Source organism: Macaca thibetana, chromosome 5 (genome assembly GCF_024542745.1).
Source record: "Macaca thibetana thibetana isolate TM-01 chromosome 5, ASM2454274v1, whole genome shotgun sequence".
In the NCBI taxonomy this organism is placed as follows: Eukaryota; Metazoa; Chordata; class Mammalia; order Primates; family Cercopithecidae; genus Macaca; species Macaca thibetana.
In genome coordinates, this window is record NC_065582.1 from 84,365,397 (window position 1) to 84,437,485 (window position 72,089).

Below are 72,089 nucleotides of genomic sequence, written 5' to 3' on the forward strand. Positions count from 1 at the left end.
AGTACAAAAGTCATAGGTCAATTTCCAAAGAACTCTGATACCAAGAAAAGGTGTGTACACAAGGAGTATTGGATAGAGATCTCAGAAACAATTGTGAGGTATGAGAGGAGAAGAACTGGTCAGAAGCAGAAGCTGAACTGTGATGCAGTTGCAACAGAAGATTCAGCTGATCCTACAGGAAGTTCTAGAGTTTGGCTGGCCCATTATAGTTATTGCAACGTTAGGCATGGGGGACAGATAATCAAGTCTCTTGCAAAGGCTAATCATTGTATGCAGGCTGCCCCATAGGAGGGACATAACCTTCAGTGAGGCTGCTCTCTTAGTTCAGGGCAATTATTGGAGGGGAACTCAGTTTAGCTTTATAAGTCACCACCAGCAATAGGGGAATGAGTGACTCTCCCAGGGGAGCAAAGGAAAAATCTAGGCAGTGCAGCACATTTTAACTGAAATGTTGATAAAATCTATAGGGAAAAAATAATTATGTGTGGAAGATCACAATGCCTGAACTGGGGTGAGAAGAGGTGAAGTAGTGGGTTGGACTTTCAATAAAGAGTGGGAAAATGTAGGTCTTATTGAAAAACAACATTTGAGAAAAGACTTGAAGTTAGCCATGCTGAAACCTGAAGGAAAGAAATATGCTCCTGGAACAGGGAATAACCAATGTTAATCTCAAGAAATGAACCTGTTAAGTGTGTTGGAAAATTTGAAGATGGAAAAACCCTAAAATCACAAGCTGCAGAATTATGGTCACCATATAATAGTATTGCTACATATATGTAAAGAATATGTACAGAATCATGTACCCAACGAGAGAGAGAGAGTGTGTGAATATAAAAAGGCTTTCAAATCTACCTGTAACTTTTGTTTCACTTACTTTTCAAAATTCTGAAGAAATGGAAAAAAATTGATGTTTTAAAATATATGTAAAGATTATATGATATTAATTATATTATTCCCTATTATATTTAATATACCTATTATATTTCATAACAAAAAGGAGAAAAATCAATAGGGGAGCCAGAAACAGACATGAGCAGTATATATTATTAGATAAGTGAAATAAAATATCCTGACTGACCAAGAATTATTTATATATAGACAGTGCTGAGCATAGTGATAATTTGTGTAACTAAACTTCATCTTTTTATCATCAATTTTGGCCCTACTCTACCCTGTTCTTCTGACCTACCAGCCACATCCTGGCTTATATATATTTTCAAATACATTCTTTGTAAGATTTTTTAAAAGATAATATCAGATTATTATGGAACATAATTCATTTTATATTTATAAAACTTCAAAATATTAAAAAAAGTTGTGAAGATTAAATAGGGTATATTTTAAATGACAAAATTACCACAGAATAAATTTAAGAATTTGAACCCAAAGCCTATAGCTAACATATTATGAATAAAGGGAATTTTGATTCATCTCCTCGAAGTTCAGAAGTTCAGAACCAGAAAAGCATACCAAATGTCAACAGAGTTTAAAACACTGGAGAATCTCAGCTACACTTGAGGGAGTTATTTAATCTTATTTTTCTTATCTGGAAAATGGGGGTTGTTAAGTAAGGTATGCATCAAGTAAGGCTATTGTGAACATGAAGAGATGGGTACAGATGGAATCTTTGCCCAAGAGCTCACTAAGCATTTGCTGTTACTGTTAGCAGCAGATCAACATATACTAATTCTCTCATCTTCATGAAGTTTGACCACACTCATAATGCCTATCATCTACTCTGCATGAATCCAAGAACACATTTCTTAGCATTCTGCTCCTGAGCACTGCAAAGGTATGCATTCATTTCTTTCATATTGAACTATCAATATTGCTTTCAACCAGCTTACCCTTCTTTTGTTTACTTAATTGAATTCAAGCCAACACATACTCATTGAGCATTTAATATGCTACATATATTATATTAAGTCCTAGACTTCCCTCCTTGCTTTCCAAAGCTAATGTTTCAGATATTTACCACTGATTTTATGCATTGAATTTGCCCTTACATTTACCAGATACTCCTCACCTCTTGCTTAAATGAAACAATACAGGTAATCATAGGTAATCAGAATTGAATTCTGTTTTTCATCACTGCACCTCAAAATTTGCCTTTTTATTCCCTCATTTTCTCGTTGCTTCTTTAGCTTCCATTTTTGTTCCCTTTTTAGAGATAGAGGAGAGAGAGAGATTTGTTATGAGAAATTGTCTCTTGAGATCATGGAGGCTGAGAAATCCCGTGATCTGCCATCTGCAAGCTGGAGGCCCAGGAAAGCTGGTGGTATAGTTCCAGTCCAGGCCCCAAAGTCTCAGAACTAGGGAAGCCAATGGTATAACTCCCAGTCCAAGTCCAGAAAACCAAGTAACAGAAGCATAGATGTCTGAGGGCAGGAGAAAGTGTATGTCCCAGGTCCCAGTTCAAGAAGAGAGAGAATTCTACCTTCTGCCGCTTTTTGTTCAATTCAGCAGTGGATTGGATGATGCCTTCTTGCGCTGGTGAGGGCAATCTTTACTCAGCTTACTGATTCAAATGCGAATCTCTTCCAGAAACACCCTCAAAGACACACCCAGATGTAATGTTTTACCAGCTATCTATTAGCTTAGTCATTCTGACACATAAAATTAACCATCACATAGATAAAGAGTAACAAGAATGACCCCAAGATTTCTGATCTGAGCAACTAGAATGATGGAGTTGCCATTACCTAAGAGTGTATTTTAGGGTAGTTAAGGGAGAGAGGTGTTTAATTGTAGATAATTTAAGCGGAATTTTAAAGTAGTTAGATATAAAAGTCCTGACTGGAGATTTACATTTTGGAGTGTCTAGGGCACAGATGAAGTTTAAAGCCATGAGACTGGATAAGATCAGAAAGATAGTGAGTGTAAACAGATAAGAAAAAGTAGTCTAAAGTCTAAACCCTGGGTCACTTCAGTGTTAGGAGGGTAGCAGGGTAGGAGATAAATCAGGGGGCTGGTTTTCTAAAAGCCCTGGAAAGAGAACATCAAATGTTGCTGATGGGTAAAATAAGAGGAAGACTGAAGTTGATCTTTGAATTTAACAAGGTACAGTCACTGGAAACCTTGAAAAGAGATGGACTAATGTGATTTAATAGATAAAGGAAAAAAGCAAATTATGACATTGGTATATACCATTCTTTTAAAAAAATTAACTAAGGAGTGAATGGGTGATTGGTAGAGGGAGAAAGTATGGTTTAAATTGTTTAAAAATGTATTCCAATGGTAATACTACAGTTGAGAGGAATAGTTTGATGATGACAAACAGGGGAGAATTGCTGGAGTGAGACTCTATGTGTGGTCCAGTGAGAATGGGAGAGTGTGTCTTTGAAGAGAAACATGCAGAATGTATTCCAGTGGGAGGAAAGGAAGAATGTCTATATACAGATATTAGAAGGTAAGTAGACATGACAGCAGGAGGTCATGGAAACTGCTATTCTAGTAGTTTCTATGAACTCAGTGAAGGAGAAACTTGCATAAAGAACAGGGAGATGGTGTTAGAGGTTTGAGAAAAGAAGATATAAAACAGAAGGAAAAGGAAGAGTATATGTAATATAATTGCTCTGCAACATTAAAGGCCCACTTGAGTAACTACCATGAAGCTAACATGAGACTTAGATTTGTAAATATTTTTCCAGCCATATGTAGCTATTCAGGGAAGGGAATGGAGCAGGCATTCCTTTACTGTGTTTACTTTGGTTAAACACAGCTTACAAATCCCAAAGTAAGGGTTTAGCCAAGAGATAGCTAAATAAATTGAGGTTTAGGAAAGAGAGTGTTCAAAATGATTGATCATGGAAAATTTAGAGTGTTTGAAAGGGAGTGTTTATAATGATTGACCAAGCTGAGTATGTAGGGAAACAGAGGCATGGGAAGATGACGGTAACAGTGGCAGGATCAATGGATTGTAGGTTCAGTGGGAGAGACCACTGAAGGATATTTGAGAGCCAATGATTTGAGGAAGTGATCCAGAAATACAGGAAGCGATGAGTAGACAGTGGTTCCAGAGTGTGACCACAGAGTTTAGTGACAGAAGGGAGGTGGGAGAAAAAAATAATCGAAGGAAGGTGATCAAGGAGGCAAGAGGACTCGAAGAATTGTATGGCTAAATACTGAAAATACTCAGAATCAAGGAAAGAGTTGTGGTGGTGTGAACCAAGAGTTACAGCTAAAGTTTTCATGGATTGAAGAAAGCCCTTCAGTCCTTTAGATGATTTAAACAAGAAACAGAAGTAGGGAGCGTAGTCTTATGACATTACTGTTACAGCAGTGGAGAACAGAGTTTGAATAGCATGGAACAGTCTGGAAATGACAATGACGAGCAAGAAGGAACCTTCCCCAGGATCACAATTTGACAGCACTAACAGGCCATGCAAGTGCTTCCCAAAGAACCACATTTCAACAAGAGCAAGATGAAGGGGATTTTCAGAGAAGCTATTGAGAACACAGGGGGCTTTGCTGATGGCAGACACTCAGTCTCAAAAACCAACAATGTCAGGATATGGCTACTAGAAGGTGGATATACAGAGCTATGTATAGAAACTGGAATGTGAAAAATCAACAATGCTCTGGGAAGCCAGGGTTTATGGCTGTGACTGATACAACAGTAATAAAGTATATAAAGAGATGAGTCCTAATGGTCTTTGGCCAGTAGTGGAGGAGGTAAGTGTTGGGGAGTATGCAAAGGTTAGAATTTATGGGATTCTCTTCTCCCATAAATCATCTTGATGGCAGTATGAAGACCAGAAAAGGAATGATCTTGACTGCACATTTATCCATGTAACCACTAGGTCTTTGAAACTGTTTACTGACAAATTTTTCTTATTGCCACATTTATTGGTTTCAATCTGGGGCAAGCTCAAATATGTAGCAAAAGCCTCTAGTTTTTCAGTTTTTCCATGTAAAATAAATAATAATTTCCCATAAAATAAATCATGAAATAACCATAGTTTTGGCACACAAATGAGCAGAAGCCAATTTTGGCATTGTACTCCAAGCAGCAGTAGAAATAGGAGTTTCCCATCTCTTCCCAAACCAACTAGTGGTTAAAAACTGCTCTGAGCACAACTCTAGAATTGCCCCTAGAAACTTCTTTCAAGCCTTTGTAGACCTTTCAGCATCAATGGTTCACTCACTTTAGGAATATCCTTTCTTTCGGGAATCTTTTTTTTGGTTAACATCTCCCTTGCAGATGACTTTTTGTGAATCACCCTTCTTGTCCTCTGAAGTTCGTCTTTCCTTCAAACAAACTGTAGGTTTTCCTCAAATTGTCTGCATTGTCTCCTTCCTCTTCCATCCTCTTGCTGGGATCTTTATCTAAAATGCTGCTAAGGGACAAAATGTCTCACGTCCTTTAAATCATCTTCTCCAATGTAAGTCAGAAGGATACTTTAAAACAAAAATAAACAAAAACACACAAGGGAGTACAGATATATTGAAATAAACAACATACATTGGCCTCTTTTTACTCCTAAGCAAGTCTTTTTCCTCAGCATAACCTTAAAGGCTGTATGCAATTTAACAGTATTCTTCTTTCTGGGTCTCATTTCCCATCACTTGTCTCTTCTTGATGTCTCATTACTGCAGCCACAATCAACAACATACCATTTCTGGGCTCTGCTATGCACTTGTGTTTCCCCAGCTTTTGCTTACACCCTGTCCTTTATGCCAAATATTATTTCTCCCCTTCTCCAGTTGTTAGTCATTCCACTTCAAAGACTTCTCTTGTGAAGTTTTCCTCTGGAGCATCCCAGACCTCCAAATTATCCAGGCTTTCCTCATTGCTTTTATTACACTATATTGATACTTACAATACAGAGATTTTTAGGGTCTGGTTTTTATTACACTCTACTTACTTAAATTCTTCTTTTTATAGAAGAGGTGAGATAATTATAATATTAGACCTGTCTTTGTGTGTTTCCTGTCTGAGTACCCTCTATTAAATTGTTAGTTTTTCAAGGAAGTTTCTCATTCCTTCAGTGCTTGCCAGTATGCCATGCACATAACGTGTTCAAAAAATACTTATTCAATTAAAATGTGATAGAGAATAATCTAGGCTGGAAAGAAAGAGTAAATGGCTATTAGTTGAATTAAGACATGGCAGTAGAATATAAGTTCCATAAGGATAGGGATTTTAACATGTTTTGTCTTTTAAGAATGCTATAAAAATATATTGAATAAAAAAGATTAATTTAGGAGATTTCATACTTAATATTTAACACTTAATCTTGAGCAACATACAGGTATTACATGAATAGTGGGGTTGGCTACCTCCCAATTAAAATGCACTTTTGAATAAAATGGCGGCTATTTTTCTCACAGTCAACGTTTAAAAAAATCAGAACAGACATAAAGGAGGAAAATGTTTTCCCAAGTATAATACTAGAAAAAATAGCCATTCTTTCTGTTACAGAACTTTAAATTTTAAAGAATGCCTATGTTCCTTAATTCTATTCAATTTTTAAAATCAATCACTCTCGTGCTGAATATTTTTAAATGAATATGACACTTTGCATGGATCCCATAAATAAACAAAACGTGCACAGCTTTGTTTATGTTAGGAACCTTCTGCTAAGTGTTGCTTCTATTTATTTACTTTTAAATTATGCCAGATTTTTGCAAATTTGAGTCAGTTTGGGGATCAACTTGAAATTTTAAGGACTGGCTATTTACTTTGCTTCTGATTACTTGCAAATATGTTAAGGTAATAGTTTTAACAGCCAGTAGAAGGTATAAGAGGAAAATATTCAAGATATACTTAATTATGGAAATAGATGTACCTTGCCATTTTTAAATTGTTTCTCTTAATTTCTTTTAACTTCCTCATTCTCTTTGCTTTCTCCTCACATCCTATAGCCCTATACCTTATAGATCAAGTTCAGATACTCCCTGATTTATGTAACACAGTATAAAATGTCTGCAATGATGAACATGAGATAAGTTTCAATAAAGATAGGTCAGTAAATCAAAACTTTGCTGGGAAAGCCATGCTGCTAAAAATAAATCCTGCTTATAAGCATTCATAGCTGAAATTATAATTCACTAATTAACCCATAATAAAGAGCTGGCATCCATAAACTGACTTTCTCTTGTTATATGTAATCTGACATGCTTCATGTGATTTAGGGCTGGTTAGTTTTTCTAAGACAATAGAAATCAAGTGATAATAGACTTATATAAGACAACAGACACTGATACTGGTCTCACCAACAACCATCCAATTCCCTATCTTCTTCTTCCTTCTTAACCAAATCATGGCTATGTTCAGGAATTTCCTATCCTTCACACTGTCACGTGTTTCAGAATGATTCCACCTCTAGTTCCAGGGCTGGTAGATACTTATTAGGAATAAGACAATCTCATTTTGTTTGAAAATGGTTGGTTTATGTGTCGTCACATAACCCAATTTTGGGTAATTGGATCTTAGCAGAAGTCAGTGGTGGTGCTTCTAGGAAAGTTCCTCTCTCTAAACACACAAACACATAAAAAAAAAAGAAAGTCCTTTTCTTTTCCTGAATGCTTTTTAATGCGTGGAATATGATGTTGGAGCAGTAACTGAGGGAACTACTTGAAGGAAAAAATAAGATAATGGGAATAATGAACAAAGAGATGGAAGAAACCTATATTATGTGTGACATCTATAAGCCACACAGGTTGTTCCTTGCCTGGAGTCTGCCCTACAAGAGACCTCATCATTTAAGCCAGCCAGTTTGAGTAATTTTCTCTTGCATGTACTCAGAATTCTCAAAACCTTCTTTCTATGTATTCTTTATTAAAGAATAAAGTTATTTTGTTTTCTCTAACGAATGAATATACCTGTCTGATTTCCTCTGCAAGGAGATTAGCATGCAGTAAAATATCTAGAGGCTAGCTTTTTTTGGACATTGTTCAAATGTTGGACTCTTGATACTTGGTAAAGAAAGGTATGTAAATCAATCAGTGTTCCCATTAGGTAACAGAGTTATTTCTTTTTCACTAATATAAAGTAGCCAAGAATTACAGGAATAGGATATCTTTTAAAATAGAAACATTTTAAAGGAAATGCCATCATATCATCATGCATTTTAAAAGAGCCAAGTAACAAATAGGTAAAAACGACTGCTCTTTCAAGCAGTCCTACCACTATAAAATGTTAGCAGATAACAGAAAGGAACTGGGGTCTGAACAGTGTCGCCCTCTTTTTAAAGAGTAGTTGTTCCCAAAGAAAGAAATACAATGTTATTACGACTATCCAATTCACATTACTAGTCATTTTGTTGATATTCAATGAAATATAACTCCTGATTCAGTGGTAATGAGTTCATACAATTGAAAATTTCACATTATTTACATTCTATTTGAAAATTAGTTCATATTGGAATATGTTTTAGGTGAAATTGGTTCACAAAAAAGGGATACAGATAAAATTGAATATGATTTTAATATTAATCTAAATATAATCTTGTGGGATATAATTTCAAAGAGGAAATGCTAACTTTTAATATAAATAAAGGTGGCTGCAATGTTCATTGCTTTACTTAACTGACCTATAATGGGGATACTGATAAGGCCATTTCTAGCCCCTAGAATGCCTTTTTGCAAATTAGACCCACCAGAACATGGCTTGGCAAGCAGAGCAATGGGCTGGATTCCAGCTCCTACTTGCCCATTTGGCCAGGCATTGTTGTGCAGTGAACAGCTAGCACAAGTGTACTTAGTTGCCTTAAGTTACAAATTCCAATGCTTAGGTGGGCAAGTGTTAGACAGCAGGGAATGCTAAGTGCCAGCAAACTAGAGACTCCATCACTAATAATAGCTACAGCTACTATTTCCAGGATGGAATGCAGACACAATACTTACAGAACTTCCAACTTTCAATAAAAAACTGGAAGTCTAATTCAGTTTGCTTTAACACCATGGATACAAACACAAGGTGTTTGAGAATCAAATTCAGATTATTAACTGGCAGTTTCTAACTGGAATTAAAGGAAGTATGTAGCCACAGCTACTTGCTCAGATACTACTGTTAATCCCAATCCAGTTAGATTCAGAAATGTTGAGCTCCTGGAGGTGATAGTGCAATCTAACAAAAGTGGGACAGAGGCTATGTTTTACATCCAAAGTAAGTCTCAAGTAGCAAAGACCATAGACGTAGATATGGAGGGTACAGAAAAAAGAAGCAATAAATGTTAAATTAACTCTGAAGGAAAAAGAAAAGAAGTGTGTAAAATTAAGTACTATCTAGGGAGAACATAGTTGTGATTTTCAGGTAGTTTGCTTTTTATAGTACTGTTCTACTAAATAGCTCCAACACTTTGCTAACATTAATTAAACCTCATGAACCCTGTGAGATAGGTAATTACTATAATTAAACTGATATTCCAGATCGGTAAAATGAGAGGTAGAATGCCTAAGGTCATAATGATTGTATGACCCAGGTTGGCAGAAAAACTACGTGTTCTTACATCATGTTACTCCCCTTCTAGGGGGGTAACTCTCTTTCTCTCTCTTTGCTCTCTTCCTGTTTTGATTAAGAAGATATAATGATAGGATAAATAAACTTGGTCACTGAGAAGTTAAACTGCAAGTTGATCAGTGAAGTTCAAAGACAAACTAGAAAAATGCCTAAATAAATGATCTGTATTCCATAAATAACATATATAATGTGCAAATTCCATTTCAATTAATTGCATTTATTTTAAAAATTTCCATTCAAATTGCTGGTTTAGCTAAATGCATCAGTAAATCAAGAAATCAATGCATGTAAAGCATTCCCCATACTACACAACAGCATATAAAAGACTGTCATTAGTTTGGAAAGAGAACACAACAGACAGACAGAAGGAACTCTTCTTGTTGCTATAACTACGGCATAACAAAGGTCAGCACTGGGAAGGAAAAAAACCTTTCTGGACTGAACATTAACAACTCAGGGATAGTATCTTGAATTCTTCCTCTCAACAAAGAAAAATAGAATTCTTTTTTAAAAAAGGGAGTTAATTGAAGATAAACTAAATGGAAACACACTTAAAAAAAACAAGCATGAAGAGTGGCTTTGATTTCAAATAAAATATTGAGACTAATATTAAGAAACCTGTACTTTTGCAAATGCAGATATCAAGGTTACACTGGAAGTCTAAAATCTCCAGGGAAAAAAAATATAATTTTTGTGTTCACAACCATTTTGTAAACATTTCTTTATTCTACTTAAAAATGGCAAATTCACAAAGGGTGACATTACAGAATAGGAAATGGTTTAAGACAGATTTAATTTTGGAGTTTCACAGAGCTTAACAATATGACTTTTATAAACCTAATTTTATGTCTTCACAAGGTACATTCTTGAAGTAACTCTGTTATTAAAAATTGAAGATTATTTTTTCTAACTGGGTGAGTCCTGTCTAGCAATTTGAAGATTCAGAGGCCTCTTAATAAAATGTCCAGTGCCTGTATGTAAGCTTGCCTTAAATAAAAGGTCCACTTCTTCCTGTTGAGAGGAGTATTAATAGAACATTGGTTACCTAAGTTATTGAATTTGGAGTTTTGATAGAGAATAGGAAGAATTGAGATAGGGGACTATGTTATTGACTTCCAGTGTCCTGTGTGCAGAAGAGAATGGGCGAGAGCAGAAGGAAGTGACACCATCACATTCTGGACTGCTGTCAGGGGAACACCGACTATTGGCACACTGAGCACTGTGGACAAAGTGTTTCCTGGTTAGCTCTTAACTACAAATTTCACCACAGGATTTCCTCACTTTGTATTACTTTACCATTACTTAGCTATCTGAAGAGATTTATGTTCCAGAAGGCACGCAGGTAGTTCTGTGATTAAGGAGAATTTTGCTGGGACAAAGGCCAGCACGGGATGCTTTGATTCTGTCAGGCAAAGGAAAAGGGAGACCCCAAAGAACAGCTTGGGGCCCACGTTACAAATCTGTGTTTAGATTTGTTAGTGCCTGGAAGCTATTTACCATCACTTGGTGTTTTGTAGCAAAAGTGATCCATTGTTTCCTTCATGAGTAACTACTTTGACAAAATCTGGAATGTTATTGTTTATATTTTCTAATAATCCAATGAACAAAGGATAACAAATATTTATGGGAAAGTACAAGGAAAACAACAGCTAATAAAAATCAAGCTATGTCAGTGAGCCTATGGAAGAAAAAACATTCTTCTGGAGTTTTCCCTTTCTAGCCTATCATTGAAAGTTTGGATTTCTGTGTTTGGGGATAGCACTTTCCATGGAGTATCAGAGCTATAGTTTTATAGAAATGGAATTTATATGATGAGAAAAAATATCATGAGTAAATTAAAATGGGGCTATACCAGATTTGGTCTGGCAAAGAACAATTCTAAAAATTAATGCCCAGAATAATACTTGATACATATTTGTCTAGTGTCCAAACTGTATATGAAAATATGTGAATATGTGGTACTTGATTAGCTTAGTTGATTTGAATATGATGTTAATGAGGCCAACGTAATGGGTTTAACCCTGTGAACCCATTATTTTCATTATCCTCAATTGTCACAGTTTTTAGCCTTAACAGTGGCCAGCCATTCCATAAGTACCTCCTATTAGTCATTAGAAAGACAAGGTAAGAGAGTAAAGATAGCTGGAAAAACAGCTCAAAGCACGTGACCTACTGTGTTGGCAGGTTAAAAGTACCAGCTTTGAATATGAAGGTCAGCATTGTGATAACAATGTATCAATATTTAATTAGAAGTGAAAGAAAACAACAGGTGTGCAGAATATTGATTTTAAGAAGTAGCTTCATCAAATCCCAATCGTTAAGACACCAAGACAACTTCCCAAAACGTTCTGAAAATGTTAAATCAAGGGATTTAAAAATATTATTTCATTATGCTATAATAATTTTTTATATGCAAAAATTTATTTTATGGAAATAATAGTACTTCAGTTTAGCTCACAGTTCATTATTAATTAAAGATTTTCTCCCCCTCTGGTCATAAGGCAAATGAAGTTTTCTGAGCTAAGTGGATCTGCTGGGATAGTGGGTTCTTAGAAGGAATAATAGTAGATTAAATTCAAAAGATGGAACCAGTTGGAGAAGGGCTTCATGAAATTAATTTTATAAATTTTGCACTTTTATCCTATAGGCAATGGGGAATTTACTTCCATACATCTCATGTATACTACATTATTTCAATATGCATGACCCAGAATGTTTGGAACCTGCCATGTGGTAGGCATAGTAGGTATGAGGTGGGACACAAAGCTGAATAAGACACAATTCCCAATGTCAACCAACTCAAATTCTGGTAAAGGAGCCAGGTAAATAAAAATCCTAGGTAGATCTTTGGCCAGTCAAAAGAGTTAAATAAATTATTCCCTATTTGTTTTAAGGGAATATTCCTTCCATAATGAGTGTGATTATTTACTATATTCATAGTGAATTACTGTGGCAAAAGAGGTGGTCCGCAGAGCCCATGAACATGAGTTGAGATGTGAGTCCTTGGATATTAGGTAAGAAAGCTCCACACACCTTTTCTGACCTTCATGTTGTGTATTTTCTTATGACTAATAGTAAACATCTCATTAGTGGGAGGTTAAAAATTACCTCTTGGTTTGAAAACACCAGCAGACAAGTTGCATGTTCCCAAGATTTATCTCAGTTAATTTTTTATTTATGCTATTTCCTCTGATTGTGTTACTTCTGCTGTCTTTTTTCTTCAGTAAATTCTTGTTTGAATATTCTAACCTTGCCTTGGCTATCCTACAAGTATTTAAGAAAGCTTAGTTCTTTCACAGTTGCCAAACTTTCCCTAAAGTCATTAAGACTGTTTTCAGTGGTAATCAGCAAAATAACTTCCAGGGAGCAGAGGAATTTCAAGGTCACATTCAGGGCTGTGTGGTCTACTTAATCTCTTCATCAGATTATTCACCTTCTGTGTTACTCTATGTGGAAGACAGCCAGCTGTCCCTCAGAATTGTTTCTCTACGCCACAGTAATAAAGCTGCATCTTGGAGTTGGCTGCCCAGTAATCTTTGCAGCTAGGTGTGGCATGTAATGAGTTTTTGACAATTGCATGTGAGCCACAGTGCTATGTTCCACTTCAAGACCAAGACCTTTAAGAAGCCATCATAGCTCCTTCATGCCCTTCTGCCAGCTTCATGTAGTTGATGAGCTGTCCTTTGGAGATGAAAAACGTCCCAAGATAAAAGGAATCTTAATCTATGGATCACTCATAGAGAAGAATGGTCTCTGATCTGAAATTCCCACCCTGGACTGTTCCATGAGAAAACATATACTTCTGTGGATTTTGCATTGCTAAATTTTGAGGTCTATTTATTTCAACAGAATATGCTACCTTTTTGAAGATTCTGGATAATGATGAGGATATTGATAATGATTATGATGGAAAGTAGCAGTATTTTAAAGATATTTCAGAGCAGAACAAAAAATGTATGCCGAGTGGGGATACTTTTTTCGGGTGATGCTCAAGATGGGCTTTTAAAAAATTCCCATCAGGTTATCTATGAAAGCTTTGAACTCTCTCCTAGTTAAGATTTTTAAAAAATCATAAATCAGGGTAAAGGCACAAACCACTTCCAGGTAATTGGAAGCTGTCATGGGCATTTTGCAGAGAAAACAACTTCACTTTTTGGTGTTTCACACAAAAATGTGGACTTAGAGAGAGTTATCGGAGAACTGAGTGTTCTCAGGTATTATTATTAAAACCCTGATATGTCATTTTAAAGAAGACAGACATAGACTAGTGAGAGGCATGGTGCATATACGTGTCTACACTGGTATAAAAAATTAATGGATATGAGATAGATGAGAAAAAATATTTCCCCTGATCACATTTGGCTAAGTATGCAATCAATTCCCTAGTGGAAAGGCAATAGAATGCTATATCAAAGCCATGAGGTATATTGTTTATAATTTATTTTATAAATTTAATTGATGCCATATCAACTAGGGGCCTACAATCATAATTAAATCTGAGGTTCTAGTATCAAGAGAAGGTTTATTGATTGATTAATTATTGATAGTGAGAATAGGGTAGAGGTTATAAACATAAGGCTTTGGAATAGACTGGATTGGGTACAAATTTCAAACTTTTTACATACTAACTTTATGACTTAATCCAGGTTACCTAATTTCTCTGGGCCCCAATTTCCTTGTTTGTAAAATGGAAATAATAGCCACTTCACAGGATTATTGCAAGGACAAAATAGAATATCTGCAAATTACTTAGCACAGGATCTGACACTCATGGATCATTAATAGGGGCTACTATTATTAATTATTAAGACCAAACATTCTATAGTTTTCCTTTATCAGCTAGAAAGTAAAATTCATTGGAATTTAGAACATATTTTCTCTCATGTGTTTAAGATTTCATTTTGAAAGTAAGCTTAAAGAGTCTCAAAAAGGAAAGCATGAGAAAAGGAATTTCCAAAAAGGAAAATTTCCAGAAAAGAAAATTTGGCAAAAGAAAGCATGATGTCTTTATTTGATTAAAAACATTGCTTATTTATAAACTTCAAAATTTCTAACATTGGACTGATATTTTAAATATTGTGAAAAGATGTGTAAGAATCTATCATTTTTCTAGCATGTTTTCACTCATTAAAAAGTGACTATATTTTCCTGATAAACTTCCTATGAAGCGTAGCTAAAACAACAACAAAAAAAATCAAACGGAAAATTTCTTTTTTTTTTTTTATAAGGCGTTAGCACAAGTATAAAAATATCTTATTAACTTGAATAATTAATAGCCATCCAGTTATTTTGCCTATGTCAAATAACTAGTAATAATCAAACAGCTTATGCTTTAAAAAATTACAAAACATGTATATTAATCAATGAGTCACAAAATACACTTGTTTCCTATTGCAATAGTAGCCCACTCTTGAAATAACACCTTCATTTAGGCATACACACACCACAGTTTTAAACTTGCTATCAACAATTTATCCTCCATAGTTGGTAATGTCTTGATATGGTCAAAGTCTATCTTTTGAAATTCAAATACAAAATGGTTTAAAATGTCTTTTCAGCATTTTTTTTCTTATTAAAGAAAGAAAACATTATATTTTCCTCACTTATCTGAAAAATTAATATTGCATTACTATAAACACTTTTAATTTTAATACAAAACTTTCACTCTGCTTGATAACACCAATTTAAATAATCTTAAGTTTTTTCTTTCCTACTCTATGACTTACCTTAGCCACTGTTTTTCTCTTAGAAAAAAAATTGTTCAAAAGTATTCATAATTCTGTATCTTATTTTTATAACTATTTCCACTAGAGTATACTTTAATAGTAGGATAGCATGTGTCCACAAATATTTTATTTGAGGCAGCAGTGAAGAGGTTAATTTACAGCTGCATTTATGAACGAGCTTTATTTGTATTTGACCTGCAGTAAAATATTTATATTTCAATTCATAAACTATGTTTTCCCAAGTGGCAAGAAGTGAAATGTTAATCACTTACTATTCTAAAATAGACTGAAATACAAAAGTTTTTGTTTAAGTAAAGTTTGAAATTAAAAAATAGGGCAGTGAGTTAAAAATCGGATTTATTCTTTGTAACTACCAGTAGGAATAGTAAAAGAGGAGTTTGGGAGGAGAGAAGAGAAGAGTAGAGGAGAAGAGAGACAGAGATTGAGATGGATTTTGAGATTGGCCAAGCATCATATCACCGATTTTTTACATTCTGGAATAATAGTATTTCTAGTATTTCGAGGGTCTGAAGAACCACACCAGTCCGTTTTCCCTTACTTTAAAGATCTAAATGGTATTTTTTTTTTTTTTTTAAGTCTTCCTGGGTACACTAGGAAATTTATTTAAAACCACGCCATTGGGTACGAACTAAGAGCATTCTTCAAACAAACATGACCTTTTCTGTTTCTTGTATTGCTCTTCTCAACCCAGCCAAAAAATCCCAGACAAGTTTATTTACACACACACACACCCGCACAGCACACACACCCCACACGCAGAGTGTCGGAAACGCCCTCTTTCCAACCCTTCCAAACAATTATCTCCGAGAGCAAAAGAAAATAATCAACAGCCCTGTGTGCTGGGCTGAGCCGGAGAGCCGGGCGCGAGGAGGGAGGGCGATCCGCAGGCGAGCAGGGAAAACGTGGCTCCTCTGCCGAGGAGAGGGTTTGTGAAAAGGAGCGCTGGCCCGCGTGCGCCTCTTGTTCCCCGTGTAATTTGCAGCCAATCATCAGTAGGTGTCCACGTCCCTGCGTCCTCCTCACCTCGGCGCCAATCACCCCCACCCCCGCGCCCCCGCCCCCAGCCTCCACACCTCCTCCCTCGCCTTTCTCTCTCGCTCCCCTCCCCCAGCAACCGCACACTCGCACACACACAAACAGAGAGAGAAGGGGGGAGGGTGAGAGAGAGGGAGAGAGAGAGAGAGGAGAGAGAGAGAGAGAGGAGAGACTCCCCGGCTCCCTCCCTCCCTCGCACACAGCGACTGGAGACGGACGGAGAGCAACGCGCTGGGAGAGGAGAGACCACCGACAACAGCCCCGCGCTCTCACACATACACTCACACTCGACTCTTTCCTCTCCCCCCACCTCCTCCTCCTTCCACCCCCACCACTAACACCATCTCCTCCTCCTTCTCTCTGCAACAAGAAAAAAAAAGCCATTTACAGGTATTTTTTTTTGATCCGCATATTTATTTATCCCCCCTCCCCAACAGTTTGTTTACAAGTATTAAAGTTGTAATTGGGAGCTGCCAAGACACATCTGGATTTGTGTTTCTTTGTGTTAGGGGGTGATGTGCAACTAATTAAAGGCAGACTGGCAGCGTCTGCAAATTCTAAGGCTCCCCAAATAAAAAGAGACTGGTAAGTGATTGTTCTTTCTCTTTCTCTGGCTTTTTTTTCTCTTAAATGTTTGCTGTCCGTTGGGATTGTGAAAGTAGATTATTAATGCTGGACTCCAGCAAGAAAAAGCGTCGCTGTATTAATTTATTAATTAATCTGCACCCGCCCCTCCTCCTGAATGTTAAATATGACCTTTGATCTCTATGTCTCTGGTAGACCAGACATACAATATTAGGCATGTACAGTCACATTGTTTAAAGGCAAAACAGGATCATGAAGTATGCATCTCTAATTTAGCTTTGGCATAGAACTATAGTTATTTGTGTGTGTTTTATTTTATTTTTTAATAAAATCCAAACAATAGCTGTGGCTTAGATACCTTTTTCATGCTCCAGAGATGCATTGATTAAACAATAATGACCTGGATACTGGGCATAATCATTTTCTCCAGTTTCTGGCGGTATTAAACCTTGAGGTAGGAAAGGGGGTGGTGATGGCAATCAGAAAAGCAAGGAAAGCTTGTGTTTGGAAACACCACTCTAAGACTCTAAAAAAGGGACATTAAATTATTTCTTTATTTGGAACAAGGTCAAAAGACTAAAACGTTGAAAATTTTCCCTCCACTCAATGTGATGATATCTAATGCATGGTTGACATAACTAGTTTTTACTGAGTAGCAGTTATTATGGTCTTGCAGTTACAATGTGATTCGCAGAAACTGAAGCTATATGCATATTCTTGCTGTGTCTTCCCCCACCCCTTCCAAGCATCAAGAATATTTAGCCAAGAGCATTTTGGGGGCACCTTTTGTATTGCCCTCAGACCTCAGAAGGGAGCAGTTTTCCCTAATGCGAAACCACAGAGGTGGTTCCTGAGTGATTAGGGACTTGCTGTGATTGAAAGACGCCTGCAAGCTTCTAATCCAGCCTGGGGTGAGGTTCCTTATCTTGATTTACTTTGCCTAATAGGGATTTGTTTACATAAACCCCTCTTTTTAGAGCACCTCATCAGTAGGTCTTGAAGTTTTTGCACTTGGAGTTTGGGCAAAACTGGTTCATTAACCTAATTATAAGCATAATTACTATAATTGATAACCATTTTGAACTCTGAATATTTGAGACTGAGACTATTGGGCCCCCATGTAGAATTCCCTGAACTCTACATTCTAGACCAATCTATGGGCTTCAAAAGATGTCGCAAAAAGATATTCTGGCCAAAAAATCTGGAAACAAAGAAACTGGTTTTTTAGGTGAATATACACTTTATGCTTTTGCTTTACTTCTTAAAAGGTTGTGATGTACTTCTCCCTCTGTAATAAACAACTAAAATACCTCTTCCTAAAGCATAATAATGGCCTGTAAGCAAGGAGATGAATGCAAACACCCAGTTAACATTAAACTTTCCTCTTAAAAAGAGCACAATTTAAAAATAATTTTAATGGTTGTTTTTCTCTGGCAAAGAACACCTTAAGGGCTCCCCCCCCCCCTTTTACTCAATGCAAAAATCAGTGATTGTGAGAGATCCTTTTCAAAAAGTGCCATGCTTTCTTCTTGTCTTGGGAAGAGACAGCAATCTCTATTAGGAATGATTAGGAATATTCTTAAAGAGGCTGCAGGCACTTGGTTTAAAACCTGAGACATTGCTGATACAAATATGTATCTATGTAATTATGTGGCTTATCTTTATTTTCTACCTTAAAAAAAAAAAAAAATCAAGTAGAACATCACCCTCTTACCCCCACCAAGCCCCACCACCAAATGGCTTGTACAATTGAGACCTGTCCTTGGTCCATTGAATTAAGACCCTAACAGAGCCAGCTGTGCTGGGATTCAAACTAATGACCGCAGACACAGAAGGACACCGTGGCAGCTGGTAGTTCTTTTTTCCCTGCCTCTTTAGTTCAGATTGTATGTGGGCAGTCTCTTAGCTCTCAGTTGTATTGTGTTTGCTTACAGTTTATACTCGGATGTATTGTAGACTTTCTCAGTACTTCATTTGCTAATTTCCTGTTCATTTTCCTCATAGGGCCATTGCTGTTTTCTACTTTACAGCATTTGCATGCCCAGGCAGCACTTGTTCACACATTTCATAATGTTTAAATGCCCTCTGCTTCTAGGTAGTATCGCCCTCCCACCCATGATTTGCATGTCTTTAGCACTCCAATTGCCCTTTTCCTTAGGCGTTTGTCACCCCCGTCTTCCCTCTTTCCCTGGGTATCCTGGCTATTAATACATTTTCTCAGGAGGGTTATAAGAATAGGGGGGAGGAGCTGTGGTTTGCTGTGGGGAGGGAGGGAGGGGGGTTGGGAGCGTTGGGGGGATGGGCTGGGGGGGGTCACATCTTGGTGATTCTTATGCAAAGGACCTGATGGAAGAATGTGGGAGCTTTTGCTGTCTGCGGTGGGTTAGTGAGGGAGGTTGTTTATTTATTTTTAATCTTTTTCCTCGTGCAGCTCGTTGGAATGACTTTCTTTATTTTAGTTGTAACAGTTGGAGGATAATGCAAAGGAAGACGCTGCCTGGGAATTCACCGTCTGTGGAAATGAGCCCCAGAGAGGAATAAAGCAGCCCTCACCTTGCTCTCCCCACCCGAACCCACTTTCCCCTCCCGCCTCGGCCCCCACCCCAACACCACCATCACTCCCTTCCCTCCCCCCCACCTTTCCCCCTTTTCCACCCAGGTGTCGGACCAGGCGGTCCCCACTTCCACCCTGCACCCCTTCTTCCCCCCCTGCACCATGAACACCAATGTCTGCGTGGAGCCCGGGCCGAGCCCGGAGGCCCCGGGCTTGCCCAAGGAAAGCCACTTGCCCGAAGGGGCTCTGAACAGCCTTGTGGATTACAACTCGGAAATGGAGCGCTACCGCTCCTTTGCCACCTCCTTCTACAAGACCAACGGGGGCGCCTTCCCACAGGCGGCCAAGATCGCGCGCATCACCACCCCCATCTTCCCCAGCAGCGCCGCCGCCGCCGCGGCCGCCGCGCGCATCGGCATGTCCCCCTGGAACTGCGACAACGCGGCCACCGCCGCCGCCGCCACCGCCATGCTCTGGGGCAGCGGCGGGGGTGGGGGCGGCGGCGGGGGTGGCGGCGGGGGTGGCGGCGGCGGCGGCGGCGGCGGGGGCGGGGGCGGGGGCGGTGGGGGCGGCAGGAAATCCTCCTCCGCCGCCGCCTCCTCCTCCGCCTCCTCCTCCTCGGCGATCCTCCCCGCCGGCGGTGGCGGCGGCGGCGGCGGCGGCGGCGGCGGCGGCGGCAGCAGGACCAGCATGCACCACCGAAACGACTCCCAGAGGCTGGGGAAAGCTGGCTGCCCGCCAGAGCCGTCGTTGCAAATGGCAAATACTAATTTCCTCTCCACCTTATCCCCTGAACACTGCAGACCTTTGGCGGGGGAATGCATGAACAAGCTCAAATGCGGCGCTGCTGAAGCAGAGATAATGAATCTCCCCGAGCGCGTGGGGACTTTTTCCGCTATCCCGGCTTTAGGGGGCATCTCATTACCTCCAGGGGTCATCGTCATGACAGCCCTTCACTCCCCCGCAGCAGCCTCAGCAGCCGTCACAGACAGTGCGTTTCAAATTGCCAATCTGGCAGACTGCCCGCAGAATCATTCCTCCTCCTCCTCGTCCTCCTCAGGGGGAGCTGGCGGAGCCAACCCAGCCAAGAAGAAGAGGAAAAGGTGTGGGGTCTGCGTGCCCTGCAAGAGGCTCATCAACTGTGGCGTTTGCAGCAGTTGCAGGAATCGCAAAACGGGACACCAGATCTGCAAATTTAGAAAATGTGAAGAGCTAAAGAAAAAACCTGGCACTTCACTAGAGGTCAGAGGAGATGATTTCTTGTTTCCCAGTCTCCCCCCTTCCCTCCTCACTCCCTCTCCCCTTCAGGGATTCTTGTCTGGCTTCAAGATGCAGTACCCCTTCTCAGAAGCTTCATTCAGGTGGTAAGAGTTGTAGGTGGTTTGCGAAAGGCTTGGCCTCTCCACCACCCGCCCCAGCTGCACTTCACGTGACACCGCCCTTCTGATAGAGAGAGTGCCCTCCTTTTTATCCCTGGGGGGAAAATAATGTAATTGGTTTGAAGAATCAGAAGTTTCACATTCAGTATGCTCAATGTTTTCCCTTGGTGGTTTAAAATGCCTCCTGCTCCTTATTAAAAAGGGTGGGGCATCTTTGACCAAAGGACTGGACACATCACATCCTATGCAAGTTTACAGGCTAAGTTAGTGGCCCAGTTATAACAGTGAGGACACAGTTTGTGGCACACAAGCCTGTTCTCATTGAAAAAACAATAACAAACCACACAACGGTATTCATTGAAGCTGAAACACCTGGATTCAGAAGGGGATTTCCTACCCCCTTCTAGAATCGTTTTTCTACTCATCAAGGCAGAATGTTTGTTTCCTATTTCATTTTCTGCATATCTGATATTTTTGGAGAAAGTTGAAACTGTGTAGAAAGCGGATTTCCACCTGCAAATTTTAAGGAGATGTGACATAGAATAAAGGGATGCAATTAGTTAATTTCAGGGCAGATGAGAGTGATTTTGTTTAAAAAGTTCTTTTATATAGTTTCAGAATGAATAATTTCTAAAACTCAGTTACAAAAAAAGTATTTCCCTTGGGCTCTGCATTGGACAAAGTAACCATTTTGTGGTTACAAAGTTGGTCTATACACCAAGCACGGTTTTGGTTGATACCTTATATGGTCAATAATAGTTTCTTTTACCTATAGGTCTTTAAAACAGATATTGTACAGACGCTCACTAAAGTAATTGTTAAATTAGGCTATGAATTATGCTACATACAGAGATTGATACGTTGGATACAAATTTTGTATTGTGTCCTGATCAAAACAAAAAAGGGGAAAATGAAAAATCACAGGTAAATGACTTTGATGGTATATTAAGCAAAGAAATGTGGACAAGTAGTTATAGTCTCTTGATAAAATTTACAGGGTAGATAATTAGATGTTCATATATATATATGAGACTGTAGGTGGTGGATTTAGCATTCTGTGCTTTAACATTTTAACATTCTGTGGGGTGAATTGCAGGATGAGAGTGGCTCTCACAAGGTATCTTAGGGGTATCTGTAAATTATTTTAAAAATTGTGAGTACTGCTTAAAGGAGTTTTCTTTATGAACTAGGAAGCAGTCTTTAAAATAATGAAGAGAAGAGTTAAAGATCTTTGGTACAGATTTGAACACAAAGAAGATACAGGGTTTTTTTTAAAAAGTTTAATGGTGTAAATCAAACTAGATAGCACTCTAGGATTCTAAAAATATCAGAATTATGTTGATGCTCACCATTGGGTATGATCAGTTTCATCAAAATATTGCATTTGCATTTATTTTTCTTTATAAGATGCATCAGCTCTTTTTGGAAAGTTTAACTTTACTCCTGGATGGTTTATTGTATTTTCTTTGGCAACTTTCTTTGTGCAAAGAGAATAGCAACTGTAATTCAGGTCCATGTATTTTCTTAGGTGGCAAAAAATAGCTTTTGAATCTTCCTTTCTGGATTAATTTATTGTAACTTCTAAGGACTACGGGAAATTAAAATTCAGTTCATACTGAAATACTCTATTCCCAAATGATAAGGACAACATGGCTTTTATTTTTCCTCCTGAAATGTAGTATCTAGAATTATAAGTTTGGTTCTGCTGTTAGGCCTCATCTTTAGCTAGACTCGTGGCACTACTTGCATCCCAATTTAGGATATGTAGTAACTGAGTAATTCTGAGTTATTTAGTAAATAATGACCCTGGAGGAGTTTGATATGAGTACCAGTAGGTTTTCTGCACAAATTTCTATGCTGGTGTAATTTTTTTTATGTGATGGTTTTCCTACAAGCTTGATGTGATATTTAAATTCTTCAGGCATTTTGAGGACAAAATCCCACAAAATTCCATTTTCTTCTTTTTAAAAATTATCACGCACAAAAATTCTGTTAATCTTCACGAGGTGAGGTATGGATGGAAGAGGAAGCTGGTTTTTTCCTTTGAACTCTCAAGGTGATCTTCTAACTTCAGACCCCTTCTATCAGAGCCTGGGTCGTGTTTCAAGGCTAAGATTATTAGCGAAATACTATTTGGTGAAAATAAATAAAAACTTTAAAAAATTGTGTAAGATTCTATCTAGATCATTAAAAAAGACAGTGCCATCATGACTGCCTTAAACTGCAAATACAGTTATGGTTGTAGGAAACCAGCTGAGCACACGTCAGAGTGACAGGGCTTCCATGACTGAACTAAAGCTGGAAGAGGAATTGCAGGGAGGTGAAAATCCCCTTGCTGACCTGGTTTCTCTCTTAAATTTGGTTCATCCTCATCTGAGAAAATGTTTTAGAGATTGGATGGGTTCCTGGCTGAGGGCAGTGACTTGGGGACTCATTGTGGATATTACCTGTGGGTTCCAGATGTAAGCTCCATAGCTAATATTTGTTGGCTTTGAATTATGGATGCCATTAACATCTGGATCATAATAACATATATTCTTATTTATCACTTCAAGCCTCATGTGCCACTCTTCCCATTGACTTGTTCTCATCCCAAAGACTGGAGATAGTCATTTTTTTTTTTTTTCAGGGTGAGAAAACTGAAATTAAGACAGACTCGCATGGATATGTTGGGACTCTCATCCAGATTTTTTTCAAAGCCTCCTCTCTAGTGTTCCTTTTAAAACTGCCTTCTATTTTTCGGCTTAGTCTCACCTTAAGAGCATCTTATGATGCCCTAGTAATGTGTTTATAAAATCACCCCTTGATCACATTTGATATGATAATGCACACAAAACATTTAGTTTTTCTCTTATACTGTGCACCATGTATTTGCATAACCACTGTTCAGTAAGTCAATTACTCTGTTAAAAAATAGCCACTAATTGTTCAAAGCAGTCCTTACAAATGCTGTCTGCCCCTTGTGTGACAAAAACTGTTTTAAACATTTGTATCCTAAATGAAAAAGATTAAGTTCCTAGATGTTTTAATAAACGTGATCATATAGGAGATCCTTATAAGTTACATGATAACACTTTGTCTCCTGCAAAGATAATCCTTCAGTTTTTATATTTGCAACAGTTACATTTCTGCTACTTCTAACTGTTCCCAATCTGATATGGCTCAAGAGATAAAATTGTCCCATGGGCAACCCCAGCCTCTTAGTCTCTGAACATTGTTCAGGTGACATGATTGATCTCTGTGGGACAGCATTAGAGACCACACAGATCTGGTTTCTCTCCCATTAGTTGATTTATGGAATTACATTAGTAAGCAGTGCCTCAGGAGGTTTCCCTGCCCCCAATCTTGGTTCTCTTTGCGGTAAGTTTCACACTGCCACCGCTGAGTCTTTCCTTGAGCTGGTGAAGAAACTAGAGAGGGCAGGTTGTAGTGAAGACATTGAGAAACTGGAAAGTCAGGAAGAAGGATGGTGCCATTCTTTTTTTCTTTACTTTCTTTTATCTCTTAAAAATCTATCTGCCGAATGTACAGGCCAGCCGTAATTTTTCTACAAGTTAGGTTAAGCTTCTAAGGGGGTTGGTGGAAAAAAATTCGAATACTGTCTCAAACTTGATAACTTACTTCAGAAGAGTGTAATAGGGGAGGAGGGACATGTTGTATATGCTGTTAAGTTCTAAGAGCCCCAACCATAAATGGCAATTGTAAAACTCTGGACAAAGCACCGTCTGTAATGGGTGCAGGAAGGTGGCACCTGCCTCCTGAGGAAATTAACTTGTAGACCAGATGTAAAATAGGTGTGTCACTCAGACTAAGAGCTTTTAGTCAATAATTGAACGTATACATTTCTGAGGTTTGTTGACTTAAAAAAATCTATGGATAAAATGCAAATGTTTTGTGTCTTAAATGGAAACTTGCACCAATTTTTCTTTTATGTCATAATTTTTTTAAAAATGAGTCCTCAATTTTTCATCTCAAGATTAAGAAAATTACCAGTAGAAAAATATTTTTATTTTAGCCCAAAAATGCAAATATATAATTAAGTATGAAAGAGAAAGAGGAATTTTTTCAATAAAATTCAAACAAAATGATAGTATATTAACATTAGAATGTAACATATAAATAATATAGGAAAAAGCACCTCAATTTTGTAAATAATAAAGAAAAAGCTTGGAAAATTTTGTCTTTGACTAAAGCTACAAATGAATTTGTGGCCAAGGCATCAAACCGCAATACAAGTTCAATGAGATTATTTTTCCATCACTGGATTTAATACAAGGGAGTTAAAGTTGTTTTTTATATACTTCAAAATATCATGTTGTACACACAGTAAATACGTGTAATTTTAACTGTCAGTTTAAAAACTTACAAAGCGTACATTTTTAATACTTCCTTATTGAAAACAGTACCCTCACCCATCCAACCATCATGTAAATTCTAAGCCATGTTTTAGATGGCAATTAGGAATAGTAAAATAAAGCAATTAAAATTAATTTGTAAATTATGCCATAAGAATGTTTGAAATTCAACCATCATCAAACAAAATATAAACAAGCAAACACAAGGCACATAAGAGCAAATTAAAAAAAAAAAAAACTTTAGGTTTCCATTTAATCCGAGAAAAATATTTGGATATTTTAAGAATGAAAAGTGTTTCTAGTGATAAAAGAAATACAAGTTGTCTGGCTTTTCAAATTCTTAAATAATAGATTGCTGAAGTATTTCTCTATATTTTGTTTAGTCTCAGTCATCTACTTTTCTGAATTAATAGTTAAGTTTTGCATAGTCAGACTTATAGATTGATAAGTACAGAACAATTTAATAAAATAGCCTGTGAGATTGAAAATTGAAAGGCATGCAAAAAGAACAGGCATTTGATCCATGTTTGCTCCAGTTGGAACATTGTTTAACAGGTTCTAGACTGAAGATCCATGGTGGGGTGGAAACATTGTTGGAATATTCTGGACACAAAGTATCTTTCTGGATACAAAGTAAAACATTATACTATTTGAGTATTTCTCAGGCATAGGTTGAAAGTGTGCTTTTCAGAAAGTTGTCTAAAGTTGTTGGTGCTCTTAGAATTTACTGCTCAACCTCAATTGGACAGATTGTCTGAATATGCAGGAAACATTTCACTTTAATTTGCTCTGAAAAAGCTTGACCTAATGTCCTACTGTTCAATATGAGTGGATATGCTTTAATTTCTCAAATTTATTTTTACTCGCATTATGCAAAATACCAAAAATAAATGCTTGCATTTGTCATATAGAAATATCTAGTTAAAGTCATGAGTTAAATTCAAGATTTATTTGAAGGGCCATGTAAATATACAAATTGGAGAAAGGACTAATTCTTTTATAGTTTCTCTCATATTCCCAGATTAGTTTGTAAGAAAGCAAAAATGAACTGAAAATAAAATCTAAATTTTATTAGTAATGTGACTTTTAGTCACTGATTAACATGTCAGATGACCTTAGGTGGGGAAGCAGGGTGTTCTAGGAAGCATAATGTTTTATAAAAAATTGTTTTCAAGAAAGTATATATTTTTTGTAATCCATGTAAATTTTGAGAATTTTGTGCATGTGTAATTTTGTTCCTTCATTTGTGCTTCAGTGTTTCTGCCCATTTTTAACATACTTTTAAATCTAGCATTTTGCTATTAGTCTTAGGATTTTCAAAATATTGGGGGAGGGGCGTAAGAGTGATTTTATCCTTGAGTCATATCTTGTTCCATCACATGCAAACACCTGTCCTGAAATTGAATTATTCTTTGGGGTAATCGAAAAGCCTCCCTCCATTCAGCATCTTATGTTTTCTGTTGTTTATTGAGTTATGTTGTACCATACTTCAGATGCGACAGCCATTTAATAATGTTGAAGACTTAGCTCTGCAGGGGCTAAAAGGGTCCCAGCAGGCTTGTTAACTTCTACTGTAAAATGTTATGAGAAATATTTTTTCCTCTGTGAAATTTCTGGGCTTTCTCTTAATTTATTTTAATACCATGAGAATCCATAGCTAGGTATGAAATCAAGCCTGCTGAATTTTTTGGCTTCCTCTTTCTTAATCTTTAACCCATTTATTTCCCACTACATTTTTTACTAAAGAGACTGTGGCAAAGCAAGCAATTACTTTTTCAAAGACCTCATATTCAAGATGTATTTCTTTGGTTTATAATAAACGACATAAATTATGTTAAGGAAATAGATGACTAAGCTCCTAGATTTTAATTTCTTTTTATTTAAAATTATATGTGCTCCATGTGACCAGATAGATACAAAATTGTAAAAAGAGCCACTAGTATCAAGTAACTTAACAGTTGAACAATGTTAGGTACATCAGCATAACTTCCCTGAACTTTATTTCCTCATCAATAAGATGAAAGTAATATCAACCTACCTTATAATGTTTTAATATGATATGTAGTTTGATACTGTTGGCAAACTAAAAGATGCTATATAATTTCTCAGTCCAGTTTTAAAACCATCAATAAAAATGGAGAATAAGGCAACCGTATTTATAGATAACAAACCAACAGGTTACTTATAGTTTTCAGACATTAAAGTCCAGATGTCCATTAGTGGTGTGTGGTTTTTGAATATTTGTTTTAATCACGCAGTTGGCAAAGATATGGCTTGAGTTTACTTGGAAAGAGATAAATCTAATTGAACATGTTTTCCTTGTTCCTGTACTTGCATTGTCAAATGTCTTAGGAAACTGAGCATATTATCCAGCGAAGTCAGTCAATGTGGTGAGCCAATTTCAATTATTTAGTGCTCTTTCTCCTTCCTTACCACAGACATATCACCACTATTAATTTTTATATATTTCAATAGATGTGTGTTTATGTTTCACATTACTAACCCAATACTTTTATTTGACTATTATATTTCCAAGACACAGAGATATTCTAAATGTGAATTTGTGAAGTCAAGAGAATTTTTGTAAGAAAGAAATGAATTCCAGTTGGAAAACTTGTGTAAAAAATATTGGAAAGTGAACATATTTAACATATTTGGAAAATTGGAAAATATATACATATAAGTATACATAGGAAATAAAACAGGTAGATAATCATTTTACATAAAAAGTAAAGTAGCTATATGAAGTTTTTCTGTTTGTTTTTGGCTAAAAACAGAATATTTTTTAAAATGAGGACAGTTACTAAGCATTAATAGGAATAGCTGATGTTTTTCTGGGGAAAAATAGTGATAAGCCCTAAAAGATTTGTAATGCTGACCAAGAAAGATGAGAAACAAAGGAGAAAGGAATATTTAAGCCAGAATCCAATGCAGTGTATAGAAAGAACTTTGACAAGATGGAATTATGGATTTATGCTTTGCTTCAGCTGTTATAAAAGTTTTTTCAGATGATAGAAAATATTTTTTAAAAAGATATATTTTTTTAATGACGACCCAATACTTTTGGTATGAGAGTCAGCTGAGGCTTGAGTGGAGTGGCAGATGAGTTAGAGATAAGGAAAAACAGATTGTGTTATAGCTGATGTTATTATTTTTACTTATGCATTTGAAACATTTGGTAGAATAATTCCAAAGTGTAACTAAAAGAGAATACTTCCAAGATGGGTGGAAAATGGTATCCCATTTGTGTCTCTTCTGCATTAAAATTCATATTTTAGAAAACATTCTTGAGAAAGTAAAGTGTCAGACTATGGGAAAGACGGTGCTGAAAGTGCTGTTTCTTGCCCAAAGACTAAAAGACAAAAGTCAAAAAACCCACACCAAACCACAACTGGATTATTGGTAATACTATAATGACAGGGATCAAGAAGGATGAGAAGCGAAAGGGATATATGTTTGTAGATTAGGAAAAATTATGGACATTTCTATTTCAGCAAATCTGGCAAATGCCAGAGAAGATATATTTTCTCCAAAATTTAGAGAATGAGACAAGATTAAATACATTTTTAAGTGAATAGAAGACCATATGAATTTAATCATTTGGAAATGGCAAGAACTAGTGTGGGTGAATCGGGGTAGAAAAATAACTATGCTTGGGAATAACTTCTCTATTGGCAATGCTTTTTTTAAAAAAAGTAGGATAAATTAGAGAAGTGATTATCTTAATGGAGTGAAGATAAGAAAAAAAGGATAAAATTAACAGTCATATGTAGATGTATAAGAAGTGAAAAGTTGTGGAGTCTTCCATTAAACATGAAATATTTTGTATGCTCTACCTTTAGTCCATGAAAAACAAGAGAGAGAATATTGGCTTGTTTCCATCATAGGAAAAATACATTAGCTCTTCTTTGTAATGCTGCTATATGTAGAGTTAAATTCATCATGAAGTGGAGTGGTTTTAGATTTTCCTCATGTGATTCTTTTCACATGAATTCATTTTTCTATAGTATGGAGGTGTGTTTATCAAACTGCTGGTGACAGTATGTTGGTGGTCCATGAAACCAATGTTTTAACTTACCATCATGATTTTTTAGAAAGTAGATTAGAATAGAATGGAGCAGAAAATGTATGAGCTTATCACATGTAGTAATAGCAAGTACTGTTCAACTTCTGTTTCAGTTATGTACACTTAAAGAAATGTATGTGTGTCTATGTGCTGAGTTGCTATGTAAAATGTATTTATAACTTTTGGTTGCAGTCAAGTTTGAAAAACACTAATCTAGCAACAGCAGCATCACTATTGAACAAGTCTGTAGAAGGAAAGAAATCATATTTGAACAATGTTAACAAGATACAGAGTAAAATTGAAATGTTTCTACAAATAGTGTACTTTTACTTATTCCAGGCAGGTCTATAACTATGCTGCCTATTCGTGAATATATGGTATTAATTAGCACATAGTAAACCCTTGATAAATTCAATTCAATTTAACAAATGTTTAGGTGGAACTGTTATCTTCCAAGACTTTAGTTCCATGTATACATATGTGTATACCAATATATATGTACATGCATATATACACACATACACACATCCTGGTTTCAAGAACCTTAAATGTTCTTTATTCCTGCTCTGTTTACAATACGCATGTAATTCTCTAGCTCTAGGTCTTAGTCCTTAGTCCATATATGTGTGTATATATATATATGAAACTATATATATGTATATATATTTTTTTTCCTTGAGACAGGGTCTTGGTCTGTTGCCCAGTCTGGAGTGCAGTGGCATGATCTCAGCTCACTGCAACTTCTACTTCCTGGGTTCTAGCTATTCTCATGCCTCAGCCTCCTGAGCAGCTGGGATTACAGGCGTGCACCATGATGCCTGGCTAATTTTTGTATTTTTTTAGTAGAGATGGGGTTTCACCATGTTGGTCAGGCTGGTCTTGAACTCCTGACCTCATGCAATCCACCCACCCCAGCCTCCCACAGTGCTGGGATTATAGGCATGAGCCACCACACCCGGCCTCCCTATTTATATTTTAAATTTTCAGTCCAAGAAATGGACAAATGGCCACATTTAAACTAACATTGAAATTTTAGAAAATTCTGTAAGCAATCTCACACCTATTTAAAAGCCTTAGAATTCCTTGACTCATCCTTGGTTTAGTTCTCCACATCTAGATAAGTAACACAGACTAATATGATCTCTGCCTTGCTACCTCATGTGATTCTGTAGTATTATATTTTCTGTTTTATTTCAAGGCATATTTTACAGAGTGCTGGAAAACTTTGTTTTACCTGAATAAGAGAAAAGATTATATTGGAAGAGAGAAAGAAGGGAAGGAAGGAGGGAGGGAAGGAAGGAAGGAAGGAAGGAAGGAAGGAAGGAAGGAAGGAAGGAAGGAAGGAAGGAAGGAAGGGAGGGAGGGAGGGAGGGAGGAAGGGAGGGAGGGAGGGAGGGATAGAGGGAAGATAAAAGCAAGGAAGAGAGGAAGGAAATACAGGAAGGTTACAGGATTGCTGCTATTTAAGGGAAATCAGAAAGGGGCATATTGGCAAAAAGAAATGGCATACTTAAGGTCATCTTGAGTCTGGTTTAAATAAGAAATGAGAAGCAATAGTTAATGTCTCAGAATTTATGGAAAGGTGTCATGGGTCTGGGTTTAGATCCACTAGAACCACTAAGCATTGTTTTTTTGTTTTGTTTTGTTTGTTTGTTTTTGGTTTTGGTTTTTCATTTACCATGATGGAAAATCTAGTTTCAGGAAAACTAAGTATGTTTTCAGGATTTTTAAAAAATATTTTTAAAAGTAATTTTCAAGTCTGCAATCTGCAATTAGAAACGTAGAAAGGCCAAGATGGGAAAATGAGCGCTTGAAACTAATGACAGTGTTTAGGGAGCTCGAGGCTATCCAACTCCTATAATAAACTGATAGTACAAAATATCAGTGTACTTTTTAAGTAATCATAAGGAGAATTTCTAAGAAAATACAGAATCCTGTATATAAAAAAGGCTACCGAAGAATGATGATGTGAACGATATCAATCACTACATCTTATAAATCCTATGGTGAAAAATTAAATGTATTAATTTCCTTTGTTAGTTATTCTGAATGTGGCTATGTTCTACATAGATTTATATACTCTGGATGGAGCACATGATACTTACAGAAAAAGAGGTAGTTCATGAAAACTTCCTGAGGATAAATTAGAATCTAAATACTTGAGAATTTGTTTCAGCATAAGAGCAAATGCCTACCATGATGTTATGGTAGTGGAAAATGCTTAATAGTATTTATCTTCATGATGAGATAGATGTACCAAAGTATATTTCTAAACAGTTAAGAAACATGTAAAGACTTGATAAAAATTAAATTATTATTGACCGTATATTTTTCAATTTTATTATTTTAAAAGATAATTAACAGAAAAGACAGAAAGTCAAAGTCAGAGTGATTGTGAATTTGAGCATTCCATATGATGGCAATTGAAAGGAAGGAATAAAGGGAGGGAGGGAAAGTGGGAGGGAAGGAAGGAAGGAAGGAAGGAAGGAAGGAAGGAAGGAAGGAAGGAAGGAAGGAAGGAAGGAAGGGAGGGAGGGAGGGAGGGAGGGAGGGAGGGAGGGAGGGAGGAAGGAGAAAAGGAGAGAGGGAGGGACAACAAAAGCTACATGTTATTCTTAGAACTATGGTTTTAATCAAAGTAAATTATTTTGGTGATAGCATCTAGTTGACAGAAATATTTAGAATTAATGTTTTCTAAATTCCTTTCAGTAGTTCATAAACGTAAAACATGCTGTGAATTTTAGGCGGAGTCTGTCCCAGTGGTTGTATGGTTCATAACAGATTCTGAGTCACATGAAGTTCAGTGACTACATCCAAAATGCTACTTGACTTAGCCTAACAGGAAATTTTCTATTAAACTTATTTTCGCTTTTATGTAATTAAGAAATAAATATTTCTCAGATCTCAGAACTGTAATAATAAAAGAGATACACCATATTGATTTGCTTATGGAGGTTAAGTGTAACTACTTTATTTTCATATAAATTAGAGGGTGTCCAAATCATAGCTTTGATAGTCAGGTTAAACATTGCCTCCGAAGATAAAGTGACTTCTCATTTTCTAGTATTTTATATGAATATTTACACTGACTGCTTTAAAATTAACCAGATCTTCAAAAGTGTCCAACCACTTGGTCTGGAAAAGACTACTCATTGTTTTTCAATGGCTAATTCACAGTGAACTCACCTAATGCTATATTGCTGCATTCAACAGGAATTACTTGAGAAGAAGTTGAATTGTTGAACTTTTATACACACATATATATTCATATATATGCACACATATTTATTTAGAGTCTATAACCACATATATTTATTCATATGTATACATGCAAATGAAATATGAACATAGGAATATATATAAATATTTTCAACCATTCTTGAAGGTATAGTATTGATTTTATTAACCTAATTTTTACTTTATAAATCTTAATGTTACTTCTAATTTTCTTTCACATTCTCTCTTACACATAAGGTTAAATATATAAAATTGTTTTGATAAATACCTTTTAAATTTGTGAATTATTGAAGGATTTTCCTCTTTCTGTTTACCATGGTACCACCATGCTATGTTTTATTTTTATATGGGTGAGAACATTTTAACCACTAAAGTACCCATTTATAATACACTAAATTTACTTATTTGTTAGAATGATGTGGTTTGAAGTATTTTTACCAAATTTAACTGAAATAGAATTATACACACATAGTATTATCAAGAGACTTGCTTAACTAGTTACATTAGATCTATGGCCAAAATTGGGTATATTTTTTGGTCACTTCTGGACCAGTGTGAATCGTGGTGTTAATCTGTCTATCATTTTACCTCCCACCAACCCACTCCCACCCTGTACACACATTCTCCTTTAGACATCTGTTTTCATGACAAGCTTTATCACCATATGGACTTGACTTAGTGCCTTTACAACATAATACATAAAGTCCTCTTTCCATTTTCAAAAGTTAGCTAGGTTTACCTCCTAAACTCACACTGTCACAGTCTAAAATCATGTTATCACAGTGGTGATGGTGACTGTGGTGGTTGCAGTGTAGGAGTGCAAGGCAAAGAGAGCAACAGGAGTAACAGCCAAGGGAGAATCAATTATCAATGAAAAGGCCATCTCTAGTTCTCCATCATTAATTGGAGAAATCTTGGTCACAAATGGCAATTTGGAAACCAAAATATGGAATGTTTCCTATAATAATATTTAAAGCCTCCAAAAGTTATGTCATAAAAATTATCTAGTTATTTGGTACTTCCCCCTTTTTAAATAGGGGTCTAATATTCCAGTTAGTGGATGATGTTGAAAGTTGTTTTTAGTTTATATTTGGGTAATGACCAAAATAAGGTGTGATTATACCAAAGACATACAATTATGTAATAAATGAATCTGGATTATGGGAAAAATTAATCTGCTATACATTAAATACATAATATGATTTATTATAACACAGAAGAAAAAAGTGAGGTATAATTTAAAAAATGGAAACAGTATATACTTACATTACTCCAAATATTAAATTTAGATATTATTAATAAAATCTTGTCTTGTTTATAATAGTAGTAAATTATTGGACTGTGTGATTATCATTAATGGTTCTCTTATATTATTAGCCTATACTTTACCAGTGTTTTCTAATAACTCTATTTTAGTTACTAGACTATGATTTCTAAAATTTATCACTTACAAATGGAATATAGAAACATCTTTCTGCTAAAAACTTGTTGGGGAGGTGTTCACCTTTGCTTGGTATTATTTTATATCATAATTACTAATTATTCAAAGATTCATATTACTATGCATTAACTTGTGTCAGTCTGATTGTTCATATTCACAATACTGTATATGTAATACAACTTTCCATTTCTCCAAGTAGATTTTGAAATTTTGTCAGTAACATAATCAAGAACCTGTATAACAATGTTTTAACATTCTTCATGAATCAAATCAGAAAAAAAAGGTAGTTTTTTTCACCATAAGGAACCTTCTTGCATTTGTTCATCCAGAAATTTCTGAAGTTTGAAAGTTTTATATATAGCCACAAATGAAATCTATATAATTGAATAACTAAAGGCAAACAATGGGGTCCATTATTATGTTTTGTCATATTTATTTGCATACTTTCTACTGCAGAATTTCAGTGATTCATTAAGGTCTTTGCATTCTAGCGTGAAATGATAGACTTGAATACAGTGAAGGTTTCCAGTAGCAAGGCCTCAGATGCCCAGGAGTCTAAGAAGCTTATAGTGGGCCTCCTCATAGTGAAAACAGTATTTCAAAAGGTTATACAATAGGTGGTGTTGGCTAACTACAGCCTAAAATAACCCTAAGTTTGGTTGGGATAAAAGCATGCTTCACGATTATATGGGAATCATAAAATGATTTCATGACTTTTGTTTCTTTAATAAGAAATGGGAAAACAGGAAATTATTTTTGATTAGTATAGAAATAATGGTATCCCCAAATAGTGACCTCCAGTTGGAAATCATGAGAGCCGTCTTGTTCCACAGTAGAATTTTGAAGGCCTAGGTGAGTCACTGAAATTTTTGATTTGAAAGTATATGAATAAATATTGGAAAGATAGGTTTAACTCTAGTTCTAGACATTTCTAGGGTCATAATCATGATCTCAATTTAAAATTGTATGTAAGGTGAATTTCAGCATCAAAAGTTATCATTAATTTCCTTTTTGAAATCTCAGGTCTAATATTGTTAAAAGTTTTAAGTGCAATTTTGTAAATATTGCTACATTTTACACACTGTACCTAGATATGAATGGCCAATCCACATATCCTCATATGTACAGAGTTAGAGATACCCCATTTTCAGCTTTTAGGAGCTGATGTTTTATTAGACTTGACATATTTATAACAAGAATATGTAGATGCATTCTTCACCTGATGATACCACTTTCCATGTGACTTCTTCACAGGTATGAAAAGAGAAACATGCTAAAATCCTTAAGGTGAAAGCCTTTCGTATTCTTTATTATTTTAGGTTGTTTAATTATTTCTTCACTGCTGATTTAATGAAAATCAAACTGAAATATATATCTTCCAGGAACATTATTAATTTTTAAATTTATTTTTAAAAGTAAATATAAAATGTACTTGGACTTGGATTTTATCATTCTTTTATTCAAGGAAATTCCCTTATTTTTCATGTAATTTAGGGAGAAACCGAAGACTCCTTTAGACTTGAGGGTAGTGTTGTACCTGGCCTGTGTAGGGATGAGTTCTGTGGAACACTGTGCTTTACAGCAGTACCAGAAAGAGAGCTGGGGCTGCAGGTTTCTCCACAGGCCTCCTGGGAGCAAGATGGCTGTGTGTCAGTGTTTTCACCTGCATGAACAGTGAAGGCTGCCTTAAACAATGCTGATCAACTCAATTCTATTCTTTACCTCCCCACCCCCTTCTCTTCAGGGGAATCTGGCTTTCCTGTCACTCAGGATAAAGATCCCCTGCAAGCAACACTGAGATCCAGAAAGTCACTGTAATCTCATCAAGAGTGTGAATCCCTAGCTGGGACTTTGAATTTATATAATCAAAAGGTAGCTAGCTGGTCAGGGTATTTAATCTCCCACATTGGTGTGCTGAGCCCCTGCACCATTTAAAAACAAGTCTTCTTACAAGGATAACCTCATTAGTTGACAGATGAAAAAATACGTGTCCTCAAATTAGTATAAACTTAGTTAGACACCTATAGTTTTAACTCCACATTTTATCTATGAAAACATTGTTGCTTCACCCAGCTTGGCTGAAACAAACTCATGCTTCACCCAGCTTGGCTGAAACAAACTCAATCAGTCCTAAAGTACATTTCCATTGTTCCTGATGAAAAGTGGGCAGGAGATTAAATATACATCTGTTTTGGGTAGACTACAGGCCCCTAAAGAGTTTTGACACTTAAAATCCTGAAATACAACTGTTAGTTACAGAAACCTTACTACAAATTTCTGGTGTGTGCCTTGATTATTTTCTAATTACTGCACCAGTAGTTTTCCTAATTTTTCTCACATATTTTATTTGGTGATTTCCCAACTAATCATTTTTAGGCTTCTTGACCTCAAGGATCTTAACATAAGGAAGAAATAATTTTTAAAAGAGGCTTCCCTGCTTACCTTCTCACTTCTCCTGCAATAAACTGTCCATATTCTTACATCTGGGGATGCATACTGGTCTCAATGTATGCATAGTAATATCACGATGCACAGTAATATCAAGTAAGTGTAGAAAACCTTTGCTCTGCTTTTCTCGTGTTTGCATTGTTTAATTAATTTTTACTGCTAACAGGTATTGAGAAATGATTATCTTTTTTTCCCACAACAATGACCTTTGACCCTAAGTGGCATTTGATGAGCTTGCTTTTTCTAAATGTTGCAAATAAAATTGAATAACTGAAAGGGGCACAGGAGGAGCAAGAATTGGAAAAGAGATTTAAAAGTATATCTAAGACATAAGGACTTCATCTCATTTAAAAAATGTACTCCATATATTTTTGCTGTTTATCTTCGTAAACATATATGTTTATCAAGATACAAGATTACATAAGTATATATTTATAATCTTGTTTCCAGTTGGCATCTGAGAGTAAGTTGGCATCTCTGTGTCATACATATACACATAAATGTGAATATATATGAATATATATGCACATGTTTATTTTTCATATGTGAATCTGTAACCATAGATCTATAATTGCATGAATATGCTTGGATCTAACTTATCTCGTTAGAAATGACTACATTTATATAAGTGTGCATACTTATATAAAATTTATTCTTAGTTGGCATCAGCCAGTGAGTTAGCATCTGGTATAAACTTTTAAGTTTTCATTTATTGCTTTTGTGTGTGTATAAGGCATGAATATTAGAATGGGAATGTTCTTTCTTATTACTTCATATAGCTTCCTAATAATGATTAAATTAATGTAATCAAAGCATATAATTATTAACTTTATTCAAAAGTTAACTTTAGAGAGTAGTGAAGAGGTTTTTCTTACCAACTAAATCAAATGATAGAGATTCAGGTATGCATACTGAGCTGGAAAAGAGAAAACCGATGAAACCATCAGGAGTAAGGCATAACATATTAATAAGATCAGTACAATTTCCATGGGAATAGTGAACTTTTTTGTTTTTGCTTTTAGGAAACTCTGCTCGGGTAGATTTGTTCTGTATACGTATATGCAAACTTGGAGTAGGTAGATAGTCATTTGTCAATGATTTGTTCTTAATACAGTCATTTTGAAATTTATTGTGTTTGTTGTTAGGACAGTCTTTTTAACACTTATTTTAGTACAGATAGTGAAAAGCAGGTTTGCTTTCCAAAATATTTTATTGATTTCTAATTGACATCCTAATCAATACTTTTATTACTAGATGACATAATTACAATAGGACAATGTCAACCAAATAACATGTGTGAGAAAGTAAATAAAAGCTAACCTCAATTATTAGAGGGTTTTTAGTAGAATTTTGTATTTATTTTCTGAAATCCAAAAGTCAAGTGCTATTAACAATGTTTTAAGATGCATTACAAGAAATGTGTGTATATGTATGTGTTCATGTGTTTTTGTTTACCTAGTAAATATATTGGCACTTACATTCAGCACATCAATTTATATACTTATTTATCCTTAGCAGCCATTTTACGATTTATACAAGCTTGTTGGGCTGGTCTAAGGAATAAAATCAACTTTCTTTTACAGGAGAATGTATTCTTAGCTTGTTGTTTCTTGAATATCTTCACTGTATATTCATGTGATTGTTTTATGTATACCATTAGAATACATTTTAAAGAAGGATATGGCATGAGGAATTATTGGATGTTAATGTACATAGAAAATTCAAGCTTAATTACCATTTACCTCACAAGAAAACCTCGTAGTAACTATAAGCTTTTTGTTAGGAGGATTGTTTATACTTTGGTGCTAGCTTGATACTTCTTTGGAGAAACCATTTATAGTATGTTTACAATTCAATAGGGTGGTTATTCTTCATTGAATATCATTGGTTAGTAATCAATGTGCTTTTTATATATATTAATTTGTTGAAAATAGAAACTCACTTTGAAACAGTGATATGTTTTATCAGTATAGTTCTCATTTGACTATAAAATGTGTTTAGAATTTAATAATTGATAAGTATTGCAGGTAATATTGATATTTGTTAGTATTCTGTCATTTAAGAAAATCTTCAGAATAAATTACTTAACTGAATTTTGAACATCAGCTTTACATAATTGGATATGTATGTATATATTGTGATTTTTGTACATAAAACAGTGGCCTAAATTTCAGTTTCAGTTTTCGGTTGCATTTTTGTTAGGGTGGTTAGAAGCACAGTAATTTAATCATAGTCATTTTAACTGCATAGAATGCTTACATGTCTCACTCATGTTTAAGACCATGTGCATAGCTGATTGTGTCTTTAGAAATACAAAAATACAAAATATATAGCTATCATTAGAAATGACTAATGTAGAAAGCTAACTAGCAAAAGTGAATCCTTTCATTTTTCATGATGTGATTGTGCCTTCTGTGTGCATGTTATCGTGACAGTAAGATGATCCACTCAAAATGATGTAGGCATTCTGCAAGGCAGATAAAGATTTTAAGTACCTGTGCTGACTGGTCTTCCTAATATTGGTTAAGAGGTTGAACTTTCCCTTTATTCTGCTTCCTATGTGTGTTTCAGGCTACATTTCCTATATTTTTAAACCAATGTGTTTTAATCAGTATATTCAGCAAGTTAGCATTAAATTCAATATTCTAATTATTGTCATGTTATAAGATTGAGCATTTCTTCTTTTTATTAAATGTTGAAATATACAAGTCATTATGTTGTATATTGGTAGCTAAAAATATTGTTGAAGTGTAAAGGAGAAAAATCTAATTTTATATTGGCATAGAAAGAAAGCTTAACTTGTTTTCTTGCTCTTTTTTTTATAGAGAACACCTGTTCCCAGCGCTGAAGCATTCCGATGGTTCTTTTAAAGCAGTAGTATATCTTATTTTCAAGGCATTTGGAAATGAAGGGCAAACTAATGTCTTGTTTTAAGAAACTGCTTAGTCCACCACTGAAGAAAATATCCAGAAATTATTTTCACTTTACATATAGGGGTTTCTTCAAAAAAAAAAAAAAAAAAAGAAAAGAAAAAAAAAAGGAAAAGAAAAAAAAGACATAAAAATAATGTGGGAGCTTGGAGAATTGGCCAGTCTATTTACTTTCAATACCCTGATTCTTTCTTTGATGTAATTTAGCTATAGTAGTGAAGTTGTTGTCTATTTTGAAAGTGGCTGTAAAAAATAAGTTTGGGTAAACCCCTGCTGTAAAATCATGTATCTTTGCAAAGTACATATCTATACTTCATTTTCAAATATATGTGTTTCAGTACTGTAAACTGTACAGATAGCAGCTTGTATTTTGTGTGTTTAGACACAAGGAGACAATCATGTCTGAGCATCTATGGAGATTAACAGTTTGTACACAACAGTATGGTTCTGCAAGTTAAATCTGGAGCAATAAATTTTAGCTTTAACTATTTTTTGCCAGTGGTTTAGAAGCAGCAACAGCACTGGCACCATTTTGCCATGCATCTTTCCATAGAGACTTGATGCCAAGTTTTACAAGACTAAAAGATGATGATGCATCCACCAGTTACCTTCAGTTTTATTGTTATAAGAGGGGAAGATGTTATGAAAGTTTCAATTAATCTTTTGAGCACTATATTAGAGTAGTGGTTATGCACTTGCATTGCTTACAAACGAGCTGTACAGAAGGGTATACCTCCCAAATACTTAGTGTAGTTGACTTGTCCTGGGTTGCACTGTAAGGCGGAGTACTCAGAGTAGTTGGAAAATGCAGAATCAGTTGTATAATTTTTTTTTTTTATAAAAACAGTGTTTTTTAGGCTAAAGAATAAAGTATCATATCTTAGGAGGGGGAAATTTATAACTGACTTTTTTTCCCCAGCCCAACATGGGCTGTATACGTTTTATTGTTTCTTAATTGTTTTCTTATTTTTTCTGTAGGAAAAAAATCTTAATAAAAACTACCCCAATGTTTTCATTTCATGTATGATATTAAATGGGTAGTTTTAACACTTGAATATGTTGAAGGCTTCTGCCTTGAGGCAGGACTTGATATATTTTTAATTTACAAAGAATTAAACATATTCATAAAAGTGAGGCATTTTATCTCTTTTTATTTTCTTTTCTCATAGCCACCCAGTTGGACTAGTGGTCTTCCCCTAGTCCCTCAGTAAAATGCTCCATTGCTGCCATTTCCATTCTTGTCACTTGACGCTTTCATCCTGAGAAGACAGGGCTGCAGTCTGTGGAATTTCATAAATGCAAGACATACTCCTCCCCCTACAATCTACACACAAAGGATCTAATGCTTCATAGAACCTGTGCTACCTTTTCATGTAGGAGTTGGTTTTCTTATCACAGTCAGGGTTCTTAAGACCATCCCATCAGGACAAATATTTACATTTCATTTTATTTTTGTTTGTCTCAATTATAAAGACTATTTTCAGTTTCAGGAGTAGAACAGGGTTAAGCAAAAATATGTAGAGTATAAAAGTTGCCTACTGCAACTTTTTGTTCTTTGTCTGCTAGCCAGTTGATTTAACCCACTACATCCATTAGCTTGCTGAAAAATGTTAGCAAAGTAAATCATGCGAAGAAAGATATTTGAGAAGAGAATGGGTATGGTACAATGAAAGAGGCTGTAAAGATTAGGTAAGACTAGTAAGTGAATATTTTTAAAAATTTAGTTGTAGATTTGAATGGGATATGATAGGACAGAAAAGATTTTTTAAAAAGCAGAAAGAGTGTTTCATGGTGAAAGTACTGGGGGAGGGTGGACAAAGCATGCACACATGCCAATTTGAAAATCAAGTGTGACTTACCTCACGTAGAGTATGAATACATGGTCCACAGTTATGGTCAACAAGCATTTTCAAGAAAAACTCATGATGTGTTACACCCATCCATGTTTAGAGACAAGAATTAACTGATTACAAGCTAAAATGTGCTATATACTGTATTAATTTTGAGATAGCTTTCTACTTGATGTATATTTCTTTCAGGGTTTCAATCTAGTTAGAATTTCAGCTTCTGCTGTGGGACCAATGAGAGCTGTATGAGGTTTTTTTTTTTCTTTTTCCATTAGTTTATTTTATTTTTCTTTGTTTTTTGTTTACCAATTTGCTAATTAATTACAAGTAAGTGAAAACTTACTTTCACACTTGAATAAGCTTGCCTTGCTCTTTGGAAAATGATGATTGTTATTAATGAAGTGAAACAAACTTCTAGTCAGGCTATATTAGGCATACAATAACATAAAGATCTCATAGCAGTATACTGAGAGTCTAAAATACATTCTAGTATTGCATGTCTTGGTGTTCTTTTGTTTGTTTGCTTTTTAAAGGAACTAATGAATCTGTATATTGTAAACTGTGGTGTTTTACATGTCAATTCATTTTTTAATGAAAGAAAATTTGTTGATTACTTAAATGAGAAAGTTTAGCGTTTCATTCATTCTCTTATGTTTTTTATTCTTGATATTGTTCTTTTATACCACCCACTTTTTAATGTTTTTGGTTAAACTCCATTTATATAATGTAGGGTGCATATAAAGTTCTCATTGGTGATGTTGAAGAAAGAGATGACTCTTCTGGCCTTTCTCTAGTTTTCTTTTTCATATGTCCATGTACTGAGAACTTGTAAAGCTTATCATTATAAACCTAAGGCAGTGATTTGAAGGTTTACATTTTTCATGATTTTAAAATACCAATGAAATGTAACTTTTAAAAATTCCTCGCTGTATGCTTTATATTCACTGTCAAGAAAATTCAGAATGTAGATTGTGTGGACAACTATACACAACTTAATAATTATATATCAGATAAACTGAATAAAAAACTTTGTAAGAGTGGTTTACGCACACAGGATCTTGTCCTCCGTAGGCGTGGATAGAGAGATGCCATAATCTGCCAGCATTTGGGGAGAGCATGGTAAATACTTGAGGCATTGATACATAGTGCAGTGAGCCAATTTCCTTTTCAATTGTCACTCAGCACCGTAACATCACGAAGAACATCATTAATGCAAACCTCTCACTAGGCCTTCAGACCAAAGTGGCTTTCCAATGGACTCTGCCTGTCTGTCTACAAGTGGAGTCAGATTCAAAGTAGAAATGTTTCCATCCTTGGGAGAGAAAATAGGAAGTCTTCCCCCACTGTAGGAGTATGTAAAGATGTCTCCTGGTTGCTTAATTCCCAACACTCAATTTCCTTCTTCTAAACACATTTATAGGGAGCGAGGGATGGTGGGCTTATTATGAATTAATATTAAGCAATCACTAAAAGAAAGGAATGTTCTGTTCCTTTCAATCAGAAACCCTGATATGTAAGTTGTGCAATTAATGCTAAAGCATATAAAGTCTTTAAGCTGATAAGTATCTGTAATCAAATAATGAAAAAAGGAAAGCCATTAAATGAACACAGTATTCAGGGTCAAATATGTTCAGCAAAAAGCCGTAGTGGGTCTTTGATCATGGTTAGATTCACAGTGATATCAAACAGTTGGTTCTCATGTAACAGCTAAATGTTTCAGATTTTTTTTTATTAAATTTGGCATTTCACACTGAGATCTGTATTCCTAGTGAATAAAAGACAGCTACTATATTAGGAGGGATTCCATTTTCACAATTGCAAAACAGATATTTCAGGAACATGGGCCACAAAATGTACTCCTTTCACAGTGTTCTCCTCTTCTGAACTGTGCAGTTATCTATTAAATTTTCTAATAGATATTTGTGTAAGGTGTATGTATGCTTGTGCAATTATTTAAAAAGCGGTTTTGGAAAACAGTGTATTTATTAAAGAAAATTACTTATGGGGCATGTACAAAACTGTAAAAAAAAAAAAAAAAAAAAAAGTAGAAAAAAATCACATTCAATTTGCCCAGTAAAGTTGTTTTTGTGAAATTTCTGTGTTGTTGAATAAAGGACTTTAGTATTCAAAATATCTCTATTTTTCCATGATAAATTTTCATTTGTGGGATTTTAAGCAATGAGCATATGATCATAAAAATTTAATTTTGTTTATGATAAAAAAGTTTATAATCCTACACTTGCCCTTATGTCAGTAGAATGAGTGCTTTGTATAAGTCTTTCATAAAATACTCCAGGGATTTTTCTTTTTATTTCTCTTTATATATTTTTTTCTCATATACTGAAAGAAAAGAAAAAAGAACATGATTCCTTATCCTAGTTTCTAGAGAATATATTTTTGTTGAAAACTCAAAACGTGTAAATAGAGGAAGAACTGAATGCACCCAAACATTTCTCCTTCCTTCTGCATCAGAAGTGTGTTGGGAGAAAACATCTCAGGCATTTTTTTTTTTTTTAAATACCATGAATGCAGTCTTGGTGATGCTACTTGAAAGCATTAATGTGCATGAAGAAATATGAAACACTGGAATTCTGTCTTCAGCCACTCTCAGCAATACTCTGAGATGAAATTTTTATTGTGTTACTTTTTTTATTATGGAATATTGTGGTCCACACAGGTTAGTTGATAGTGAATGTGCTTAACACTTATTTCACTGCTTCTCAGTACAAGGTCCAGTTTTTTTGATGCCTTATAAACTACAAAAATACGTAGAACATGGTTTTATATCTTGGAAGTATTTAATATGGTTTCAAACACAGAACTTCATACAATTGAAAGAGTTCATATCTATAGAATATAACACTGTATTAGAACATTTTTATACATTTATTAAACATTAGCATGTGTTCTGTTAGTGTAATGTCAAAAATATAAAATATCAGGGCTAAGGCAACAGAATTGGAATATACATGGTGAGAAAAGATAGATACTTTTTATTATGCGGGTTCCTGAATACTCAGTAATTTTCAGGTAAGTCACTATGCTTCTGTATCATATTTTGGTATAAGCAACAACATTATGACAAATAGATTTAAATGGATTTTCAAGGTAATACTTATTTTTTAATTTAAATCATCAAAGATACAAATACTTGGATGTTCATATGTAATGATAAAACACTAATATTTCAAGAGAGTTTGAATAAACCAAAAAGACAAGTGGGGCAAGGAATATCTGTAACTTATTTAGATACTGTGTCTGATAATAATTTCATACGAACTTTGCACAAACATGTATTTTTTTCAAGTGTTTATTGGTGAAAGTTGTTTTTGTTTCTGTATTTTCTGCAGAAACTGCTTTCCATTTTTTTCCACTCTTGTCTTCTTTCTTTTTCTTTTTTAACTTTTAAGTTCCACGGTACGTGTGCAGGTTTGGTACATAAACTTGTGTCATGGGGGTTTGTTGTATAGATTATTTCATCAATCAGGTATTAAGCCTAGTACCCATTAGTTATTTTTTCTGAACCTCTCTCTCCTCCCACTCTCCACCCTCTGAAAGGCCCCAGTGTGTGTTGTTCCCCTCTATGTGTCCAAGTATTCTCATCATTTAGCTCCCACTCATAAATGAAAACGTGATATTTGGTTTTCTGTTCCTGTGTGTGTTAAGGATACTATGTCTTTTTTAGTGGAGAAGAAAATATTATTTGAAGTAAACACAATGAGCACAAATTTAAGGTTATATTTGCATATGCTACATAAGTAGCATAGTTATACATAAAATTTTTGCTTATTTCAAAATTTGGTTTTTAATCTTTTATTCTAATAGCTTGTGATCTATCTTTGTGCTTTTTAAAATTCAGATTTTTGAGGCCAGTTTATAAGTCAATGTTTCTTAATTTCAATGTATTTATATAAAATGCAGTATCAACCAAATTATCTTTTTAGGTAGGTCTGTGCTTTGTTTACAATATGTTACTTATGACAAAAAATCATTCTGGTTAACAGGTGTTAAATACTTTCACAAATTGGAAGCAATGTATGTATCTCTTTCCAAGAACACTACTTTAAAAACTATTCTTATGTCTAACATAAGTATAAAGTATTTTTAATACTGAACTGAGTTGCATTACTTCTTTAACAGTTAGATAGTAGGAGTGTATGTTTGCCTGGCTGGAGTTATGATCTTCTCTTTACAACTTTTCTGAAAGGTAATCTTCTATTTAAAATCTTACAGCTTCCAGAAAACTGCATAGTTGTAAGGGAAATTGGTAAAGAACATTTAAATGGTACTAGTTAACCGTTGATACTATCCTAAAACAAATGTAACTAAAAATCCTTATTCATTTTATCTTTTAACAACTTTTTCAAAAAGTTGTTTCCACGACTTGTCTTATACTTTTATTTAAAACATTAATATTGAATTAATGTGCGTATGTGCATATATAGACATACACACAAATGTGTGTTTTCATGTAGGTAGATCAATCTGTGTATATATGTGTGTGTTTTATTCAACAGAGTTTAGGCCATGCTCTAGAATAGCTGAGGGCTGGCCTAGGTTATTAAGAATCTCTAGGGGAAAGGATTCTGTCGCTATTGTACAGTTGAAATTAAATTAGATGATTCAACATTTTATGATGCTTGACCTATTCCTTGGGAATTAGAAAATTTGGTGAGGCCACATAAACTCTTTTGGGCTTGTTAGGTATGCTTTAATGAGTTGCCACTTTAGTTCACTGTATGCTATTTTTAGCCTCTTGAGGAATTTTGTTGAAAATTATGTGTATAATTTATTTCCCTAATACTTTCTTTATCTTCATATAATTTGAACATTTGGGGCATATTTATATTCTGTTGGGCTGTTTGTATAGTTGAACATTGAGTGCACATCCAACACTAACATATAACTTTATCTGGAGCATATATGCTTTGACTATACAGAAAAAGCCTTTATCTCAAAGGAATTTATGATATCTACAGAGCAGTACTGAGAAGAATATTAGGAACATTTTGTTGTGTTGGCAGACTACCAATTGACATAATTTCTCATTTATTCAACAAATATTATCGTGTGTCTTCAATGAAGCAGCTACTGAGGATATCAAGATGAACAAAATATGATTCCCAACACTCTACCATCACCATGGAACTCAACCAAATGGCTAAAACAAATATACAAATACATAATAACTGTGGAAAGCATTTGTTATGAAAAGAGCAGGCAACATGTGGAGGAGTGGTAGAAAATAGTAGAGTGAAGCTCTTTGATTTCAACACTTTCCAACTGAGAGAAGGAGGTAAGACCTGAATACTCCTAGAAGTAAAGACAAAGAGATTAGGAATGGCGGGGAAGAAGAGGATAAGTGCAAAGTGCTGAGAAATACTTAGTCCGAGCTGCTATCGTGTCTCATGGAGATTACTTTCATAGCTACCACAATATTCTCCTTCCATTTATTCTTATCTGTCTTCAACATATTCTCTATGCTTCAGCTTGAGTTAACCTTTTACAACAAACACAACACACACACGTTTATGTGATTCCATGTTTATCATCAATGACTTCCCATTGTTATTAGAATAAAACCCAAAATGTGATCTATAAGGCCATTTGTGGTTTGGCTCTGCAATCTTATTGCATATCATGTCACTCCTTTCTCTCTAAGTTCCAGCCACTTGGACTTTCTTCCAGTCTCTGCAAGTCCTATTTATACATATAAAGAAAAACTGGAGTTTCCCACATTTGCAAGATGGGCTTTCCCTCCCACCTCAGAATATTCTGTTCACGGTGCTCTTTTTTGCCATCCAGGCTGGCGTGCAGTGATGCAATATAGCTCACTGCACCGTCAACTCCTGGTCTCAAGCAATCCTTTTGCCTCAGCCTCCTGAGTAGCTGGGATTACAGACATGAGCTACCACCCCTGGCTACTCATGTTGTTCTTAATACCTAGAATTCCCTTTCCTTTTCTCTCCTCCTGGATAATGCCTCTTCATTCTTCAGAACTCTTTGATTCCTTTTTAGAAGAAATCCCTTCCTAATTATTGTGACTGCCAAAACTCATCTAATTTTTTTATTTTTATTTTTGTTCACTTTTATTTATATTTATTTATTTATTTATTTTTTGTTACATAGAGTCTTGCTTTGTCACCTAGGCTGGAGTGCAGTGGCATGATCTAGGCTCATTGCAAGCTCCGCCTCCCGGGTTCACGCCCTTCTCCTGCCTCAGTCTCCGGAGTAGCTGGGACTACAGGCGCCAGTTACCATGCCTGGCGAATTTTTTTTTTTTTTTTTTTTTTTTTTTTTTGTATTTTTAGTAGACACAGGGTTTCACTGTGTTAGCCAGGATGGTCTCAATCTCTTGACCTCATAATCCGCCCATGTTGGCCTCCCAAAGTGCTGGGATTACAGGCGTGAGCCACCATGCTCGGCCAAAACTTATTGTAGGCTCTCGAAGTACCTTATACCTCTTCATAGCAATTATTGATGAATTATTTCATTCAATAAATATTTACCATGTGCTCTCCATTTATCTAGGCAACTCATAGTTTCCTTTCTAGTGGAAGAAAAGATGTTATTAAGTAGTAAGTAAATATACATGCACACATATAAATGCATATGTGCATATATAAAAATATATATACATACAAATGTCACATGGTAATATGTGCTATGAATGCAATTTAGGAGGGGACATGAGATTGATTAGGAATACCTGTAAGCTGAGAAAGTAAGGAAGATGATTGGAATTTTAAAGGAGTAGTTAGGAAAAACCTAGCTGAGAAGATGACATTGGAAATAAGACACGAAAGAAGCACGGAAGTAAGCCACATGGATACCTTAGAAATAGCCTAACTGGCAAAGGGAATTAACAAATATGAAGACCTCGTGACAAGAATGGGTCTGGAATTTTCAGGGTCCGGAAAGAACCCATTGTGTCTGAAGTGCAGTGAGTAAGAGAATAGCAAAAAATATGGTTAAAAAAGAGACAAGATTGTGTAGTGCCATGTTAAACACTTTGACTTATACTCAGTGTGAGAAAGGAAATCTTTGGAGGGTTTGATTAGAAGAAGACATAATCTGATGTATATTATGAAAGGACAACCTTGGCTACTGTGTTAAGAATAGGCTATCAAAGGTCAAGGGGAAAAGAGGGAGACCAGTTTGGGGAAGCTAATTCTGTAATCCAAGTGAAAGAAGATAGTGGAAATAGGGTGTTAGCAGTGGAAGTTGTAGAAAACAAAAAAGAGGTTGAGTTCAGCATATAATTTGAAATAAAGGCAACAGGATTTGTAGACAAATCAGGATTTACATATGTAAAGAAGAGAATAATCGATAATGACTTCAGGTTTTTGACATGGACAACTATAAAAATGCAGTTGCCATCTACTGAGATGGGGAAGACGAAATTTTGTTTATGGCCATACACAATTTAAACTGCTTCTAACACACTCAAGTGAAGATACCAAGTATACAACTGAATATATGGACTTAGAGTTAAAGGTACATTTATAAACTGGAGATACGGATGGTATTTAAAAATAATGAGCCTGGATGAGATTATTAAATAAGTGATTGTGGATACATACAAGGGAGAAAGGTCAAAGTCAGACCTGGGGCTCACCTACAACAATTGTACTTTCACCCTCCCTATAATCATCACATGGTTGCTGCCCATCTCCCCTATTGAACAAAGTAGAGAATAAGTGGAAACTCAAGGAAAAGTTCTGCAAGTGAATTATTTCAGTTCCTTCTTTTCCTGGTAACACATATTCCTTTAACTATTAGTTACTCTAATTCACAGGTGGTTAACTACTCATCCCCCTCAATTTATCCCTTTTCCACTGCATGTAAAAGCATGTAGTTGTTTATTTATGTTTATCCATACACAACATTCTGATGCAATAATTACATTGTACATGACAATATTTTTCTCTCAACGCATATATAAATACATGAGTTAAAAGTTTGATGCTGAGTGTAATTTGTGTATTTAAAAAATTAAGCACAATTCTACTAAAATTTGTGTAACACAATCTACCTGTCCTTATATTCTTTGTTGGCAATTGCATTAAAGGAGATGAGATTATTATTGCTATTTAACATCTCTGGGCGCTGAAATGTTTGAACAGAAAAGTGGATAGATGTTAAAAACTACAAATTGAGAATTGAGATGAATTTGGGTGTGCTCCCAATCACAATAAAGGCATAATATGATTTTCAGTTTCGCCTAAACTTTCCTTTACAAGGGAAGAAGTTGGTTCATGACTATTGAAATATTCGAATGCAGTGTTTTCACTAATTACTGTTCTTGTTCTTTTACCCTCTAGACTTTACAGAGTTTATCATAAACATTTTCACTAATAGCCAAAATGCATTCCAGGGGAAATGGTTAGTCCATAATTATTTCTTTATATTTTACATGGGAAGAGAAAGTATTTTGCATCAGAATTTTCTTAGACTTAAGTTTCATTTTAAAACCTGCTATTGGACAGAATCTCTACATAGCACAAGATGTCAGTTGAATCCTTACCACTTGAGTTCTGAGGACTAAAGAGTGACTAGCTCCAAATCCCAAAGAACTGAATAGTAATTGCTGCAGCCTATTAAAATCCCAAGGACCTCAATATATCCAGAACAAGAAAAGAAGCAATGACTACAACAAAAACTGAAATGGTTGATTTCACAACTTGGTAGAAAATGTTAAGAATGTTACAAAAATATCAAGAATGAAAAAATTTGGGTTGTAAAATAACTTAGGAATAAAACTACAATCTACACTTTCTTTAGGAGCTTGGGCCACATTGTCACCATGGATGACTACAGAACTTCTGAGGCTTATCAACAGATCCCATAACTAACAAATACATAAATATCCACAGCAATATATCACTTGTATAAGTAAGGGTTAATTTACAAGCAGAATTATTAAATGCAATTCTCACACTGACATTAAAACAAAATTGTGAACCTGAGAACATAGAGTACTTCTCAGTTTATGAAGTCTATCATGGACCAAGTTCTTAAATAGCTAATTTAAAGGAAGCTGGCACACAATTTAAAGATGTAATTTGAGTCATAGTTGATGATATACTTTTACTTGTTTAGCCTTTTATGCAGCTTGTTTGCATTCCTTGAACAGATTTGCTGTTTCTATTCTAACTGCATTGTGTATGGCATGAGAAATGCTGATTAATTCTTGTGGGTAATCATCATACACGCTGCCAATGTTGTACATTTATATCTTTCATTTCATAATCTATGTATACATTCCTTATGTTATTAGTGGAAGTGGCATATAATAGGTAAATAAACCTGCTCTTGATTTAGATAAAAAATGACTGCTGATCCTTTCTATCTTTAAAAGAAATTTCATTCGATGGGGAAATCTGGTATAGCTGTTATTTGCTTGAAGTAGCTTTAAATAGAATTCTTTAATTGTCTCTACAGCTGCCACCCACAGTAAACTCTAAAATATCAATTGTAATTGAAAGATAAATTTGCATTTTTAATGACATTAAGTTAATATATCTTACTTTATGAACTCTAAGAAAGTAAAGCTGTTCAATGCTACTGGAGTGTCCCTTGAACAGACCTTTTGGATCATTTTCATATGTATATTGTAGATGAGTATTCCATCTACTTACTTTTAAATAGAGAAGTAACATATGACTTCCAGGTGAACCTAATTTAGTAGAGTACTTAAAGGTTTGTTTAGAGAATAGTGAGTGAGTAAATAGGTTTTTAAATGATGGGCTATAGTTTGAAAAGGCATTTCACTACAGGTCCTAAAGTATTTAAAAGGAAATAAAGTGCATCACTCATGACTTTGAGGTTTATAGTCAGATTACAATTTACATCAGAGTTATGTAGTGAAAGAATGAAAGAAAAAACAGATAATATAAAAAGCAAATTTTTCCTTATCTTTATAACCTTATTCCTAACTTTACCAGTCTTTTGTTGATGTGCTAAAATAGAACCGCTAAATCAGATGGTTCGACTCCATATATCCAGCCTTCCTGTTGTGTAGAAGAGTAAATGGTTTCTATGAGAATGAAGCTGTTTAGAATATCTTATTTCATACTAAGTTATTCTGTTAAAAAGGTAGAAAGTGTAACTACTCACAATGGATGAAACAATAAAGGGGACTGCATCTCAGATGACTGAAATGTCCTGAGGAAAGACTAAAGTAAAACTCATGTTATTTTATCCTATTTTCTTTGTCTTTTCAGTACTCTCAGTTGGCTTTATTCTGAGGCTTTATTTATGTCTTTTGTGGCCTTTAGCACTTTGACAGTTTATTTCCCATTGCTAGTGATTTCTGTATAGGGAACAATTTTTGTTCCTGACAAGTTCAGAAAAAAAACTCAGAATTAATACTGAATGGAACCATTTGGCTGAATTGGATCATGTGCTCAACCCATAACTAGCTGCAAAGGAGGCTAAGCAAAGATTTGGTTTATCTTAGCCTATCCCTAAAATTGGGCCAGGGGGTACTGCCTCTTCCTATGACATTTACTGAGAATGAAAGAAAAGTGGTTCTCCAGGGAAAACCAGGGTTTGTTTATTAGAAACAGAAATAAAAATTGATAGTGGGCAGGAAAAAATGAATGAAATGAAGCAAAGAAGGAAGAAAGAACTAAAAGGGATAAACAGAAGAAAGAGAAAACAAAGGAAAGAGAAGGAAGAGAGACGGAGAGAGAGCAGGAGGGAAGAAAAGACAGAAGGAAGGAAAGAGAAATAATATGTGGCTCCTATATCACGTTATACTGAAGGGTTAATAGACAAGGACGCAGCAGGAGGGAGGAGGCAGAGAACTGAGATCTTAGCTGGAATTCTAATAGGTTCATTAATTTCTGTATAATTGTATGATAACTCTATTTGGTTAACTTGAAAGATCTATTTTTATTAATTAGTCATGTATATGCATAAACACACACACACAACACACAGGCATACACAATACCATTATGTCTATGATTGAGTCTACATGAACACAACACTATTTCTGGGATGAAGAAAACAATTTATGATGAGTTTGATAGCCTTTTCGGCAAAATTCTATCCATTATGATCGCACTATTCCTTATAGAAATGTGTGCAAATGTTGATTGTATAGAAGATGAGCAGTAGGTTTATATATGAAAGGTTCTTTTTTTCAGAGAACTAAGACAAGATCAAACATCCTAAAATACAAATCAAATTTTAGCCACCAACTTTAACATGCATTTTACACAGATTCTTTAATTGTATTTGCTGCCTCATGATGGAACCTACACTTTGCTTGATTCGACCCAATGAGAATGATTGAAGCCAAAGGTTTACCAGTTTAAGCATACTTTAATATTGTTCATCTTTAACTCAATTACATTATGCTCATGAGAAAATTCTTATTTATTATTTCTGGGACAGCAAAATTATTTTCCTATTTTATGCTATTATTTTATCAGATAATAAAACTATATGTAACCCAATATGTAAATGGTTATACCAACATTGCTATGAAGACAAAGATGGCAAAATTGGAGGAAGTAAACCATGGCTGGTAGTGCTAGCTGGCTTAATATGCTTTGTTGTTGTTGTTGTTGTTGTTGAAAAGGTCAAAGTCTAAATCCTGCACACATGAGTCTTGCTTCTACTTAGGCATATAAGGGGTTAGAGAGTATCACTACCAACTTTATAATGAAAAAAACCTAGACAAACAGCAAATTCATGACTTTTCTTGAGCCTATGGGAGTGCTGATGTCACATGACACCAACTGGCCCCAAGCCTTAGAAGAGGCATCTACAGAGAAGAGACATGTTGTGCCCCAACTTACCAAGAAAAGATGTACCTAAACATTGGCTCTAACTGAAAAGGAGAACAACATGCAAGACCTGATTGGTGACTTCGGTAGAGAGATGGAGACGATGAGGAAAGCTCAAATAGGAATATTAGAAATGAAACACACAGTAACAGATTAAAAATGCCTTCAGTGACGCAGCCGAGGAAAGAAGAATCCATGACCATGAAGAAATGTCTCTAGAAATCCCCCAAACTGAAATAGGATGGGAAAAAAGAGAAAATCCAGTATACAAAAGGTACTTTGAAGTAATGCCACATAATATTTGATGTGAAAGAATGGGTGTAGCAAATTCACATGAATAAAATGGAAAACTAAGTTTTTGAAAGACTTGGTTCTAATTTAAAAAGCAAATGTCAGAAGATCCTTAGAAAATAAAGACAACAATTTGTTTAGCAGTTCAGGTCCCTTTTACATAATGTTTGGTCATTCAGGCATATGTGGCTTGTTTGACTGACAGATGTCAGCTTCCACTGGGCATAAGGCAGCAAGGAAAGCATTTGACTTCATGCCACTCTACCATATGAAAAAATCCCTACCCTGAAGAGTTTTAACAGAGATGGCTGTAGTTCCACTGAGGTTGGTTTAAGTACCATTTCTTTGTCTTTTTTTATCTTACTCTCTATAGATGAACCTAATTAAAATGGCCTATTTAAGCAGTAAATGACACTTTTAAGTAAGTTGGCTTAAAGAAAAATAAGAACTTACTGACCTGTGTAACTGAAAAGTCCAGTAATCAGCAAGGCTAAGTCTGGGTGCTTAGGGGATATTGTCAGGTGTCTTTCCCTCTGTCCCTCATCTGTCCTTCACTCTTTTTAGTATCATTTTCAGGCAAAGTCTCACTCTCAGTGACAACATGGTCACCAGCAGTTCCAGTCATACTGTATTTCAGTTGCAACTCAGCAAAATGTTTCTGAGAGAGAGAGAGAAAAAAAAACCCTCATTTGGCTCATCATAAATTTTTTTACCTATCCCTGAATCACTGATCAAGGAGACAGAATGCAGTCTTCAAGCAGGACAGGTGAGGGGAATGTGCTCAGTCCCTCCCTCCCTGCAGGGCTACGGGTGTGAAACCAGCCCACCTGACCCAACAGGATTGGGAAGAGAGGAGGGCCAGTGTAAGGAGAAAAAGTGGAGAGTTGTTACCATAATAAGGAGGAATATACACAGGGCAAGGAAACATAGTTCACTGTCCACTACATGGGGAAATAGAAACTCATAATGTGCCTGGCACTTAAACTTCTTTAAAAAAAAAATTATTTACTTATTTATTATTTTTTATTTTATTTGTTTTTTTTAAATTTATTAAGTAGAGAAAGAGGAAGTAACTACACAGCAACTGGAGCCTATGATACTGTTGGAGCAATAAAGCAGTATTCTCAAGTGTTTGAATCCATACTTTAATTGTTGCCCAACATGTCAGTATTTAACATAGAAAAAAATAACTAAAGGAAGATGCTCACTTTATAAAGATACGGCTTATATTTGACTCTTGTGAACACATAAAGACTGTTCCCTCTTGCTCTCCAATTTAGAATGGAGAAAATAACTGCATAATCTAAGATAATTTGGCCTTTTATATTAATACAGACAAATGAATTATAAATGTATGAGTAAAAATAAAACACCTAAAATAGGTAATGCAAAGAAAGAATAATTTATTGAATTCTGAGTTAGGTTTCTCTTTATATTCAAACAGTTAAGAGACTTTTTTTTGGATTAAAATAGGCAGACCTTTGTTACAGATAAAATGAAAAGTTTGATCCAATGGACATTATCATGAAATCTAAGAAGTATAACATTTAAATATACCTGTAAGAAATTCATGGTTTCTTTTATTTGTGATAATGAAAGCTTTCAAACTAAATAAAATAGATTATTTTTTTAAAAAAGTTTAGACTTAATGCATCTATATTCATATTTACAATTTTCAAATTGTCAATTCCTGACTCATTAGTATAATACACATACAGGCACACATGCATACATTACATAAACACTGATTTTTAAAAAGAAGTGGCATCCTAAAATAAAGACTTTATGTTTATAGCATTGATAACATTAAAACATGTACATCTTAAAAGCCTAACTGATTAATTGACAGAAAGGATTCTTATAACATTTCATAGTGGATAGTTCAAATATAGCTACTGCTGTTTTTATTGGTCCATAATATTTAATTTAACACTCAGTCACTTACTTGTACACCTCCTCTTTGGGATGAAAAGTCACCTAAGTGGGTCAACTACATTATTTATCCCAGAAAAGGTAACTTTTTAGAGTTCATATCACAAAATGCAAGTGTCACAAACTTAGGTAACTACATAAAATATGATTTTTCTCAAAATATTACTCTAAAGAAAGTGGACACCAAATAAGCATACATCTGAATAAGCCTCATCAATGTTAAAGGTTGATGACATCAGCATGACTTAATTTCAATTTATTTTGCTTTAAAAAAATAATTGATGTATTTATAAATTATGCATTTTGTAAAAAAGAAAAAAAAAGAATTTCAAGTAATGGAAAGTACTGAGGGTAAAAAAAAACCTAAACTAAACTGAACAAACTTTAACAACTTTGAAAGAAGCCTATCCTGTTGGGATATCCTTTCCACCCCAACTTCAGCCCTGAAAATATTTTTTATCCAATGGCAAATAGTACTCCTTTAACTGTTACTTAATCGTATTTTGTCAGGCATCAACAGATCTGTGGTGACAGGATATTCATTTGCAAATGTGTTAACTTTTCATGTACAATCTGGTAACATTTCCTTAACTTAAATGAACTCTTGTCCAATCTCTTATTTTACCAGAGCACTGCTAATTGAAGTAAATGGAAAAGCCTCCTAACTGGGCCTTCACATTTCTCAAACAGGTCCAAAGCAATGCAAAAAAAAAAAAAAAAAAAAAAAAAAAAAAAAAAAAGAGAGAGAGAGAGAGACTTATTGAGCTCCTTTACTTGCCATAACTATTTCATACACCCACACTAAACACTTGCATCAATACCTCACATTTTTGAAATGTTAAGCAACTTTCAAATGTTTGATTTATAACCTTTTTTTTTTTATTTCCCTGCCCTTGACCCCAAATTATGATACTGACAACAAATTTTGTTTATGTTAAATGCTAACTATAAATCTCACCAGTTTTCTCAGTAGGTTAAGACACGGTTCCTCAGCCTGGGTTTTAAGGTGCGAAACCAGTTCCAGAGCGTAGTTTCCAGCCTCATTTCCCATTTTTCTTCTATGGAAACTATGGCTGTGTTTACTTTTTCTGTTAGTATAAGTCCACCTAGTAGCAGATAATAGGACAGGATAAGAGATGCAAGAGATTTATTGCAGGAAGGAGCATAAAAGTTTGTGAGAAGCTTTCAGGACATAACGGATGTCTGACACCTGTGTAAGGAAACAGGTTACGATGGAAGGCTGGGTAGGATGAGTTTTGGATTATAACAAAGTTCCAAGAAAGAGCTGCCTCAGGCCGAGCGCCGTGGCTCACACCTGTAATCCCAGCACTTTGGGAGGCTGAGGCGGGCAGATCACGAGGTCAGGAGATCGAGACCATCCTGGCTAACACGGTGAAACCCCGTCTCTACTAAAAATACCAAAAAAATAGCCAACATGGTGGCGGGCACCTGTAGTCCCAGCTACTCCGGAGGCTGACGCAGGAGAATGGCGTGAACCCGGGAGGCGTAGCTTGCAGTGAGCGGAGATGGTAAGATTGCACTCCAGCCTGGGTGACAGAGTGAGACTCCATTTAAAGAAAATGTGGCACATATGCACCATGGAATACTATGCAGCCATAAAAAAGGATGAGTTTGCGTCCTTCGTAGGGACGTGGATGCAGCTGGAAACCATCATTCTCACCAAACTATTGCAAGAACAGAAAACCAAATACCGCATGTTCTCACTCATAGGTGGGAACTGAACAATGAGATCACTTGGACACAGGAAGGGGAACATCACACACTGGGTCCTATTGTGGGGAGGGGGGAGAGGGGAGAGACAGCATTAGGAGATATACCTAATGTAAATGACGAGTTAATGGGTTTAGCACACCAACATGGCACATGTATACATATGTAACAAACCTGTATGTTGTGCACATGTACCCTAGAACTTAAAGTATAATAATAAATAAATAAATAAATATTTTTAAAAGAAAGAAAGAAAGAGCTGCCTCAGCTGATCCACAAGACAGCTCATTGCCTGGGGTCCTTTGTCAGGATGTTAAATCTGGAGAATGTTAAGTCTAGAGAATGTGCCCCCAAGTCAATGAATTCTTTCTTACTCCGTCTTATTTTCTAGCCCTTATGATTAGGCATTTTCTAAATGCAAACCCAAGGCTATTTTGCAGACCCTTGATGGTACATGCCAGCTAATTCTTGCAAAGTACATTGAGAAATGCTGTAGGATTCCACTGCATGTTCTGAGGGATCAGGGTATTGTGCAGAGCCAACATCCTCAGGGTCATGTCCCCATCCCATATTTCAAAATTCCAGATTTTTCAAACCAGGACCCTGAGTCTAGCATAACAGAACTGCCCTTGCCAAGCATTCTAAGGTCTCTGGATCTCATTGACTTTATCGGATCTTTGGTATACTACTTAACTATGCTTTTCTTCCATTCCAAGAGAAAAAGGCTTTTAGTAGGCTGTCAAGAGTTCGGCTTTCACACTTATTAACTACTTGCTAGTGGCCCTCAGTTTCTTACCCTCTGCAAGGAATCAGTATCAATACAATTTAATATTAACTAGCCAACTTGATTATCTTTCAAATGCTTGAACCATTATACCTGCAAGGTAGATCATCATCCAGTGAAATCTTCAGCAATTGGGCCTTGTGTCAAGGACTCTTCATGATTCACCTTTCACTGAAAATGAGTGGTTAGTGGGCCATAGCCAAATTCCCATGTATCATGTCTTTTCCACATCACTCTCATCTCTCTACTACTTCATTAGTGGAGCCCACAGAAAACCAAATGCCAAAAAAGAAAAGGACAGATGAGAGATTTGGGGAGGAAATAAGCAGCCAGAGTGTGAGGGTAGGCTTTAGATATGATATAAGTTTGTTAGCTCTGAGAGGAGAAAGAGAAGAAAGTGGATTGGGTAGGAAGAGTCTCAAACTGTAGCACAGCCCAATGAAGATTTGGTTAGGCTGATGAGGAGCGTTCTAGGGACAAAATCCATGTTGGAGAAGTCCCATACATTGTCTTGCCATGGTCAGTATTGAATGGGAACAATCATTCAATAGAAAGTGCTTGAGGCCATCAGTCAGTGATGTTCCCTATAGCAGGAAATCTAAGCAGCACCGTTTGTTTTGTTTGTTTTGTTGTGTTTTGAGATGGAGTCTCACTCTGTTGCCCAGGCTGTAGTGCAGTGGCTTGATCCTGGCTCACCGCAGCCTCTACTTCCCACATTCAAACAATTTTCCCTGCCTCAGCCTCCCAAGTACCTGGGATTACAGGCACCCACCACCACACCCGGCTAATTTTTTTTTTTTTTTCCTGAGACGGAGTCTCGTTCTGTCGCCCTGGCTGGAGTGCAGTGGCGGTATCTAGGTTCACTGCAAGCTCCGCCTCTTGGGTTCATGCCATTCTCCTGCCTCAGCCTCCCGAGTAGTTGGAACTACAGGTGCCCGCCATCACATCCAGCTAAATTTTTTTTTGTATTTTTAGTAGAGATGGGGTTTTGCCATGTTGGGCCAGACTGGTCTTGAACTCTTGACCTTAGGTAATTCACCCACCTCAGTCTCCCAAAATGCTGAGATTACAAGCACGAGCCACCATGCCTGGCCTGAGCAGCACATTTTATTGTACACCTCTGTGACCATTTCTTTAGCACATCGATGATAATAGTGATTGAGAACATAGATTTGGGAGTCAAATTGTGTGAGTACAAATACTGCTGAGCTACACCCTAATCGTGAAATTTCAGATGAATTTACATATGTGATGTACTTTTTCATATTTAAATTGATAATAATAGTTACATTCACAGAACCATTTTGAGAGATTAAAAAGTCATTCATGGTAAAGCTGTCATTATGATTTTGTCCACAGTTCAGCTATTCAACAAAAAAAAATGTAACTTGTTTCCTTTTTTCATAACTGAACTCATTGTTTTCATGTTGATCTTTAATCCTAGCTAGTGTTAGAAATGAAATCTTAGGTAATTCTGTCTTCCTCAGTTAGCACAGTGATTTTGAGCCCTATTGTTGAGGCTCAGAAAATGATACCCCAAAACATGGTGCTTTGGCATGCTGAACTAAACAGGCAGCCTTAAGGTCTCTCTCTGACTTTTCCCAGGCCCCCCGTCTCTCTGATGCTCTTACTCTCCTGAAGCACCAGGAGAGACTTTCTCTGGAATTTCCTTATCTGACTAGGTAAGTAACTTTCCTAAAGAAATGGAATTGCATTAAGACACTTCTTCTCTAATAATCTCATCAAAACAAACAAACAAACAGACAAGCCAGGAAACAATAATCACTGGAGAGAAGATAACTAAAAGTCATCACTACACCCAGACAGATTTTCATCTATTCTTCTGGGAGCAGCTTCTTCAAGAGACTACCTAAGAAATTGTATCTGCATAAAAAGACCACCTTTGTTCCTGTGCAGTTCCACCTCTAGGTTTCCCTAACTTGTCAGTCTCATCCAGCTTCCCAAGAGTGTTATTTACAAAATAAAGTCTCTCTACATCTCTCCCAAATATAGAAATTTTGAAAGTCTCAACCATCTGGCCCCTCTTTAAATCCTGTACTTTGTGTGTGGCTCAGTGTTAGTCTGCTTTAAATACATTTTTTATGCCTTTTTCTCCTCTGAATCTGCCCATTGGCAACTTACTTTCAGCAAACCTCTAAAAGGTAGAAGGAAAGCATTACCTTGGCCCTTTCACTATCTAGAATCAGACTTCTGTGGTTCAAATACTAACTCTGCTATTTCTAATTAAGGGACTTTGGGCAAATTACTTCTTTGTGACCTGGTTTTGTCATCACAAAATGGTGAAACTGTAGTGATGATTCCTTCAAAATCTGGTTATTACTCAAATAAAATTTGGTAAGAATAATGCCTGGCCTTATTAAGTTCTTGATCAAGGCTAGATCTTACTATTCTTATTTTTAGGTTTAAATAGGACCCATCTTGGTTTAGGTATCTCAATCCTATCTAGGCATTTAATTATATCTTCCAAAGTTATGGTAGATTAGAATTAGGGGTTCTTTCCAGAAACCTATCAGTGTCTAAGCCCTAGCTTCCTCCTGCGTTATTTTTCATTTTACTTACTGGAATCCTTATTTAGTCTGTGTGGGGAGGTCTGGTTCTTTATTCCTTGTTTATGGAATAAACTTTATGCCTTTAATGGTTCAGGGCTTAGCTTCTTCCACTGCAAAATCCTTGTGTTTTGAGATTTGAAGGCTTTGGGTTTTGAAAATAAAGAGGGTTTTCTTTGCATATTGTGAGATCTCTCCCCTAATGTAATAGGGAGAATAGGAAAGGGGACAAAAAGTAAAATAAAATATATGCAGGAGACAAATCTTAGTTAATATCTCAAAGTATTATTCCTCTACAATGTTTCTATTTAGGCTCTTCTCTGTTCCTGAAGTTCCCTTTGGCACCAAGAGGTGTTCTAAGTTGCAATCCAGAAACCTGCTTTTCTTGGAAGTACTCTTGAATCACTTCAATTCAAAGGGATTTTTTTCTTGAAACTGTATTATTGTGGTCCTTATCACACCCATTTAAAATAGCCCAGTATATACTCTATTTCTTCCACTAGAATATATAGTCCTAGTGGGCTGAGAATAAACCTTATTCATTTTTGGAATATTCTCTTCTGTGCCTAACATAGGACCTGACACATAGAAGTACTTAAAAACGTTTATCATACTAATGAAACAAATTACAGGAAACTGGCTATAGCAGAGGCTTACAGTTCCCTCTGAATCTCTGCCTACATTCTCTGGTATTCTGGAAAGGCCTTATCTATTACTGTGGATCACTGATATTGATGTAACTAGATACAACATATTAATCTTTATTTCAGTTTTAGAAATAATAAGCAGCCTATGTGCCAGCCATTTTGCCAGACTCCAAAGAGGCAAAATTTAATAAAGCCTTGCCATCAAAACTAGAGATTTTTTTAAATGAGCAATTTAAATGATGTATATGTCTAGCACAGAGCCTGACATATGATACTTGTGATAACTTTGTTGGAGAAGGAATGAATACAGAACTCTGATGGAGTTATGTGGGGAAGCCTAGAGCCTTTTGTTTGTTCCATGGAAGTCTTGAAGCAGGTTGTAACTAAGGTGAGTCTTGGAGGATGGATAGAAGTTGGGAAAGGAAAGAAAAAGTAGAAGGGCAGGCTTGGCAGCATAAGCAAGAACAGAATGGTACCAAACAACACAATCACGCATTTTATGTAAAAAAAAAAATCAGACTTGTTTATATGTTAGCCAAAATACATTTTCTTTGCAACGTAGCCTCATGGTTTACAGTGCAAGCTCTAAAACCAGATGCCATAGGTTCATACCTCAGTTCGACCGCTAACTTACTCTACAATCTTAATTAAGTATTTTAACCTCTCTGTGTCTAGGCACTTCATCTGCAAAGTTGGAAAGAATGTCAACTTTTTAAAGCTATTTTGAAGTTCAAACAAGACAATGCATTTAAAATAGTCAAAATATGTCTAACAAAAAGTGCTCAGTTAATTTTAGCTTATGAAGATAAATATTGTGTGTGTGTGTGTTTCAGAAGATGTATTTTCCATTTAACATCATTGAAATTCTCATTTTCCATCTGGAGATTCTCAGGAGGGAGATAGTAAGAAGGAAAACTGAGTAGAATCACTTGGGGTTCTTTAAAAACCACGCATCCATTTGGCTCTCTTCCTGTACACCTCAAATTCAGAAGTAATGTCACTGCTATAGTGAGTCATTGTTAGTGAAAGAGAGTGTAGTGTGTCATTTATGCAGGGGCATTGGCATAGAAGATGGCTTTGAATTAATTTTATGCATATTCTAGATACAGAATATATACAATTCAGTTCTAGATTAAAATAGCTCAAATATTTGACCTCAGGTTTCTTCATATTTTAAAAGTTTTGTTGCAAGAACTATGAAAATCACCAAGGAGGCACATCTAGTGCCCTGAGCACACTGTGGCTTCAATGATTTCTACTTAAGTACTCCAGAGTTAATTCATTCCTTTGCTTTTTTTCTGATTAAACAAGGGTATTTCTCAAACATTTCTCTGAAATTACTCTAGAGAAAATAGAAATAAATAAATAGAAATAAAGAATACAATGATTTGACTCAAAAATCATACTTTTTAGAGTTAAGGCAAAGACATTCCACAGCGATAAGTATTATTTTAAGCAATAATAAATTTTGGCCTAACTTTCATCTTTTTTGTTGGAGGTAGTTGGGAAGTGGTGTGGTATATGGTATACAAGTGTGGAATGTGTTACAATTTTTTTCTCAGCTCAAACCCATTAATTCAATATTCAAAACCTGTTCATTTTTCATCTAGGTACATTAGTTATATTTACAAAGACTTTCATCTAGTTAAAAATGATTAATCACTAAGATTTTATTTCCACATGCTTGATTTCTAACTTATACCAAAATTTTGATCAAAACAAGTCTCATCTATTTAGTCAAAAAATTTTAATATTCATTAAGCACCCACTATGTGTCTAACACTTTAAAGTAACTTTGTAAAGTAGAATGACTCTTGAAACTATTAATATGATTTAGATAATACAAATATGATATGCTCCTCTATATTTTATTTTTCAAACCATATAACTCAAGAAAAATATGATTGAAAAAACTGAGATAACTGGATATTATGATGATGTAGTTTAACTGATATGTAGTTAATTCATAAACAATATCGTTTATTTATCTTTCCCTGTAATTACAATACAATGTAACGACCCAACAATACAATTTAGATATGGCATCTTGATGTGCTAAAAATTGCCATCTTTAAGCTACTTTTTCAGTCACTCCCCTTAGATTATAAATAATTGTATATAATAGTGATATGTGTATATGTGTGTGTGTGTGTGTGTGTATATATATATATTTTTTTTCTTTTTTCTTTCAAGACATAGTTTCACTCTTGTTGCCCAGCCTGGAGTGCAATGGCACAATCTCAGCTCACTGCAACCAGATTCTCCTGCCTCAGCCTCCCGAGTAGCTGGGATTAGAGGTGTGCACCACCATGCCCACCTAATTTTTGCATTTTGGGTAGAGACTGGGTTTCACCATGTTGGCCAGGCTGGTCTTGAACTCCTGACCTCAGGTGATCCACCTGCCTTGGCCTCCCAAAGTGCTGAGCCATCACACCCTGCCAATGATATCCTAAATTTGCACAATATTTTACAATCCTCAAAACGTAAAATTTTTCGAAAGTTTCCTTTCAACCTCATGTAAATCAAATAAAAATAGGCTCCATCAGAAATAGTAATAATTCAGGATTTGAACAATTAATGTGTGCCAGGCACTGTGTTAATATGCACTAACTATGTATGATTTAAAGTGTCTTAACTCTTCTAATTATCATAAGAAACCTGTGAAGGAAGAACAAGCACCATGTCCATTTTACAAAAGAAGAAACTAAGACTAAAACACAATTAATGTATCTGCTATGTGGTAGAGCAAGAATTGACATAAATGTATGTCTGATATCGACGCCTACATTCTTGAGCACTGTGTTACACTGCTTCACATAATTTTTCCTTTCTAACTTCCATGAAGTCATGTATTTTTTCATAGACAATACCTGGCTGGGATATTTTAACACCTAATGATTAGAAGCTTAATCGACAATTTGATTTATTTGAGTATAGTTTCATATACCCAGAATGTTAAAATGATAATCAGTTTAGCAAAGAATTAATTTGTACATGTACAGTTAATGAGAGAGATCTCTAACTAATTGTTAGGAATTCATTAGTCTGGATTTGAATAGTGTGGGTCCCCAACCATTTCTTCTCTTCTTTTGGCCTTATTTTGTTGTTTTCCTGAAGAGCCTTCATTGTCCTTGCAGATCCTGCTGGGTGAGCCGGCTGTCATTTCCTGGACAATCTTTCCAAGCTGGCAGACATGCTATTCCAAGGCTCTCACAGTTGTTATGAGTTTTGTGGGCGATTTACAGATTCCTTCTGCAGATATCTCTTTTTCCTCCTGATACTACTGACTGCTTTCCTTGCAGTAAATCCTTATTATCTCACTTTATTTCTCCATTTTCTCCTTCCTTTCTAGTCATGCTGCTGCTGCTTTTCTCTACCTGTCACTAAAACTCACTTCTCTTTATCCCTGTGCTGTTGGTATTCTTATTTAGACATCACTTTTGTTATGTCTACTTGTTTATTTGTGTTTGCATGCAGGCCTTCCTAATTTTTTTTCCAGCTGTCCTCCATAAACATCACCTTTTTGTTAGAAAAGACCACCTTCTGGGTAGCACCACCAGGAATACACTTCTCCCCCAGGAAATATGACAAAACCTTTTTCTCCAGTGCTTCCTGTTCTTTCCCTTTAAAGCATTTCTCTGCTGAAGCAGCTAAGTGGCTGCACAACGTAATCCTGTATAAAGCTGGCAGAAATGCTATTTCAGAGCATCTGTGCTTAACTCTTTATTGTCCATTTTTGTACAAGTTTCAAAGGCACATGAGCAATAATTCAATGAACTTCCATTCAACATATACCTTTTAAGCAATTAGGATCTGTCAGTTCTTTTAAATTCTGTACTATATATTTTTTGTTGTTCCAGTGTGCTCTGGACTCCCCGAAAGCTAACTGTATGGACTACATTAATAGCCTGCATGCATTTCCCTCCGGCTCTGGACTGTGTTCAGAATATGGGAAATATTGGCATGGAGGGAGGACACTGAAGCAGGAGTATTTATTGCCCTAGTTACTTTCTCTACAGGGTTTACATCAGGTTGGTAGCATCCCTGTAGAAAAGGCCATACAGCTCTGGGGCCCCAGGAAGCCCTCTCCGTATAATTATCTTCTCTGTGTTCTGTACTTACTCTCTCCCCTTACCTTCAGTATGGCTTCCCTCTATGTTAGCTTCCCGATTCTGTCTTATTCCTTATTAGTTTCCCAAATTCCTGCTCACACTCTTTGGGAAAAGTCTCATTACTGAATACTTCTCAAATTACAGACTTTGATTGTGGCATCTGTCTCCTGAACTGACTATGCAGACTGGGTACACCATGAGGAATTAGATACAGTTGTTACCTTTAAGGAACTTGAATGGCAGAAATGGAGTCAACTATGTAAACAGAAATGAATTGGAAATTATAGGAAGAGGTCACACAAAAGGCGATTGGTTCTATATAGGGAGAGGGCATCAGAGAGGACTTCTTGGAGTAATGCTTAAGTGATTCCAGGAAAGATGAACTGGTCATCAGTGGGTTGATAAAATAACTGAGCTGAGCATAAGGTGGAAGGGCCATTCTGGCATGAAAGACTAGAACTGATGAAGCAAGAAAGCATGAGACAATATCACATGTGTAGACAACTGCAAACTCATGATATCCAGAGCTTACAGTGGAGGAAGAAGCATATGAGTCCAAATATATTTGCAGATATTGGGGAGTCTATATATCAAACTAAAGAATTTTGATCTTACTCTGTTTGCCATGGGGATGCCAGAAGATTGTACCCTTGTCTTTAGACAAATTACTTTGGTGACAGTGAGACTCATTTGAAGGAAAACAAGATTGAAACTCTTGTTCAAAGATCTTGAACAAAGACATGGGGAAGAGGTAAAGATGCTGACTATATCAATGATGTTTTAAAGGGATGTTGAGAAGGTAGACCTGATAAAACCTGCCCACATACTGGAAATGGAGGTGAAAGAGAAAGAGAGCCCTAAGGCGATCCCCAGGTTACTGAAGGACACATTTTGAGGTAAAATGAGAAAAGACAGTTCACTTTGGGTTTGAGCTTTTTGCGGGACATTTACAAGTAGAAACAAGTTCAGAAAAAAACCCTGAACCAATGACATAGATTTGAGCACCAGCGTAAAGGATAGGTAGCTGCTGCTATGGAAATGGTTGAGATTGCTTAGGAAGGGTGTTTCACTTAATAATGACAAAGACAGTACAAGCAAAACTGAAGAAATTATTAAAAATAAAGTTATTTAATATACAGAGTATGCTAGGCATTTCAACAGTCACTTTCTTACATAAATTATTAGATCTTTACAATATCCCTAGGTTGCAGGTATCTTACATTCCTAATTTCACAGTTGAAGAAAGTCTGGCTTACAGAGTTAAGCTAAGGTTACAACACTAAAAACTAGTGAAACTGAGACCAGAATTTAAACCTTTTAACTTTTCCAGTACATCATGCTGCTTTCTTATTGTTTTATTTTAGCAGTCTTTATGAACATAGAACAAGGAAAAAGGAAAAATGAAGATAAAGAACTCTTGGGATCTACAAACAAATGGCTCCAGTGATAGAAGTGCCTGTCTATTGTCTATAATGTACCACTGTTTAAAATATCTTTTTGAGGAATACAGCCTTATTTATTTTACATACTTGGAAATTGTGTTCAAATTCCATTTATTTAATTTTGTACGCTTTCATTTCTTAACCTAAACTTATTTTATCATTTTTCTACTCATACTAGCAGTACAGCATTTTTTCACTAACATTTAATTATCTCACATATGTAGCACACTATAGACGAGCTAAAGGAACCAAAGCTCTAAAGACTGTCATATCCTTCTTTCAGAACTGCCACAAGTTTCACGTATAGTTCAGTATTACTTAGTGGTATAGATCTTGAAACCAAGTTGGAAAGAGAAAAGGGCATTTGTACCAGATTCCTGCTTTCCACAACTGTAGTAGTTTCCTGAATTGTAATCTAAGGCTATGAATTGGAAATGCCTTCGGAAGGAAAATGCACAGATAAGAGTCTTTAGATTAATGTTAATTCTATGCATTATGCAACGTGACCCATAAGCTGGAATATTCTTATTAATAGATGATGTCAATATATAATAATTTATGGCTAACTTTCACAGGAATCATCAGATAGATTCATGATTTACTAAAGAAAAAGGGTGGGTCAGAAAAGTCTTATACACACCCTATACCAACTGCAGAGTAACTTCCTGAAACCTTAACATTAGCTTTAAAGAAATAGATTGAATAAAAGTGGACCTATCACATAAGCCTGCTTCATTGTTCAGATAAGAAGAAATGAATCACACAGAATGCCTCCATAATCAAATTAGATGCAGATTTGTCAGATTTGGTGAGAAGATAATAAGAAAGCTCTTTCCTGATTGCTTCTGTTTTTTTAGTGTAATAGAAAACAAAGTCATAATCTGAGCTGGGAGTGGTTGGAAGAAAAAAGAGGACAGGAAACATAGATGAGTAGAAGTTTAAGAGAACAGAAATGGGAGATGACTAGGGAAGCATAGTAGGCTAATCAGGCAGGGGTGAGGGTTCACTTGAAGTTTGTGGTCACTGATTAAAAGTAAAACCTGTCAACATGGCTATGGATTTTTCTCCATTCATGTTCAGCAACAAAGGTGTAAACTAATGTAAATAGTGGATTAGATTTAAGTGGAAAGAACTGTGGAGAGATAGAAGGGGCAAGGGGGTATTTTATGTAATGTAATTATTAAAATGATATAAAATAGAATTTAAGCTAGTTAAAGGGAAAGAGAATGTGAGGAGATCATGGACAATAAAAATGGGGATAGTTAATCCAGCAAATTGGTGGTGAATTCAAAGAATTACTGAAAGAGGGAGGCCCTAGGGAATTAGATAGATTAGGAAAAAAAATTATTTTAAATTTTAAAACTACCAAACAAGAAATTATACCAGGAAGAAGTAGAAGAATAGCAAATATTCTTCATATTAAAAGTTTATCTGAAGATATAGTAACAAAAGCATATGAACACAGACCTAAGGGATAGTTTCTCCTCTTGCTAGACAGCTAGTAAACTAAAGTACACATTTGAACAATATTCTCTCAATTATCTGCTGAAAAAAGTTAGTTTGTTTCCTACATATAAATGCATGTACATTTTACAGATTTTAATTGATTTGTACCTGGTAAATCTATCACATAAAGAAGCACTAAGGCATGAAAGCATCTATTTAAATTGCTCTCATCTTTTGGAGAATGCCAGTAAGAAGTTATTTTACCTATGGACCTCATCAATATGACTGTCTTCATAATTTCTTGCAAGATTGCCCTATATTTTACTTATATTCCTAGGAAAAGGAGAATTCTGAGAATGCTGGTAGTATGAACTCTCAGGAAATTTACTAAGTCAGATTTTTTATTATTATTATATTTTAAGTTCTAAAGTTCTAAGTCAAAAATTTTTTAAAAGGCTCTGATAAATTTTGGGAAAATAATTAAGACAGTTTATACCAATTAAACTGCTAACAGTTTGTGTCTCTTCAATACATCCTCATCTCAATAATGACTTTTATTACTGAATTATTCACTAATTTTATAAAGATAATATTTTGTAGTTATTTTAATTGTCATTTGCCTGATTACTTGTATTATTAAAGTCTTTCCCATAATATTAGTATTTTAGTTTTTAGTTTGTTAGATAACTATTCATATAGTTACTCTTTTTTCCTTAACAGTTTTTAAAATTAACAATACTTTACATAAGCATAGAATTCTAGAGTTGCTCTTTTGTTGTTGTTGTTGTTATAATTTTCACAATCAGGTAACCTATGTAGAAACTTTCAGTAAACTATAAAAAGTACCTTCTCTGAGCAGATGCAACCTTAGGGCTCAATAAGCCAAAGGAAACTTTAGAAAGAAAAATGTCATAGCTTCTCCTAATAGATGGCCCCAACTCCGGGACTTAAAATTTGGTCATTGAAGCACAGACTGAGCTTTAAGCCTGCTTTTTTTCTTGTATGAGTGCCTTTGTACAACACAAAAGCTACCTATTTGTTTATGGTCACCTTGCTTGAAGAATCCTGAGGATTAAAAATTTTTGGTGTTTTATAACGCAAATTCGGAGAAGTATCTCGCTGTGACCAAACAGCTAGTAAGAAAGCTAAACATCAGTAAAGATCTTCCAACCCCAAGTCCCGTGATTTTTCTGTGAAGTTTACCACCTCCAATTATGGTTCATCAGATTGGGTCAAGCCTGTTACAAACAATCCACGATTTAATCAGCTGCACAGTTATGATACAAAAATAACAATAAGACCTTTACATTTCTTATTAAGATAGACTTTGCACTTTACCAATTTTGTTTTGCACAACAATTAGTTTGAGTAATAATCTTGTGGCCTACAATAATATTTGCCTATAACTGTCAAGTGTAAAACTTCTCAAAGAAGTGGAATATACCCAGAAGGCTGTAGTGCTCTCTCTCTCTTTTGTAATTGACAGATAAAATTGTATGTATTTGTTGTGTATAACATGATGTTTTGAAGTATACATACATTATGAAATGACTAAATCTAACTAATTAACATAGTTATTATTTTTGTGGCAAGAACATTTGTATCTTTTCTCTTAGCATATTTCAAGAAATATTACATTGTTACTAGCTATAGTCATAATGTTGTACAATAGATTTTTTTTTGACTTCTCTTATCAAACTGACATTTTGTATCCTTTGGTCAACATCTCCCCAGTCTCCATCCCCCCAACCACCTCAGTCCCTGTTAACCACCTTTCTACTCTCTAATTCTATGGAGATCAACTTTATAAGAATCCACCTGAGTGATATCATGTGGCATTTGTCTTTCTGCTCCTAGATTATTTTACTTAGTGTCTTCCAAGACCATCTATCTTCTCACAAATAACAGAATTTCCTTCTTTTTGTGGCTGCCTAGTAATCTATCTATGTATCTATGTATCTATGTATCTATGTATCTATCTATCTATCTATCTATCTATCTATCTATCTAATATCACATTTTCCATATTCATCCATTGGTTGATGGACACTTACATTGATTCCACATCTTGGCGATTGTGGTATAGCCACATCATGCTGCAGTAAACAAGGGAATGCACATATCTCTTTGACATATTGATTTCATTTTCCTTGGACTCGTACCCAGTAGAGGGATTCTTCGATCATATGGTAATTATATAGAGATTTTTTTTAAGTAATCTCCATACTGTTTACTATAATGACTAGATGTATTTATATTCCCACCAATAGTTTGCAAGGGTTTCCCTTTTTCCAGATCCTTACCAAAGCCTGTTATCTTTTATTTTTTTTTATAATAACCGGTGTGAAGTGATATCTCATTGTGGTTTTAATTTATTTGCATTTTCCTGATCATTAGTGATGGTGAACATTTTTTCATATACCTGTTGGCAATTTGTATGGCTTCTTTTGAGGATTGTCAATTCAAGTTCATTGCTTTTTTTTCTTCTTCTTCTTCTTTCTTTTTAGATGGGGTGTTTCTCTCTGTTGCCCCAGGTGGAGTGCAGTGGCACAATCTCCACTCACTGCAACCTCCATATCTGAGCCTCAAGCGATCCTCCCACTTCAGCCTCCCAAGTAGCTGGGATTATGCCTGGCTATTTTTGTATTTTTTTTTTTTTTTCTGTAGAGAGGGTTTCACCATGTTGCCCAGGCTGGTCTCTAACTCCTGAACTCAGGCAATCCTCCTGCCTCAACCTCCCAAAGTCCTGGGATTATAGGGGTGAGCCACTATGCCTGGCTCTTGCCTGTTTTTAAATCAAGTTATTTATTTTCTTGCTACTGAGTTGTTTGAATTTCTTATGTATCTTGGATATTTACTCCAAAGATGTATATTTTGCAATGGTCTATCTTTTTACTAGGGTTTCAGTCTATTTCTTAACAGCTTGTAAACATATTAAGATATAATATTAATGTTTTTAGTCTTTTGGCAAATGTCTTCCCATTTTTTTAAATTTGATTTTACATTTTTTGAACCTGATTTTAGTTTATGCACCATTAGTCAAATGTTATAACAATTGTGCATATAATTATTCCTATTTTTGCATACGAGAAAGTAGAGATTCAGACAGGTTAAATAACCTGCAGTGGGTCTCACAAAGCAAAGATTTTGATGCTTATCTTTTAGGCCCACACAAAGTTTGGTGATAAGAAAATTTTAATATGATATATGTAAGAAGGGGATAAAGTGAAAGCATAATAAAGAAAGGCCAAGTTTGGGAAGCATAAGAACAATTACAGAAGGAGTTAAAGAAAATGAATCTATAGAACAAAGAACAGTGATGAGTTGACAATTACTCCAAGATTTCCTGTGTGGCTGGCTGCTGATATAGTGGCATTACCTAGTGTGACAAAGAAACCAGGCACAGAGTTCTGTCACTGTGAGATGATAAGCTGAATTGTCTTCTCCACATTTCATTTCTGTTAGTGACAGTACATACAGTTTGAAATGCCGTGTACAGAAAACTCTTGCCAAGTTGGATGGAGAGGCCAAGTTCACAGTTAGACAAGTAGATTTGGACAGGTTTTCTGTACACAGATGGAACCAAATGACATGCCCAGTGTTTGGTGTATGGCAAGAAGAGCAGGGCATCTATTAACTTCCAGAGAAAGCTGTATGGGAGCAATTTAAGAAGGAAGAGGAAAATCAGGGAAGGTATAGATCTTTGACTATAACAAAATATACAGGTTCCTATAGAACCTTTCATTCCATAAAATACAGAAAAATAACAGGGTATATATGAGAATAGATCTGGGACCGACCACATGAAATTTTCATATTTTCATGAAACATTGAAAATTTATAATTGATGGACTAACACAAATCAATAATAATCTCAATGAAACTATGAACAGTTTTAAAAATGCGTTAAGCTCCTTATTCATAAAGGGCTACAGGAGTAAATACAGGATATTTTCTCATAAAAAATCAGTAATGGAAGGTTTATGGAAGGATTTCAACAAAAAGTTGAGACTGCTGAGTTATAGAGATAAAGAGAAAATGTATACCCAGTAGGCAGACTCCTGCAATACTGGTTTCATGATGGAGCACGTGGCCAGACTAAGCTAAGAGCTGGAGCATGGGGTGAATGAGCAGCGTGCGTAGTACTATACCACTCTGTCGCTTGCAAGCTGGACTCAACTGTGTGAGAATTTAGAGGAATAATATAGTAAAATGCTAGGGGAAAAACTGTATGAACCAATGCAAC

General features: G+C 35.5%; 1 protein-coding gene across 2 annotated transcripts; it reads left to right on the forward strand.

The window, feature by feature from the left end:
* Positions 1 to 16,317: 16,317 nt before the first annotated feature.
* Positions 16,318 to 43,050, forward strand: CXXC4 (CXXC finger protein 4). 2 transcript variants are annotated; one of them, XM_050791494.1, is made up of 4 exons: positions 16,319 to 16,638; positions 16,758 to 16,833; positions 19,293 to 20,629; positions 39,139 to 43,050. In XM_050791494.1, exons 3-4 carry the CDS (start codon positions 19,550 to 19,552, stop codon positions 39,181 to 39,183), a joined length of 1,125 nt encoding a protein of 374 aa, XP_050647451.1. In that variant the 5' UTR covers positions 16,319 to 16,638; positions 16,758 to 16,833; positions 19,293 to 19,549; the 3' UTR covers positions 39,184 to 43,050. The 2 variants fall into 2 exon arrangements, with proteins under 2 accessions (XP_050647452.1, XP_050647451.1); XM_050791495.1 differs by lacking the exon at positions 16,758 to 16,833 and having other exon boundaries at positions 16,318 to 16,638.
* The last annotated feature ends 29,039 nt before the right edge of the window (positions 43,051 to 72,089 follow it).

Excerpts from the sequence above, each read along its gene's own strand:
- CXXC4 (XM_050791495.1), top strand. The coding sequence starts at position 19,550 with ATGAACACCAATGTCTGCGTGGAGCCCGGGCCGAGCCCGGAGGCCCCG. Across the intron at positions 20,630-39,138 it reads AACCTGGCACTTCACTAGAG|AGAACACCTGTTCCCAGCGC; the intron begins GTCAGAGGAGAT and ends TTTTTTTTATAG.